This window comes from Podarcis liolepis (genome assembly GCF_965112155.1).
Source record: "Podarcis liolepis genome assembly, chromosome: 12".
Classification (NCBI taxonomy): domain Eukaryota; kingdom Metazoa; phylum Chordata; class Lepidosauria; order Squamata; family Lacertidae; genus Podarcis; species Podarcis liolepis.
In genome coordinates, this window is record NC_139563.1 from 31,474,388 (window position 1) to 31,546,476 (window position 72,089).

Sequence of the window (72,089 nt, forward strand, 5' to 3'; positions counted from 1 at the left end):
CATGCTGGTCAAAATTGTTGTGACAGATGTATCCTAAGATGAAGTTGCGTCTTGCTGTATTTTTCACAAAGCTGGAACTGGTCTTGATGTGGTATTGTGTAACTTAGAATCCAGAATTTAGTTGTGGATCTTCATTAGTCTGGAGGATGAATGGGAGAAAAACACACCGCCAAGCTTCCTCAAAGCACAGATCCTTCACCCATATCATCCATCACATTCCATCTGTTTTATTATTATTCAATAGACACAGTCTGCTTTGTATTGAAAAGGCACACACACACACACACACACACACACACAGAGAGTGAATATAAGACAAGATCTGATTAATTTCCATATTTGATACAGCTTTGCAGAATCCAACTGAGTTGAGATTTTGGCTTATTTCGGGGGGAAATTCTGGTCCCACCCTGCACAGTCCACATTTTGCTATAAAGTGCTTTATAAATAAAACAAAACCATTTGAAATCATGGTTTCCCATTCTGGTTTGCTGGTTAATTACAAACCATGGATTGCCAATTCAGTCAACGTTCCAAACCACAGCTAAGCTTCCTGTTATCTATGAATTTCAGTGAACTGAACCACTATATCACAGTCCTCACTCACTGCCTTTCTGTTTTTAGTCAAAAGCCTTTACACGAAGCCAAACAAATGCTTAATAATGTTTTCATTACAAGTGTACATCCTTAGCTTGAAATTGCACGCCATCCAGATGATGATGATCTAGGGATTCTTTGTGCTGAAGACCCAAATAAGGCAGGTCAAGACCTCGTGGAGTTAGACCACAGAACAAGTAATTGCCACACAAATTGGGACAGATGGAGTGAGCTGAACTTTCGACTGCCCCATTAATCTGGGTGAGCATTAGTCATCAAACTAATTAAATGTAATTGCATTTTTTTCCTTTGAGCTCTGAACCTTTCGACTATTATTCCTTCGCTAACCTTTATTTAAAGGTTCTTAGCTCTTAATTGAAACAGGGAATGAGAAGCCTGAAGAAGAAGGAGAAGAAGAAAGAATTCCTCTCTTTTTTTTGGGTGGTCACTGTGATGAAGGACAGGCTGAAGTAATTGGCAGCCTTGCAGAGTCAGAAATGAAGATTATTATGGCTAAACTTGGGGGAAATCAAGGCTGCTCATTTTATCTGTCAGGGATGACACTTCTTAACTTGGTGGTTAACTCAGTGGTGTGGTGGTGACCTTATAAAAATAATCAGGTGGTTAACGTCCTCGTCTTTGTGTGGCTCGGAGGCACTCAAGCAATTACTGTCAAGGCTGCGAGAAAGGGGCAGTGTTTTGCTGAGGAAAGGAAGGGTCTGTCTCCGGAGCGAAATAGCTTTGTCTCCACAAATCTTTCCTGGTGAACATGCACAGCTTTGAAGGAGAAGATAAATTGTCTGAGAGGCAGATGGCCTGCCATTTTTGATCGGCATCCAAATTTCTGAGATCATGGAATGTGGCACAAGATTTTTTGAAAAGGAAGCCTATGCAGCTGCGTTTGTTATCACCTTGTGATTAAAGCAGGCAGAATTAAAATAATTGGAGCACATTGCAGTTGGACCCTTTGACTTCTGTCATCCGAATGTTCATGAAACACCAATAGAATATTTATTTTAATGCTTAAAAATATGTTGCTAGAAACTTATTTACATATTGTAGTAAATGCCTGCTTTTATTCCCCTCAACTTATTACTTACTTGTTCCTATCAGAATTTTCTATTATAGCCCAACTAATCTGTCAAATTCTGGCTAGCTCTCCTTTACTACCTCACAGCTTTGTTATGAGGACAAAACAGGGAGGGAAAGAAACCAGCATTCCACCTCGTGCTCTCAGGAGAAAAGGTGGGCTAAAATATGAGAAATAAATAAATATTATGCTCACCTTTTATTAATGGGATATGTGAATTACTAGTTAATATTACTGTTGGCACCAAGCTAGTTAAAAGCAGTGATACTTAAACCTCATTGAAATCCAGGGGACAAGTTAATAACCACTAATGTAGGCCTTGATGTTAACAGGACTTAAGCATGACTAGGAATGGAAGAGGCATCGGTTTTATATGGATTGATATGTGGAATTTGATGGATCTGATTGTTTGAGCTTTGCCCTCTCCAAATCAGCTCTTATGTGGGAAGTGGGTGGTGCTGTGGTCTAAACCACTGAGCCTCTTGGGCTTGCCGATCAGAAGGTCGGCGGTTCAAATCCCTGTGACAGGGTGAGCTCCTGTTGCTTGGTCCCTGCTCCTGCCAACTTAGCAGTTCGAAAGCATGTCAAAGTGCAAGTAGATAAATAGGTACTGCTCTGGCGGGAAGGTAAACGGTGTTTCCATGTGCTGCTCTGGTTCACCAGAAGTGGCTTAGTCATGCTGGCCATATGACCCGGAAGCTGTACACTGTCTCCCTCAGCCAATAAAGCGAGATGAGCACCGCAACCCCTGAGTCGGCCACGACTGGACCTAATGGTCAGGGGTCCCTTTACCATTACCCTTGGCTACCCAACTCCACCTCTACCAAAATTATAGAGGCATTTAAAATAAATTCTAAGGCGTCCTGTGGAATGTGTCAGAAAAACACTAGTCTCTTGGGAGAACAGGGAGAGAAAACTTTTTGAGAGTTTGGAGGACAGGCACACAGCACTAATGTAATGCATCAAGGACATTGAGATAAAGGCCGTTAGAAAAGGCTGGGAGGTAGCGTAATGAGGAGCAGTTTCTGTTTGCTTTCATTAGCTAAGGGATCTACTCCATTTGTGTGGAAATGGGGGCCATCCATCATACAATAGTCAGTTGTGGTGAAATTTTAATGCAAGTTGGACTAGCTGCCTTTCATTAGGAAAAGATTAATAAACCAGTCTAAACATCTAAAAACTTCCAGAAGGACAAATAGGCTGGATACAGATATCAGAACAAGAAACTCAGCACTCTGGAATACTGCTTTCCCACCTACTCCTCTTTTTTGTGTGTATTACATCAAATATTTGCTCACAATTTATTTTGGAGCAAAAGGTTTGAGAGGGAAAGTTTCCAGAAACTTCCTTCCTTTCATTTTTGACATGATGTGTTTGACCTGTAGTTGTCTCTTTCTATGATCTGAAGACAATGCAGACCACCCCCCACCACCCCCAAAAGCCACCCCATCAAGAGCTGATTTTTAAGGCAATCTCAGCCAATTGGGAACCACACAAGTGCTGTGACATCATTAAGTCAAACTGGAGGAAGGTCAAGAAGCATTGCTTTTAATCTGCCTGACAACTCAAATGTAGCCAATTAGATTGGGCTACTTGACAGCATCATGAAGCCAAATCAGAGTGAGGGAAATGTTTCCTGCAAATGATGAACATTTTAGCTTCATATTGCAGCCCCTTCCCCCATTGCCCAAATGTGCGTATGCATTAAGAGGGTAATGTTTTGCATGTAGTGGTCCACCCCTCATTTTGGGTTAGTTATTCCCCTCCCAATAAATTTTTATTGTCATTTTAATAGAATGTAATGATAATATAAAAGCAATAATGAGTCCAGTTGCACGTTCTGTTAGTTTCTGTAAAATACATATACAGCTCAGAGAGGAGAGCAGTATGATTAGACAAAGTTCATTATTCAAGATAGTCCCTCCATAAGCCAGTTTGAGTGGCTGGAGGTGGAAAATTGCACATATTTTATTTATGTAAATGATAAAGGGACACCAAGTGTAATCAAAACTATCTTTCTTAGGAATACCTTTCATCACTCATCTATGGCAAGTAAGAAATGCAATCTATTTTGGTCAAAACCACATGCCACTCATTTGAAGTGATGTGTGGCATGCAAGCTAATTATGGCCATTGCTGCAGATCTGCGGCCTGGATTTCCCCGCAAAATGGCAAGGATATGTGTGTGTGTGCTGGGTTGCAGCATGGAAAGTATGAGAATTATGCCAGAAATGACCTATTTTTACTTCTAGATTTTCTGGATTGTCTGCCCACACAATCTTGTTTCTGCAGTTATATGGCATTGCCTCTGACAGAAATCAGAACTATCTAATATGTTTAATAGTAATGCACCCAGGACTCCCCCCACTCAGCCAGAACTCACTGGAACTCAGTTCTGGCACTGCTCAAGTGGGCGCCATTGCCATTATAAGAGAACAAGGGAGGTGTTCATGGTGAGTTCTGGCACCTCAGTTTTTAGAAAAATAGCACTGACTGCATCTCTATAGTGAAATACTTTAAAGGCAGTGGCAGTCAACTTGGTGCCCTCTAGATGTTGTTGGCCACCAACTTGGATGCTTTAAAAGAGGATTGGACAAATTACTGGAGGATAAGACTATCAATGGCTACTAGATGTCAGGGGCTGGACTGAGGAGGAATGATGGGGACCACCACTCCTTCTTCTGCACCTTCCCGAGAAGAGGAGGACAGTATAGATTTAGATCAGTGGTTTGCAGAAGGGCATAGTTCAGAGGCTGCAGAGGGGAGAAGCTGGGGAATATTGGGAGAGGAATAGCAGGAAGAAGAAGAAGCACCAAGGGAGAGACAGCTGACAGACTCCTTGGAAAGCATTCCTGACCCCTCCCCTCCCCCTTTCCCAGGACCAGGCAAGCATTGAGAGTATAGAACAGAAAGCTCAGAGGCAGAAAGCTCAGATTGGCTGACGCAGGGGTGACGTGGAATAGGAGAGACGGAGTGGGTGGGACTTTACTCAGAGCAACGCCATCATCTTAGGGATACTGCATTCCTTCATCGCTCTCTGTGAATTATTGAATAACTTGCTCAGTAAGAACTTTTATTGTTTATCTGCTTCTGGGCTGCCATTGTGTGAGGGATTGGATTCCCCAAATTTTGACACTAGACCGCAATACCTCAAGGACTGCCTCTCTCTGACCTGGACCCTGAGATCATCATCCGAGGCCCTTCTTCGTGTGCCTCCTCCATGAGCAGAGGAATGTTCTCCCCAGGCACTAGGCAAAAACATTCCTATTCTCCCAGGTTTTTGGCTAATTAATCAATCTATGGCCTTTTAATGCAGAATTCATCATGCGAAAGGCTGGGCTCTATGAATCCCAAGCCGGAATTAAGATCACTGGAAGAAAAATCAACAACCTCAGATATGCAGATGATACAACCTTGATGGCAGAGGGTGAAAGAGGAGAGCGCAAAATATGGTCTGAAGCTCAACATAAAAAAAACGAAGATCATGGCCACTGGGCCCATCACCTCCTGGCAAATAGAAGGGGAAGAAATGGAGGCAGTGAGAGATTTTACTTTCTTGGGCTCCATGATCACTGCAGATGGTGACAGCAGTCACGAAATTAAAAGACACCTGCTCCTTGGGAGAAAGGTGATGGCAAACCTAGACAGCATCTTAAAAAGCAGAGACATCACCTTGCCAACAAAGGTCCGTATAGTTAAAGCCATGGTTTTCGCAGTTGTGATGTATGGAAGTGAGAGCTGGACCATAAAGAAGGCTGATCGCCGAAGAATTGATGCTTTTGAATTATGGTGCTGGAGGAAACTCTTGAGAGCCCCATGGACTGCAAGAAGATCAAACGCATCCATTCTTAAGGAAATTAGCCCTGAGTGCTCACTGGAAGGACAGATCGTGAAGCTGAGGCTCCAATACTTTGGCCACCTCATGAGAAGAGAAGACTCCCTGGAAAAGACCCTGATGTTGGGAAAGATGGAGGGCACAAGGAGAAGGGGATGACAGAGGACAAGATGGTTGGACAGTGTTCTCGAAGCTACAAACATGAGTCTGCCCAAACTGTGGGAGGCAGTGGAAGACAGGAGTGCCTGGCGTGCTCTGGTCCATGGGGTCATGAAGAGTCGGACACAACTAAATGACTAAAAAACAACAACATGGCCTTTTAAACTCATGTGTGTGTTGTTTTTGTTTGTTATTATGTTATGTATTTTTGCATTTTCATATTGCAAACTGCCCTGGGATCCTTGGATGAATGGCGGTATAGAAATTTAATTAATAATAAATAATAATAGTGATGGTGGCTATGCTGAGCCTCCATGGTTGGAGGCAGCAATTAAAGTTTCTGAATACCACTCAAGTGCTCTTTCACTCAGGTCCTGCTTACAGGCTTCTCTGTGAGAACATGGGCCTGATCCAGCAGAATCTTCTTTTGCGCTTCACAGGGCTCTTCTTCTGCTTTTATGTCTCTGAATTATGACATTTGGAGGACCGCAGATTAATTGTTCACCCCCACTTTTCCTAAAGGGCAGAGGTGAAAGTGTAGTGTGATCTTGGGAGAAGTGTTCAGTTACTTTTAGTGGTCATCAGAGATGTTGTTATTCCTCAGGTGTAAGGCAAACATTAGGTTGCCTTTTCAAATAATTACTATGGTTGGTCTGCCCTGCAGTGTCCTTTATGCTCAGGACTGTGTTATATTGCATTTGATTATTTCTTATTGTATTTCTCTTGGTTTTTAACGATGCAAAATTGACTTAAGAGCGTTGCCAAACACTCTGCAGCAAAACAAACAAGTGATCAAGATCAGAAGAAGCTAAATCCTATTATAGCCCCCTGGTGTACTATATGGCACCCTGAGGGGATTCCTTTATTTTATTTACCTTGCATCTATCTGTGATGTGCAAGTTCTCTAATTGTGTGGATTAAAAAACCCCTCACTATCATTCTCCTTCTCGTTTTCCCTTCAAATTACTATTTTAATTCTCACCATTTGTTTCTTACATTAACCTCCTGTGTAGTGTGAAGAGATTATTGTAGGTGCAAATACTTAAATCTGCCTTGTTAAGATTTTGAGTGCTTTCATTTTAACACATTGGAAGCCTTTTCAATTACACTCTCAGTAAATTAACCGAGCCCTTATTTATTGCCTCCTCCTGAAACTTAAACTGTTGCAGATTTTGGTGGGATGGCTATTTCCACAATGGATTATGCCTTTGCATTCAGGTAACTGTTCCTAAAATGCAAGATGAAAGGTTTTGGTGAACATTTGAAAAACACAAAAGTGAAAATCCAGGTCCCACTAGCTGCACTTTCAGTAGTAAGAATGGGAGGCTTCTTCATTCCCAGTTCAGTGCTTTAATGCCAAACTGGAAATGCAGCAAATTAGGTTTGAAATACATAGTCGTACCTCTGCTTACATATCCCTCTGGATACATAAACTTTGGTATGTGAACGCGGAAAACCCAGAAGTATTTTTCTGGGTTTTGCCACGTGCGCAGTTGCAGAAGCGCTAAACAGTGCCGCACACATGCGCAGAAGCAGTCCTCCAGTTGCGAATTCATTGGGATGCAGCTGGATGTTCGGAATGGATCCCATTTGCAACTGGAGGTACCACTGTATTTCTATGCCAGAATTGTTCTTTTCACTCTATGAACTGCACTGGCTACTTTTACTGAAGATGTGACTTGTCAATCACAAAAGAGCTCTACCTCCCCATCCTGGCATCTCCTTCAAGAATATAGGTATACATTTCACTCTTACAAAGCTGCTCCCTCCCCTGAAGCACTGGGAATGGAAAACGCTGGTAAAACCATTCCCTCTGATTACAAGCTAGACCATCAACCCACCCTGGCATTATGACACCATAGTAATCTTAGACCCAGGGATGCAGGTGGCGCTGTGGTCTAAACCACTGAGCCTCTTGGGCTTGCTGATCAGAAGGTTGGTGGTTCGAATCCCTGTGATGGGGTGAGCTCCTGTTGCTCTGGCCGAGTTCCTGCCAACCTAGCAGTTTGAAAGCACGCCAATGCAAGTAGATAAATAGGTACTGCTGCGGTGGGAAGGTAAACGGCATTTCTGTGCGCTCTGGTTTCCATCGCTGTGTTCCATTGTGCCAGAAGCGGTTGAGTCACGCTGGCCACATGACCCAGAACGCTGTCTGTGGACAAACACTGGCTCCCTTGGCCTGAAAGCGAGATGAGCACCACAACCCCATAGTTGCTTTGACTGGACTTAACCGTCCAGGGGTCCTTTACTTTTACCTTTTACCTTACCTAATCTTAGACCCATTAATTATGCTTTCTGGAGACACTGGTCTACAGCCATTTTTTTTTATTTTATGTCTGTTTATCTGAGGTGCAGCAAAGTGCTTCAAGGATTTCTGCTTTGATTCCTGCTGCCTCATACAGTTCCCACTTCACCTCTGAGAAGCACCAAATATTTTCAAAGCACCCTGTTTCGGCTTGGGATCTGGGATGCTAGAAAGCTGCCATTCCCTTGTGGCGAGGAAGGGGTTATCCAGCCTTGCTATCACTTCTTGCCTGTGTCTGGTAATGAAAACAACTCCATCAGATCGTATGATGTTGCACACCTGTACTGCTGAAGTGATGTCTGGATTTAGAGTTTGATGTCGGAATAAATTTTTCCTTGCACAATCAACACTGCCCGCAACAGATGTTAACTGCAACTCTGAAACACTTTATCTGGCACTTGTGATGCAAGCCATCCAGAATACAGATTAGCAATCGACTAAATCTACAGCCAACATATCACTTCTTACAAATGCTGTTAACATCATTATAACGACAGCATGCTTTAATAATCCGGACTATTAGAGGTAGTTGGGGGTGCGGGGAGAGTGGAATTTGAGCTGCCTCTGTCTGGCAGTGGAAAATCATCTTCCCATTTAACAAGCTTCATTCCACAGTAAAGTACTACAGGATAATCATTATTTTCTTCAAGTAAATCATAGAAGCAAAAATGATTGCTTAAGGGCATTCCAAATAAGCATGCATGGTGCATTTCAAAACTCCAGCTTGTTTACAGGGTTCATAGTACAGCCAATAAAACATACGTTAAACGAAGAAAAAATATTTTCCATTCGCTTGTGCAGTAGGCACAATGTGTTAAATTTAACTTGTTCTAAATAGCAAACCACGACCAGTTTAAACAAGTAAGAATTCATTGGGCCACTCTGTATAAGAATAGAGGTTGAGAAGACACTGTTGCATGCTTTCCACACTTGTGTTTCGTGCTTTATAATGGAAAAAGCCACATTTTCCTTTATATAAAGAACAGCATCCATCATGTTATTTACTGCTTCTCCTGACAAGCACTCTCTGCAAAGAAATATATTGAATCCCAAATAGATCTGGCAGGAATAAAATCTAAGCTGCAACTCTGGCACATAAAGTAGAGGAGGGGGGTGGTGGGAGAAACCAATAGACCAATACAAATATGAGCAAATGAAGTGGAAGTCTGCGCCAAAATTTAGTGACATTTATGAACCAGCTGAGACATTTGGATGCAGCAAGTTAGTACAGTTGATTTTTGGACCAGCCAAAATGAGCTGCGTGTGGAAATGTGGTGGAAGACTGAAAAGCTACAATCATGAGCACATTTTACAAGAAACTGAACCTCATTGGACATAGCCAGCTAGCTTTATTTTCAAGTAAACATGTATTGGATTGTACCGCAGAGGGTTGCCATATTTCAAGCAGTGAAAATCTGGACAGAAAAGTTGTTGAACTTGCCAACATGGGCTGCCATATGTACAGATTGTCCGGGACATATTTTTTGCCAATTTCCACCCAGGCACTGCTGCATATCTCAGGAAAATTCTGGATGTATGGCAACCCTAGTACTGCACAGCAGGCTAAGCCACATTTACACCATCCATTTAAAGCCCTCTGATGTCACTTCAAACAATCATGGCTTCCCCCAAAGAATTCTGGGAGCTGTAGTTTGTTAAGGGTACAGAGAGTTTGTGTATTTTGTGCCAGCTAGCCAAATAGTTTGACCAAATATATTTTCCCGTGCGAAGTGAAGCAGGGTGCTGTGCTTGTGTTCTTGGATCGTGGGAATTCACTTGAGCCACCTGAACAAAGTATTGTTTTCAGAGGAGCTCCGCTTGCAAAAGCCAATATAAGAAATCAGGTTCCTAGCCATTACTCTGATTCCCTAAAACACCATTTAGGTGTCTGACTGAATGTAGCACATTGCATATCTGTTATCATTGGGGGCTCATTAGAGAGGCCATAAAGCGTTGCAATAAATGAGAAGTGAAAGATTTCTTAAAGCTGGGGATGCCATTGGTACAGAGTCTTTTAATCTCTTTAATGAGAACTTTGCAAGTGATGCCCCAATTAGGAAACAAATTGCTGCCACCACAAAGCATGTTTAGAAATTTTATTGCATGGGTTACAGACATTCCCTGGATGCCAGCGAGAGCAAGGAGTGAAATGGGTAATCAAAGTTTCACATTGTCATTATCTTTTAAAGAAAGAGTTTCTTTGTCCCTAGGTAATATAATAATTGGACATTTCTAAACAATCATTATTATTTTTCAAAAAAGCAGCTCCAGGCCAGAGATTCATGCTTGCCCAGATGGATCTTCCTTTAATTGGGAGGGGGGCTGTTTCGTTCAAACAGAGCAATTGTTTTGCATACATAAAGGAATGAGTGGCATGCTGGTTGGTGGCCCCCCAAAATACTATTATGGACCACTTCAATCTCTGCCAAGCATTAGCAAAATTCTAGAGGTCTTGGCACTTAACAAAGGTTTGTGTTCCTTTGGAATGAGGCCCAGTGGAGACCAATGTCTTTACGAAATATGCTTTATTTTACACGTATTTAAAACCTGAGGTTTTGATGTCTCTCATTGCTCCTCTCATAGCTTCAACAAGCTTGAGCCCAAAGCAGCAGCTAGTCTGCCCCCCACTTGGTGCAGCCTCTCTGAGAGCCAGTGTGGTGTAGTGGTTAAGAGCGGTTGACTCGTAATCTGGTGAACCGGGTTCACGTCTCCGCTCCTCCACATGCAGCTGCTGAGTGACCTTGGGCTAGTCACACTTCTCTGAAGTCTCTCAGCCCCACTCACCTCACAGAGTGTTTGTTGTGGGGGAGGAAGGGAAAGGAGATTCTTAGCCACTTTGAGACTCCTTAGGGTAGTGGTAAAGCGGGATATCAGATCCAAACTCTAGCCAGCACACATGGAGTTCTGGCCCCTCCTTTCTCCTTCCCTAAAACCCTTGCTCAAAAACCTCAGTTTAAAAGGACACATTTCTTCCTGTGGTGACATCATGCTTCCTGTTAGCTGGCAACCTCCCCCTCCCAACTCTGCCATTGTCCTTTTCTAACCAACACACAGTTGGGGGACTCCACCCCCCTTCATGTCTGACACTGAATGTCTCACCTTTTATCAGGGTAACGACTCCCTCATCACCTGCCTTTGTTCTTTGATGGCATCTTTTTAAGCCAAGCTCCTGAGGAAGCTGGCTTGAGTTATTTTTTAAGGCTTTGCTAAATCCATTGGTCAAACCCCACATTTGCTAATTTGAGAAATTACGGCGAGAACTTGGCATGCGACCCATCAGTAAAATAACAGTGCGATGGGAAGCCAGGAAAAGCCTGCATAAATAGACGAGTCTTCAGAAGGCATTTAGAAGCTGTCAGCATTTCTGCCTGCATGTGCAATGGTGTTCCAGAACGTGGGTGCTATTACTGAGAAGGTCTACTCTCATAAGATTTCATAAAATAGCATTCCACCAATCATCAGCATTCCATCAGCAAGACCTCCCTGGAAACTAGCCTTCTGTAGAAAGGTAATAATATGTTTCCTTGCCCACTTTTATCTCTAGTTCCATTCACCACTGGAATGCGACCATTGGGAGGTTGCCCAGAAGGGAACCTGGCCCTTGGGCTCAAGATGCTTCCCTGCTCCTGATCCCAGATATCAGTCTGAGATATATTCGGTAAGGAGGTCTGCTAGGTATCCTGTTCCCAGGTTCTTTAGGGATTTATATGTATGCAAGAAAACCTTGGAACAGATGATCAAACAAACCATGGTTTGTGTCTTCAAGGATTAGCTTGTTTTCTTGCCTTGTGCCTTTGTAGTTTGGTGATGTCTGCAGTGGGGTGGCCAAAACAAACTATGGTAAAGGATGGCAGCTGGAGTTGCATAGTTAAAACAAACCAAGGTTCAAATTGAGGTATCATGGTAGTCATGGCTTTTTTCCTAGGAAAAGAGGTGCCAGAATTTGTTGACCTTTTTATAAATCACCAACCTCTGCCGCCGCCGCACAACCCAAATCACCTGCCTGCCTGCTGTCTCCGCCACACAGCCCTTGAGCGCCTTGCAGGGGAACAACACCAGAACACTTACAGAGGTGCTGGAATGCAACAAAGCGGTGCCAGAACTCAGTGTTGGTGAGTTGCAGATGAAAAAAGCGATGATGGTAGTACATAATGAAATACTTTATTGTCACTTGTACAACTTGTATACAGTGAGATTGCATTAGCACCCCCCACTTAGCTCTCTTAATCTTAATTCCCCTCGTTTACTGACGCACACCCACCAAACCTGAAAGTCAGTTGCCCTGTTTTCATTTTCATTTAGCAGCCTAACAGCCCACGGATAGAAGCTGTTCTTTACCCTGTTGGTGCGACTAATCATGCTTCTATATCTTCTGCAACCAATTGCATCTTTCCATGCCTCTTATGTAAATACATAATCTATTTGGCTGGTTTCACACACCATGCTAAGCTGTGGATTAAAAAACCCAATGACTTACCATTATGTGTGAACCAGGTCATTCTGCCCCTAGATTCTATTACAGTGCTGGAAACCTGTGGCATTACTGGCAGCACATGCGTGTGCTTCCTTTGATTGTACTTTCAAAGGGGGGAAAACACATTTTAATGGTAGGAGAAAGAGGAGAGGGAAAGACAGAAAAATAAAACCTTGGTGCACGTGAGCCATCTAAATATGTCCATTTAACAATGGCTTTAGGTGGAGCCAGGAGTCATCTATTTTACAAGCATTCAGGACTCTGTAATTAAAAGTTGCCTAAGAGCATGTACACTAGTATAAAAAGGGTAATAGCATCTGACCCAGCATGCCCAGCTAACCAAATTGCAACTCAACAGGCCCCAGAAAATGTACTAGGTCATAAATAGATGGTGAAATCAGTTTCCCTTTATTGACCTTCCAGGGTTTATAAAACCAAGTCTTTCTCAATGCTTTTATTCAAGTGGAATATAGGCAGCTACTTAAAGAGAGCTACTGGCATGGGTAATCATAACTTTGTTTAATAGGCTAATATATGAATAAATGCGCCCATGGCCCCTTCAATACACCTTTTGCATGAGCAAGTGAACTAGCCAGGAGTCTTCCAATCAACTCTAATTTAAAATTTCATCTAAACTGGAAAACTGTGGTTCCCAGCTTCAGTACAAGCAGCAACATCAAACCATAGTTTGAAGACAATCCAATATTATGGATTATTCAGAAGGTGCTATATTCAGTTTCCTGGTTCAAATGAAACAGGAAACCATGGTTGGCCAAATACATTTTGCAAGGGAATTTTGCAAATACATTTTGCAGGAAATGATGTCCCCTTGCATGCCACACAGAAGAGCCAACTAGGCTGGCAGCTCAACAGTAGCAATGAGATAGCCTTTGACAGGATCAACCTAGCAGTAAATCACACCAACTTAATTGGCGTTAACTCTTTATTAGCAAGAATAGGATCTGTACAGGAGTGTCAGGCCTAATAAGCACATCAACTCATTTTCAGCAGGTTCCCCCCCCCCCCATGAAGCAGTTGCTGAGACTGAAGGTCCCTGCCTCTCCACAGTTGCCTAAGTCCCTTCCTCTCCAGAGTTTTCCTCAAAGTAATCTGAGACTTCTCCCCCACCCTCTTCATGCTTCTCCTGGTTCTGGGAGATCCAGGGGAGGGGAGCTTGTCACAGCAGGTGGGGGAGAAACTGTCTCAGCAACATCTGCATTGGCTTAGTTATGTCCACGGAATGGAAGGTGGCAGGACCCCCTAGGAAGTGGCTCTATGGGAAGCTGTCTTAAGGCACCAGTCTTGTTGGCAGATCAACTCTGTGTTATAAAGATGTCTTGAAATGTGACATGAAGTCTGGCAACATCAACCCTGCCATGAGTGAATCCCTTGCAGACAACTGCAGTGCCTGGAGACAGTCAGTTTGTGTATCCAAAGCAGTGACCAGAGGAAGAATGACTTCTGGGAAGGGTGCAGAAACAAGAAACGACATGGCACATCTGCATCAGCACAACTGGATGCCTTCATCTGCCCCAGCTGCAACCAAACGCATCTCTCCCATATTGGTCTCTACAGCCACAGCAGGTGCTGTAACCTCCTAACAGTTTGGCTTCACCTACAAAGGCACACTCCTCCAATGTCTCCCAACACAGACAGATGCCAACCAATTGCATCTTTCCATGCCCCTTATGTGTTTGGATGGTGAGCTGCCCCATTAATTTCAGTGGAAAAGATGGCTCCACAATTTTTGCATGATGTCTGTAGAGTGCTATATCCTTTGCTGAGGTGAATGGGGGAAACACTAAGGTGTGGTGAGACTGAGCATACCTGTGCGTTGAAGCTTTGTTGCCGCCTGCAGTAAATTGCTGCATGGAGGCAATTTACTCCAGGCCCTTCTGCAAAGGGTACAAGAGTTTGGTTCAAACGGCGAGCTCTTTATTTGCGCTATAACCCTCCTTAAAATGTGATCACTTTATTCTAGCATGCCATAGAGGAAGAATGATGGACTGATCAGACTCAATTACTTTGAAAAGAGCATATAATTAACCATATTGCTACTACGAGTAGGACAAGTCTCTGACAGCTTTTCTTTCTTTAAAAACTGTGTAACAATACCTAATTATTCTTCCAGCAATCTACTCCCAGTCTAAATTTAGGACGTACTTTTTTCAACCAGCTATCGTTGGCAGATTAAAAGAAAAAATCAGCTCAAGGTTCACTGCGCTAGCGTTGAGATTGACTTTTCCTTTAAAATCAGAGCAAATTCTGAAATGAGTTCCTCTTCAAGCCCCATAACATTCACAGGATTTGTCAACTATTCTACTCCCCAAATTGGTGGTGTGCTGATGGCAGGGTGTAAATATTTTCTTTTCGATTTGATCCATAGAAAATAGACGACTGTTAGAAGATTGGATAGTGTGTCAAAAAAGGAACAACATTCCTATTTCACCCAGTTCACTTGGTGTCTAAATATAATGTTGTAAAATCTATCCATTTCCTGGATCTTATTGCTGCATCTCTGCTCCACAGGGTGAGCAGCTTCTGATTAGCTGCTAGATAGGAATTTCCTCCAATTTTGTTCCATTAGGGTTTGTTCTGACCCGCATTCCCTTCTCACTGGATTCCCGTTTAACTAGGAACATCCCCAGTGCCGGATTTACATATAAGCTAAACAAGCTATAGCTTAGGGCCCCACTCTCTTGGGCCCCCCAAAAAAAATTAAAGGAAAAAACACCTGGATGTACATTTCCAAAATATGAGATAAAAAACAAATAAAATAAAACCTACATACAGTTAGAGCTTAATAATTATTTCACTATTAATGTACTTCTTCTTAATTGTATTTCGGTTCAACAATTACTTTGATAGAATACATATTTTGTTTTGTGCAAATGGCTTTAGATACCTATTAGGTCCAAAAATTACCATATAGCATATAAAATGGTAAAGGTACCCCTGACTGCTAGGTCCAGTTGCGGATGACTCTGGGGTTGCAGTGCTCACCTTGCTCTATAGGCCGAGGGAGCTGGCGTTTGTCTGCAGACAGCTTCCAGGTCATGTGGCTGGCATGACTAAGCCGCTTCTGGTGAACCAGAGCAGCGCATGGAAACGCCGTTTACCTTCCCGCCGGAGTGGTACCTATTTCTCTACTTGCACTTGGATGTGCTTTTGAACTGCTAGGTTGACAGGATCAGGGACCGAACAACGGGAGCTCACCCCGTCGCGGGGATTCGAACCACCAACCTTCTGATTGGAAAGCCCAATGTGGTTTAGACCACAGCGCCACCCGTGACCCCTTCATATAGCATATATTCAACACAAAAAACAGTGACAATTTGTTGTTGACAAAGAACAGCTGGACATATAAAGGGCCCCATTACCTCTAGTAGCTTAGGGCCTCATCAAACCTAAATCCGGCCCTGAACACCCCCCCTCCCTGATAAAAATCAACCAGATCATGAGAACATGAGAAGCAGCAGTGGATGAAAGTGTGGTGCAGGAAGAGCTCTGGGAATGGGGCTCTGTTGCTCCTCTGACTTCCAAAAACTGCAGGTTACTACTACCACTTATTGAAAAGCCCAGTGTGGCAGCAGAGCCAATCCATTGCTCTTGCCAACATGCACCAAGCTCTGTGTGCCTTCCCCCTCCCCTTTTCGGTAAGAGGCAATGACATGCGGTGTTGGTAAGGCGGGGGGAAAGGGAGCCACATGCACATCCACCTCTGACCAGAAGCCATGCTGGCTGGGGCTGATGAGAGCTGGAGTCCAACCATATTTGGAGAGTAACAGATGCTCTAGCAGAAGACTCTTAAACTGTGTCTTCACTTTCCAAGGGTAGCTTATGATTTATTTATTGCATTTGTGTCTCACCTTTTCCTCCAAGGATCTCAAGGTGACGCACATGGCTCAATACACTGTGAGGTATGTTAGTTTGAGAGGCAATGACTGGCCCAAGGTCACCCAAGTAAGCTTCATGGCTGGGTGGATATTCGAACCCTGGTCTCCCAGGTCCTGGTCAGACGTTCAAACCCCTAAACCATGCTGTAGCATGAAAGTGCATGTGCATGCAAGGACACAAACATGCACACACAGCCATTGTCTTTCATTTCAGAAGACTTGCATGTAATAGAATGACCTCATATTTGTTCGTGTTACCATGGCATTTCGAGAGGGGATATAAGAAGAACAATGCTTTCCAAGTTTCTTTTGCTTCACCTTTCAAGGTCTTTTGTTTATTCCCACTCATGCTCCTTTTAGCCTTAAGAAATCTCGTGAAAGGAACCTATCATTGTGCAATTTTGAAATAATCCTCCCCATCTCAAAAGTTATTAATGCCTGTCTTGGGTTGAATGCTTACAGAAATTAGGGATGAAAAGATGAAATAGCAGGGTGCCATTATAATGCTTTGTCCACAGAGCGTATTTGGAGTGGCAGCTTAATAGCATGATGAGTTAATTATAATAGCAATGCAACTGTTGGGCTGATAAGACAGCAGTCATCTGGTTGACCTGTAAAAATGAAACCTTGGTCAACTGTGGGAGGGAAGAGACAACACAGTGACATGCCTTGAAGTATGTGTGTAAAGAGGTTCTCCATTTCAACAAGAACAAAGGCTTGGAGAACACACCAGCCTGGGAGCTGGACAAAAACTTTATTGTCTCTTTTAAACCAGACACAACAGCACTCAGATATACCAACTAAGTCCAGTGCCACCTAGAGACTAAACTGTATATTGACACCATCCACAAAGTCTGTAAACATCCACAAAGTCTGTAAACTTGATTATTGTAGATTTTGAAAAGGGGCCTCTAGAGAGTTGGTCTGATGTCCATATTTTGAATTAAATAATGGCACACATTTACCAGCAGTTCTCTATATTCTGTTTTAATATCAACAAAAAGCACCTTTCAATTTACGGCTGCGATCGCATCACAGATTCTCGGATTCTCAGATTACTCATACGCAGCCCCTGCATCTTTACTAGAAGTTTTGGAAAGTGCTCTTGTGCACAGAATTATATGTTTAAAATCACTTAAGATTTTACAACTACTTTATGGTTACGGTGGTGAAAAAACAGGGTGTAAAAATAATAGGGAGAGCAATCCAAACTCACAATCTGCAATGAGTGGGTTTGGACGGGGAGGAGGTGTTCCTCAGTGCAGCCCTGCTTGGTTCTGCTAGCCTCTGCTAATGAGGTACTCATTAGCAGTACGTCATCAGGGAAGCCCTGCTGGTGAGGAGCATGCCAATATACTCCCCAACCGACAGTAAGGTTGTCAATCCCAGCAGGTATATAACAGGAAGACCAGGCCACAGGCCTGGCCAGGCCGGGTCTTCCTGTTATATACCTGTTGGGATTGACAAGGCATCTGACCCTCACCTGACTCTCATAGCTCTCCTGACGAGTGCTTTGGTCTGCAGCTACGGTGTGGAAATAAAGGATGAGATTGCCCACCAAGTACCAGGCACTCTACTATTCAAATTAGGCTCCAGTGTTTTTGTTACAATCCCCTTCTCAATTAATCAATTTTAATCTGGAATTTAAATTCTCAAAACTTTCTTATTTGTTAATTCGAGCAAGTAAACTACTGCTCTCACTTCATTACAAACAGTATTTCTACCTGCAACACACGAGCAAACCTGCTCCTCTTCCTTTCACAGATATTTTGTTGCCATTTGCAACTGTAGCTGCCTCTGATTAGTTATCATTTAACTCTTGGGGAAAATAATTAGCATCACATGTCATGTGCATGGAAGTTGCTGAACCAATTAACCAACTACAAGGATAACTGTTAATAGCACCAGCTTTCCTATATTTAGTTTGCTTTCTGTTGCCACCCAGTGCCACTTTGTTTTGTACAATTCCTTGCAAATGATGGAAAACAACGTTTCTGCTTGTATATGTTGATAATATAATTTTGGTTACTGAGGACAAACAAGATCGTACAAAAACAAGATTGGGTGCAGGCCTGGCCAGGACATAGGCATCCTGACTGTGACAAAGGTGACCTATGTGCTTGCTTGCTTGTTTAACAGCTGTTGGGAACTTCAAGGTCCCTGCTCTCCCTTCTTATTGTCTCTGTACTGGACCTGGAGACTCCAATAGAGCATTCCATGTCAAGAAGGAGGGCACCCTATCAAATGACAGGGCAGGAGCTACACGGAGCAGGGCCTTTTCACTAGTGGTGCCCACTGTATGCCCTGCTCTTCCCAGACCTGCACTCTTTTGGCCCGTATTTGGGAGCTTTATAAGTTAGGAAGACTTTGGAAGAACTGTTTGACAAGTCTTATCAGTCGCTGACGTATGAACAGATTTTATTTGCTGCTATTCTGGGCTTCTGGTGCACCAGGGTTTACGCCAGCATAATAGAGTTGGCCAGGATGTCAGAAAGGATACACTTTACGAGCTTTCTCCATTATCTGCACAGCAAGGGGTGTTCAGTCAACAGTGCAAAGGCTGAGCTGAAGCATTCCCTGCTGGTTACCTGCTTTCAGCAATGGGGTCACTGTTTGGTAGTACCCAATTGGTTAGCTGTCAGATTCTAGAGCTCTCTATTGGTGGCTCTTAGGTAATTCACAAAATACAGAAACATAGTGTTCATTTATAAAGCAGTAACACAAATCTCCATTGCTACGTATTGGATGTATATTTCAGAGGTTGAACGTACAGGTTTATGGCCATGCTGTAGTGTAGTGCTTATGTGACTGTGAATAAAAGGTGGCTGGGCTCATTGTCTCGGGGTTTGGAGGGGAGAGGTGACAAAACTGATTTCCAATAAGTGCCCCCCCCCCATTTTCATAACAAGTCCTTGAGTCTGTACTCTGAATAGTGACACCAGGGACCTAGAAGTTGCAGGGCTTGTCAGTCCAACCCCTGCAAAGTCTCATCAGGGCTGACCTTAAGGCAATTGGAGCAATTTGGCCAAATTGGGCCCCGCGTGCTGCTCCTAAAGGGACCCCTGCACCAGGGCAATCTAGATGGATTTTATTTATATCTATAAAATTTTGAAGATTTTGGCTGTGAACTGGGGCCCTAAAAAAATAAATAAATCAAGTTGTGCCCCACTGCTTCAAATTGGGCCCCACTGGCTAGCCCTGAGTCTCATAGTTGCTGGGCCTGAGTTGCCTTTGCATGAAGTTTTGGGTTGCAATTTTGGGAGAGGGGAGACTGCCCGCTGTGGAGCGGGCTGGTTGGCGAGGCCCCCTAGATGTAGAGGCCCTAGACTTCAGCCTACTTAGCCTATACATAAATCCGTCACTGGCTGCAACCCCATAGTTGCCTTTGATTGGACTTAAGCATCCGGGGTCCTTTAGTTTTACCTTTACCTTTACAGTAGTACCTCGGGTTAAGAACTTAATTTGTTCTGGAGGTCAGTTCTTAACCTGAAACTGTTCTTAACCTGAGGTACCACTTTAGCTAATGGGGCTTCCCGCTGCTGCCGCACCACCGCCATGTGATTTCTGTTCTCATCCTGAAGCAAAGTTCTTAACCCGAGGTACTATTTCTGGGTTAGCAGAGTTTGTAACCTGAAGCGTCTGTAACCTGAAGCATCTGTAACCCGAGGTACCACTGTACGTGGTATTACAGCCTTTTATACTCACTTCCCTGTGAGTAAGACCCATCAAACTCAATCGAACTTACTTCTGAGCAAGTATAAGATACACTATAAATAAAATAATAAAGTGTCTGCTTATCGTCACAGCAAGCATCCAGTGCCACAATTTATTTTCAAGAACATGCACACCTGTTCTAGAACCACAGCAAAGATAAGAGGAATTTAAGAACAAATAATCTGCAGCTGCTTTACAGATGTTAACATAAAAAGTTGTGCTGCACGACCGTATATTTTATTTATTGCGCTGTGAACTTCTCACAGCAGCCTGTTGATTATTACCAGGTGTACTTTTCTTCATAATCCATTAAGTATTTTTGAATTTTAATCCAGTCCTGGCTATTTTTCAATAGCCTGTTTTGCATTTACCCTTCCCCGAATTTCTTTTGAGTAAAACCTACTTTATTTTCTGCTTCTTCAAGATGCTGCATGATTTAGCAATGCCGGAAAATGCTTTATTACTTCACTATAGCACCGTGGTGTAGGGGTTAGTGTGTCGAACTAGGGCCTAGGAGGTCAGGGTTCAAATCCCTGTTCAGTCACGATGCTCACTAGGAGACCTTGGGCCCAACCTCTTAGCCTAATCGACTTCACACTGTAGTTGTGAGAGTAAGATTAACAAGCATATGCCATCTTCTGCTCCATGGGGGAAAGAGGGGATATAAATGCAAGAATAGATAAAATAAAATGCCAGAAAACATTTTATTAATCAGGATATTTATTTATTTAATAATTTTTAAATTAAATTTTCTGTTATACAATTTAAAATACTAATTTTAACATCCTTAAAATATCAATGACTTCCCTTCTTCTCTTTCCATGGTTCGTTTTGCATATCATAGATTCCTGCATATTTTACAAAAACTAAACCATTCAATATTCCATTAATACACCCACCAAACCTTATTTTCACTGTTGAAATTATATTAATGCTGTCAACATTTTCAGGTGTACATAGCCCCCCCATATATACAATAAATGTTTTCCAATCTTCTCTAAACGTATGTTCTTCTTGTTCTAATTGTATATGTTAAAACTGCAAACTGTGCCTATTCTGTCATCTTAAGTTGCCATTATTCTTTAGTTGGGAATTAAGCAGGATATTTATAGACACAAATAAACTTAGGGATGGTCATAACTATTATATAATCATCTTCTTCTTTCTTTGGCAATCACTTGTAGCCGAGTAAGATTGTCTTCCATAAACACGGTTTTAACAGTGAGTCCGTAAGTGACTGTGGAGGCCAATTCTGGATCCACACGTTCTTCCACAGTGGGGACATTGGTTCCCGGGCGGGAGTTGATCACGGTGTGGATTTGCCAAGCGTGCCTTCCTCTTAGCACGTTTCTCCCTTTTGTCTTGAGTTCAAGTGTCTTCAAAGCCCATGACACCTTTGGTAAAGGCTGTTCTCCAACTGGAGCACTCATAGGCCAGTGTTTCCCAGTTGTCAGTGTTTATACTACATTTTTTTAGATTTGCCTTGAGAGAGTCTTTAAACTTCTTTTGTTGACCACCAGCATCAAACTTTCCCTTTTAATTAAAGCCTTCAGCTATGGATGAGGTTCTTCCCTGTACACAAACTTCAAGGACCTCAACAGATGAAGAGCAATGAAAGTGTGAGACCCAGGCAGCAGTTCCCAATACTTCATAGGTGTCTTTGCACTGCACCAACCCTGCCACCATCTTGCCTCTCCGCCTTTCTCCCTCCTGTTCAGAAGCAGCGCCCCGACTGCCGGAAAGCTGGAGTAGCAGCTCTGCTCCCCCCTAGTGATCTTCTTCTGCCATGGACACAGAAAAGATAGGAGAGACAATAGGAAACCCAAACCTTGGTGTGCTGCTTTCTGAATTATGAATTATGAAGTGATGCTGGAAGCTGCTGCAAGTTAACCCTAATAAAAATGTTGTGTGTTCTTTCATACTAAGGCACTTCCTTCTTGGTTATTTATTTAGAGCTATTTCAACTGGCTCCACTGAAGAGGCTCCCATGCTGGCTTACTCACAATGAATTGAGGCAAGGTAGCCCCTGCCCATAGGCTTATCCATGACACAAAAGGAAAGAGTGATGGGCAGGGAAGAGGAGGGGAGAAGCAAGCTTGGGTACCAATTCTTAAAGCTCTTATATTTACTAGCTGGAGTGAAAATAGTTCAGGGACCTTCGGAGCCTGAAGGTGTTGGTCAGGGCTGGATGATGAGGCCCTAAGCTACTGAAGGTAATGGGGCCCTTTATATGTCCAGCTGTCCTTTTCAACAACAAATTGTCACTGTTTTTGTTGTTGAATATATGCTATAGGTAATTTATGGACCTAGTAGGTCCATACACAACACAAAACACTGTTGCTGTATGTAGGTTTTATTTTATAAGTTTTTTATCTTATATGTTGGAAATGGACATCCAGGTTTTTTCCTTTAATTTTTTTTGGGAGCCCCCAAGAGAGTGGGGCCCTAAGCTAAAGCTTGTTTAGCTTATATGTGAATCCGGCACTGGTGTTAGCCATTCAGAGGAGCTGGTGAAATAGTTCTGCTTCCCATCTCTCCTACCTCTTCAGCCTCTTCTAATGGTTTTAATGGTTAACATTCCAGCTTGTTTCCCCCCACCCTGTGCAGTTGGCCTCATCCCTTCACTCCTAATCTATTTCTGGTTGTTCCTTCCAGCCCATCTCTTAAAAGTTGACCTTACTCTCACGCTTGGAACTCATCACTTGGGAAACTTTGTTTTGTTTTGTCTGATGCCGTGCATACACATGTTTCCTATTTAAGTTGTGTAACACAAATAGAGCTGGAAGATCATTATCCACAATCTGTCTTGTTGCTTCTAGTATATATATCTATTTCTGTTAAAATCAGTGGGAATGTGTAGCTACTACCCAGAACCATCTGTGGGGCAGGGGTGACTAACCTGTGGCCTTGGTGTCACTGGTAGGGATGTCAGAGAAAGGAAGCAGAAACTGTTGCTATCTGTCTGTGGTCAGGAATAGGAAATTAGGCATGCAAATGCCATCGGTATTCACATCTTGTTCCCACCCCCAAACATCCACAAACGATACATAATGAATGACTTTTTAAATATTGTTTGGATGTTTCATTTACAATGAAATGAATGTAAGTTACAGAAATAGTTACGTAACTTATGTAGCCTACATTAAATGGAGATGTACAACATAGCATGTAACTGCAGCGGAAAGGAAACAGCGCTGATTGTGAAGAATACAGAAGGGATGGAAATTGCTGCCTTCTTACATCCCTAGTTGCTGGACTACAACTCCTATTATCCCTGACTATTGGCCATGCTAGCTGGAGCTGATGGGAGTTGGAGTCCAACAACATAATTGTTTTCCCTCCATATTATGTTTTTATTGTAATTTTATTTGTGTTAGCCGCCCTGAGCCTAGCTCTGGCCAGGAATGGTGGGGTATAAATAAATTATTATTATTATTATTATTATTATTATTATTATTATTATTAGGGCTGCAGATTTCCTATCTCTGATCAAGGAGTTGCTGCCGAATCCATGATATTTACAAGCTTTTAAATTAAGAAAGCATCTTGTGAGAACTTCAAGAACAGCAAATGTATATTATGGCATAATCTTTGGGGGTACACTGTGCTCCCCAAAAGCTATAGCAAGACTCTTCCTTGATTTTGCTGCAAGAGATTAGCATGGCTATTGCTCCGGAGAGCCTCTTCATATAATATTGTAACGATCGAACCAAAACAATGCACTTATATATATAAAAAACTTAAGATAATATATTCATCAAATGAAGGATCTCGATGAGAACACACAAGTGTCTAGATTTCAAGGTTAACATTTGCTAAAGCAATTGGAAAGGTTTGCCTCCCACCTCCTCCACGGCTCCCTCGCTCTCTCTTATCATCTCTTTCTGCATTTCTATATTTAATCTGAATTTCTCTTATGCTTTCCTCCCTTTCTGCTACTGCTTCAAACTTCTCTTAGCAACTGCTGCCCACACTTCCTTGGGGAGGCCTGCCTCACAGTTGGAGAGCCGTGGGTGTACTCTACTTAAAGACACATTTTTTGTTGTTTTTAAATCTCCCAGCAGAAAAACTACAGTATAAGACAAATCCTGGAGTAAAAAAAGAAGAAGTAGAAACTTCACAAATCACTTTCTTTTTTTAACAGAACCTCACTAGAAATGTGTGGGGTTCCCTCCTCAGTCCAAAATATCAGTTTATACTGTACTTTCCTTAACAGTGTTAATGGAACAGAAAACCTGATTCTCAGAATTGGCATTCAGGGGATGTACCTTGAAGGATCTCTGTGCAAAAGATTTTATCAGGTGTAATGAGAGGCAAAGGGAGGCTGAACATGGCCAAATTTCTGGGGGCTCAGCCCTGTAGCCAGGGTGAGGCTAAAGGGTGCACTGAGACGCAGGTGGCACTGTGGTCTAAACTACCGAGTCTCTTGGGTTTGCCGATCAGAAGGTTGGTGGTTCAAATCCCCAGAACAGAGTGAGCTCCTGTTGCTCTGTCCCAGCTCCTGCCAACCTAGCAGTTCAAAAGCACACCAGTGCAAGCAGATGAATAGGTACCACTGCGGCAGGAAGGTAAATGGCATTTCCATGCACTCTGGTTTTTGTCATGCTGTTCTGTTGCACCAGAAGCGGTTTAGTCATGCTGGCCACATGACCCGGAAAGCTGTCTGCTGACAAATGCCAGCTCCCTTGGCCTGAAAGTGAGATGAGCGCCTCAACCCCATAGTCGCCTTTGACTGGACTTAACCATCCAGGGGTCCTTTACCTTTTTTTACCTTTTAAAGGGTGCACCATGCCCTCTACAGAGCTGTGCATTGCCCCCACTCCATTTTTTTGGGGGGAGGAGATAATTATATTTAAATTTGTGGTATGACAAACAATAACAGCCTCTATTTCAAGAACGAAAGCTTGTTTTAAAGTAAACACTGGAGCAGTTTAAGACTAGAACCCCCCCCCCAATAAAATTCAGTGAATAAGGCAAGGTGAGTGCACAACAAAAACTGTACCTGGAAGAGCCCACTCTCCCCACAAATCCACTCAGTGAACCCTGAGAGTGGGTGGGTTTTTCATGATCGCAGTCAACCTGTTTCTTAAGGGATTCTGGGGGGAAAACCCCAGTCCATATGGGAACGTGACCCATAGAGAGTTAAACATTAGAACTTTGCATTATGGGCTAGAGTTAGAGACCCTGGCCTTTGGACTCTCCACTGCTTTACAGTTTCAGTTGTGTTCTCTACCCAGCCAGCAAGAAAGAGTCATGTTTGTTTGCCTGCAGTCAGAAGCAAGAGTTTGTTTATTCTGCAGTTATTACGATGAGTAGAGCAGGACTGGATGATTATTGCTAAAGGGTGAAATAAAGAGACTGCAAAGTGTATCTGTTCTCCCTTTTACTAGCTGCAGTTTTCGAGAAGGCTTCTTTAAGGCCTTATTTCAGGCGTGGTGGTGGGGAGACAAGGGGAAGTCCCCTACAGGCAGCAGGGGAGGCCTTTGTGGCTGCATTTCTGCCCATGGGCATGATGCTGGCAACCCCTCCAACATAATATATAATATTATATATTATGAAAGATCTTTAGAAATAGGCAGCAGGATGAATCTCCTCTAGATAAATCCATTCCTCCAGTCACTGAATTTTTGCCTTTTGTGCCTCAACTCTTTGATGAAACACTTTGTCTTGATCTTAAACGGCATTATCAAAATAAGAGAGATATTTCTGCACACAGGAAACCATAAGATGCACACAGCATCCCTTCAAATCTCATGGATCTTCCCAACACCCGAATTGACTAAATACATGTATGGTAACTCCACGGCAGGTGGCAGCTTTCAATAGCATTACCACTGGGAAAGATGGAAACAGCAGAACTTCCACTTCATCTTGGGGGAGGTGGTGGCCTCTAGGAATGGCATTCGTTCTGCTTTCAGATATTTTCAAGCCTGTAGGATTAGGCGGTTTTAATGTGAATCCAAAGCCGTTTTGGAAGTACATTTCTCCCAAGGATTAGAGTGTGGGCGAGAGATCTGTAAATAGTATTTATAAAGCTAGCATAAATAGCAGGTGCTTTTAACATGTCTAGCTCAATATTGGTTAAGTATATGAAAACTAAATTAGAAGTCCCCCCACTCCACCCAATGCTTTTTGCATGCCCACACAGAGAGCCCATCTGTGTCAATCTATTCTTGAAGCTTGTTTTAAGACAAGGGAACGGAGTCTTGGACAATTGCATTGGGCCTTCAATCTGCCAAGTGCTTTAGGAATCAGGTTGCAATTTTGTCATGATGTGGGGGGGAGTAAATGAGCGCATAGCTGGATGACACTCAAACATGTGCCTGTGGTTAGCATCAGTTATCACAGAATAAATAAGCCCAGCATAGCCAATGGTTGATAAGCAACATCTGGAGAGCAAAAGGCTCCTGGATTAGGAGAAGTTGAGAGATGTGGACTGTGGACTGAAGCAGAGAGGAAATGTGTTGAAAGACAATGCTGAAAAGCCATTATAACGTCTATGGCACAGTGGAAGTGCAAACCAGATATTGATTACATCTTTTTTAAAAAAAAATGATATTTATTGAGAATTTAAAATTACAGAGAAAAAAAATAAAAAGAAAAAAATGAAATTAAACAATATAAGTCAATGAAAGAAAAAAAGAGCAAAACACACAATACATCAGAGCCAAAAACAAAGGCAAACAAAAAACTAAAAACAAATCCAATATTCCCAAATCTTTATCTTTCGTTATCTTGTTTCATCGACCTCCTCACACCTCCCTTTTTTGTATTCTAGTTATTAATTATCTCAGCAAATCCTTTCCATCTTTCACTATGTTCTGTCGTTAAATTATCTTAATTTATTTTAACCTTATCTTGCCATAAAAAGCCCTAAAGCTTAAAATTTATTTGTACATAACTCCTTATATCATTTCTACTAAAGCCAAATAGTTTCAGTCCAACATTTTTTCTAACACTCATTAATTTTACAATATTTCTCTAAATGAATTTTTAAACTTTCTTCCAATATTCATCCACCGTCTCTTCTTCCTGGTCTCGGGTTCTGTCAGTCCTCTCTATCCATTCCATTTAGTCCATCAACCCGGTGATCTTCTATCCGAGGCTCTTAACTCTTTTCCATGTCCCTTCTGCAGGTCTTCTTCATATTTATACCTGCACCTTACTTTGTCTTCTGCTGATCTTGTTCTTAGTTTCCTTCCTTTATCGCTGAGGAGTAGATCTCGGGGAGACTCCAACCTAACAATGTCTTTATCCCTTCTTGACAGGTCGGCCCATTCTCCATAGTCAGCACTAAAATCCAAAAGATATTTCAAGGCATGTTTCAAAGTCCCTCCAAAGTTAAAGGCCCCCACAACTCCAGACTCCCCCTGGCGCAAAACCAGATCCCAGAAGCCAGAACAGCCCTGCATAGGGAGATCTATCCAGTTTCCCATCTCCAATCCAAACGAGACTCCATCTCTCCAAATCTGACTTTCTCCAGGTTCGGTCATCAAAAACAACAGCTTATGTTCCTGCAAAGCCTCGGCTCTCTCCACATGTATTTCTTGAGGTTCAACAGCAACCTCCTCCTTTGTCTTCTGCACAACTTGCCCTGTCAAAGCAGATTCCTGGGTCGGTTCCTGAGTGGTTTCTATATAGGTATTCACTGTTTGTCCAAAATTATTAACTGCAACAGTCATCAAATCCATCTTCTCATGTAGCTGTTCCAATAAAGCTCTTGTCTTGCAAAAAGCAACCACTAAGGCTTCTTCTGGGCACATTCTTGTTCAAGGTCAATGTCTGGTTCTCACGATCTTTAAGCCGGAGAATTCCCCAGATCGACTCCAACAACAGTTTTCAAAGCTCCCTCTAGGGGAAACAATTTCTGTTTGTATCCGTCCTTTTAAAAGTAGATCCAGCAACAAAATTACTTTTGTTTTTCAAATATTTTGTTCCTTTTAAATGCAAAAGGAAACATTGGATTCAATATGTTTCTCTTTTTTAACTATCTATCAGCAAATGTTTTATTCACAGTCAATGGACTTTCACAAAACATCTGTCTTCCTAGCAACCCGTTCCCAGGTTCAAGGCGGTGGAAATTTATCTTTCTTTACTCTCTCTCCTGCAGGCTTGAACAATCTAAGATTTCCCCCCTCTTCTCCTGCTTCCAAGGGGGGTTTAGTAGTTTCAGCCGATGGAGATTTAGTTCTTTACAAAAGTCTTTCCAGACTTTAGCTTGCAATGTCTTTGCTTCAATCTATTTACAAAAGCGGAAGGTGGACTTCCTGTTTAGAGCCTTCCCGCTTCGGTGCCAAATTAAGATATTTCATAGTCCAATATTCCGTTCTACTCATGGGTAGTTGTTTAAAGTCCAATTGTCCACAGGAAAAAGTCAGCGCTGCGCAACAGCAGCGCAACAGCAATGCGGCTTCACTCCGTGAAAAGAGCAGTCGATTCGAAGCACTGCGCCGCTCACCCCACGTCGCTCTGGATCCCCGAAACCGGGTTTCCCCGTGAGTAGGGGAGGCGCAAAAGGTGCCTGCCGAATCCCACGTCCACAGGCTTCTCCTGCCTGTGGTTTTTGATGGGTCTCCGCCTCGCCGTTGCGGTCCAGACCCTAATTTCCACGAAGCGGATTCCTCCCGATCAGAGGAAATCCGCCATTGCCGGAGGCGCTAACCCGGAAGTCCTCCAGATATTGATTAGATCAGATTAGATCAGGTGGGGTGGGGTGGGTGGGTGTATGTATAAGCAACTGGGTGATGGTGGGAGATGTTTGGATCAGAACTGCAACACTGGGGAGGGTGAACATGTACGTTTTCCCTAGCAGTGCAAATAAAAGCTTTGAGCGATAATTTTCATCAGGAAAATGGCATGGTGTTGGTGGGTACAAATTTGCTGCACCTTTTCCAGTGCTACTGTCCCAATCTGAATCACTCAGCCCCATACTATCTCATCTAGCCTGCCCAAGAATGACGTATAATGTGTAATATAGTCTTGATGATTGCAAGAGTTTGCTTTTAAATGCGGTTGGCGTATCAGATGATGGGTCACTGAGACCCAATCCTTTGAAGTCTGTTTGCAAGTCACTTGCCAACAGACTTTAGCTCTAATCAGCTGATGGGTGCTGAGAGCCATCAACCTGAGGTCTGTATGCTTGCACTAAGAACTATCCCCCTTTGAAAGTGAGATCTTGCATAAATCAGCTGATTGGCACGGACAGCAAGTCCCTTTCAAGTTATCACCTCAGACCATAACTGCATCAGGTGATTGACAGGTGGGCGGCCCCATCCACCTTTCAGGATTCACCCATGGAGGGTCGGGAAAGCATTCAGCTGGTAGGTTGTTCCCCCACTCCTGGTATATTAGGGAAGTTTTTAATGTTTAGTGTTTTGTTTTGTGTTTTTTTTAAAAAAGTTGGGAGCCGCCCAGAGTGTCTGGGGCCAACCCAGGCAGATTGGTGGCAGATAAATAATAAAATTATTATTATATTGTAGTTGTTCAGAATGCCGTCTAACAAACACCCCCTAAGTTCTCTGTACATTACAGTGAGATGCATTTGTGCTACCAACTTGTGTCTCACCTCTTATCTTCCTGGAAAGGAGAAAAGGAAACCCACACTCCTTGATCTGATGTTAGCATTTTCCCGCTCCCTGCTCTGTTTCCTTCAGTACCGCTTGTGGAAGGTGGAAGAATGTGTGTGCCGCAATGTCGCATCAGACTTTCCTCCCGACTGCATGACGTTACTAGGGAGGGATGTGGGTCAGTAGTGCCTGCAATGTGTACTTATCCCTTTACATGGAGCTTGTCTCTTTCTGTTGATTCTTTCAATAAGGGAGGAACAGGCAAATAATCCGAAGGGTGGCTCACGCGGAAACTGGAGATTTGCTTAACCCAAATCCCTCAAGAACGACATATGAATTGATATTGGCTGAATACCTAAATCAGTCGGCGGCGAAATGTGATGAAGTGGTTCTTCCCTCCCCGTTCAAGTGTGGGGGAATAAGAAAAGCTCTAATAGAAATGAATAGAAAGTGATGACCTGATGAGACAATGGCGCCACAAGGTGTCTGATTGCACAAGGAGGACACATTTACCTCTGAGAAGGGGATTGTGTCGCAAATACAACCAGCTCAGCTGCCGGAAGGAGGAGGGTAGTGAAGGCAGCCTTGGTCTCTGCTGCGCCCTGTGCATACAGAAGAGCATTTTGCTAATTCAGGCATCTCATTAGAAATCATTGCCCTACTTTTCTATACCCCTCAGTTCCAAAATGCTCCCAAACTGACAGCACTTTTACATAAAACCACAGGGAAGGCAGTCCCAGAGAAGGAAGGCGGAGTGTATTCAGATTTTGAGACCCACTTACAGCCCTGAAAGCTGTCTAGGCAGGGCATTCTGCTTGGGGAAGAAGTAAAATCTCAGTAAGCTATTATGGGACTGAAGTGCTGCCTGGAGACACACACAAAAAGAAGCATAGAATCCCCAGGGAAAAAGCATCTCTTGCAAGTTTTTGACAGGAGTAGGTGTTCAGGCACAGATTCTGTTTTTGTATTCCTTCCTCCGGCAAATTTCATATATTTTCTGTTGTTCCTTGATTTGATTCCATTCGTGAGTCACTTCCCATTAAAGATCTCAAAGTGGTTTTACAGTTAAAAAAAACCAAACAAATCACACATCAACAATGAAAACAATTTAGGGGGAAAATTCTGTATGTAAAAAAGAATTTTAAAAAATTCTATGTATAAAAAAGAATTAAAAGCAATCTCCTATGTGCAAATGTATGAGCCCATATGTATATGAACTCAATATACATACTGATTGGGAGAAAGATCTCAGCTTAAAAGGCTTGTTGAAAAAGAAGGCACCGAAAACGTATCGAAAAGAGACAGCACCTGTTCTGATGTGTAACTGATATATGTCACCATAGCAGAATAATTTCCATATTGGATTCTGGTTCCAATGGTACTAAGGCCACCACATGAGGCCACCGCTTTGCTGAAGCTATAATAATAATAATAATAATAATAATAATAATAATAATAATAATAATTTATTTGTACCCCGCCCATCTGACTGGGTTGCCCCAGTCACACTGGGTGGCTTCCAACATATATAAAAACATAATAAAACCTTAAACCTTAAGAAGCCTCAGTGCCTGGATGGAGTAATCAGAAGCATGCAGCCACAGGTTCCATGTTGGATAAAAGGCGGGATATAAATATAAGAAAATGAATAAATTATGTTGACTGTATTTTGTATTTGTTTCACAAATGCCATTGTTGCTCACAACCATGCCCCCCCATCCACCCTTGATGTTGGTGGTTTAGAAACATTTACACATAAATAAATCTGGGATGGAATCCTCAAACGCAGACTGGCACACAAGTGCACAGGAGAGCAATCAGTCACCACAGCATAAGCACAATGTATATAGTACAGTGGTACCTCGGGTTACATATGCTTCAGGTTACAGACTCTGCTAACCTAGAAATAGTACCTCGGGTTAAGAACTTTGCTTCAGGATGAGAACAGAAATCGTGCTCTGGCGGCACGGCAGCAGCAGGAGGCCCCCATTAGCTAAAGTGGTGCTTCAGGTTAAAACAGTTTCAGGTTAAGAACGGACCTCCGCAATGAATTAAGTTCTTAACCTGAGGTACCACTGTACACTGGCTTCAGTAGCTGGCAGCATGGTGGGGTGTCAGTACCTCCAATTGGTCATGTTGCTGCTGCTTACTGGGAGATAGAGAGAGAGGGGTGTGGTGGCAGTGAGGCTGATGGTGTGTGAATGCACTGGCAGATTGCACCACAAGTTGTTTGCACCTGTCAGGTGTGGAGAATCCTCTCCTCCACCGGTAGCATCAGAGGCAAGAATAACAAGCAGTTTGTAATTTACAGAGCTTTTATTCAGTCATCCGGCTGCGAGACAAAGAATCCATATCTCCACACACAAAGAGAAGTTGGCTACTCTGAGCCCCTGCTCTTCCGTCCCCAACAACATCCTGAAAGTTTACGGGAAGTCCCCAGAGTCATACTCCTTCGCATTCTTTGTTTTTGAATGCGTAGGGACCTAGGAGCCCGTGGGGAGCAAGGATCTTCCAGACTCTCCAGGGAGGTCTCTGCCGGCTGCTCTCTCACTCCCCCTCCTTCTCCACTATGTCATAACTAGGCATTTCTTCCTGCAGCTGTGAAGCAGCCCTTTCTCCTTCCGAAATGATGGGGGGGGGGACTACCCACTCCTCTTCCCCTTCAGAGAGAAGCTGTTCAGGCTGAGGGAAAACTTCATAGTCCTCCTGTTCAGTCCAGTCCCTGACAGCACCACAGTGATCTTGTCCTCTCTCCCTGCTCCCTCTACCTCTTAGGAAGCATCAACACAACCAATTGGAGGTCAGCGGTGTGGCTCTGTCACACTAGGTAAGGGTAAAGGTAAAGGACCCCTGGACGGTTCAGTCCACTCAAAGGCGACTGTGGGGTTGCGGCGCTCATCTCGCTTTCAGGCCGAGGGAGCCGGTGTTTGTCCACAGGCAGCTTTCCAGGTCATTTGGCCAGCATGAGTAAACCTCTTCTGGCTCAACGGGACAACGTGATGGAAACCAGAGCGCACGGAAACGCTTTTTACCTTCCCACCACAGCGGTATCTATTTATCTACTTTCACTGGTGTGCTTTTGAACTGCTAGGTTGGCAGGAGCTGGGACAGAGCAACGGGAGCTTACTCTGTCGTGTGAATTCGAACTGCTGACCTTTTGACCAGCAAACCCAAGAGGCTTGGTGGTTTCGACCATAGTGCCACCCGTGTCCCCATCCGCTACTGGCTCACTTTGTGGGCACATCTGATTAAGAACACACAAACTATTTTAAGGTAATAGCTCAAGATGGCAGGCTCAGGCAGGCTGCTTGATAAACTGTCTCTGAATTTCGGTATCTCCCAGTATCTCTGTTTATTCCACTTTGACCATCAGATTTTAATATCTTCCTACCAGAGCTGCTGAGTCATCCTGATCTTCTTAAAAACAAAAAGCCTTTGAAGCTGAGGCATGACAACAGAACTGTGTGAAGTGAATCCAAACACTTTACTATCCTTCCTCCCGTTTCAGTGCCAGAGACTTTATCTGTGAAAATAAAATAAATCAAAGCCGTGTGGAGTGTCTAGATGTGATTCTGCTTGGCACTGTCTGTCTATGTCGGTCCTCTCTCAGTCTGGTATAGGGTATGGAAGATCCAAATAAAGATGATTTCAATACAAATTTCAAAAACAATAAGTCTATCACAGAGGACTGTTTTTAAAGGAGGCATCCAGATGTGGAACTGCCTCTGTCTTCATAACAGTGTTGCAGAGCCTGCAGAGAAAGAGAGGAGTTCTCATTCTTTCATGTGTTCAAAATGTTCTCTGCATGCAGCAATAGAGCTTGAGAGGAAATGCCCCTCTATTTGTCAAGCCATTTCCCCGCTGTCTTTTATGCTGTTCCTTAAGACAGAAGAAGAAGAAGAAGAGTTTGGATTTGATATCCCGCCTTTCACTCCCCTTCAGGAGTCTCAAAGCGGCTAACAATCTCCTTTCCCTTCCTCCCCCACAACAAACACTCTGTGAGGTGAGTGGGGCTGAGAGACTTCAGAGAAGTGTGACTGGCCCAAGGTCACCCAGCAGCTGCAGGTGGAGGAGCGGAGACGCGAACCCGGTTCCCCAGATTACGTGACTGCCGCTCTTAACCACTACACCACACAGAGTATTTAGCAAAGGCAGGGGGGGGCAGTCAGTATCTCTGCCCCGTGACACTTTCCAGAGGGCACCAAGCTTTCAGCCTATCAGCAAGGGGGTGGGAGTAGACCTTTGCTTGCACCCGTGCTCCTAGAGAGAACAGATAACCATTTCTCTCCTCCCCCTCCCATCTTAATCTTTCATTTACAGAGCATTCAGTGAGTCAAAAGACAGGTAACAAGGGAACAATGGCTTGACAGTCAACCAGCAGGGAGCCCCATAAACCCTGCAGGGCGACCGTTGCCAGCCTGATAAAGAGAAACATAGTCCTTGTTTTGATTCTAAACTCAGCTTTATTTCGCCACTGTAACACTCTTGATTTCTGAATGTAAAAAATGTATCTGGGCAAAAGACTGGATATTGTGTATCTAGAAGTGTGTCTTGAGAAGTGAGGTTACAGGGAACCAGGCAGAGGGCCTTCCCGGTATTGGCACCCACCCTGTGGAACACCCTCCCATCAGATGTCAAGGAAATAAACAACTATCTGATTTTTAGAAGACATCTGAAGGCAGTCCTGTTTAGGGAACTTTTTAATGTTTGAAGTTTTATTCTGTTTTTAATGTTCTGTTGAAAGCCACCCAGAGTGGCTGGGGAAACCCAGCCAGGGAACCCAGTGAAGTATTGAGTCTCAGGTAGAGTTAATAATAAAGATTAAAGTTTATTTCAAACCCAAACAAGTTTTAAAATATATTCGAAACGCTGTCACTCTATTCCCTCTCAGTCTTGTCCCTGTCTCTAACTCACTCTGACTCCTCTATCTCCCCACCAAAAGAACCAACCAAACTAACTAACTAACTAACTAACTGTCAAAACCTCTGGGCTGAGCCTCAAAATCAGGTAGGCTCCGCCCCCAGGCTTTCTTATTGGTCAACCTATTAACCTTCTCTCCCCCCCAATACAAACATATCCCCAAAGAATGGGCAAACACCACACTATGCCTCATGTTTCTGATGTGGGTCATTATGTGGGTCTGGCACTGTGGGAGGGCATGGAAAAGGCAAGACCACTAGGCTTTACAGCCACCTTCATCATTCCTGGTCAACGGATGACTCAAGGAGAGATCTAACTGAGTGGTGAGTTCTTTGAGTGTGGGGAGAATCTGCATTGGCCAAAATTCCCCCCACTTTAATCTTACATCTGTTGTTATTATGATTATTGTATATAATAATATTATATATATATATATATATAGGTTTTGGTGTCTTCGGGTGTCTTCCCGTGTAAGAGTTGGGGTATCTAGGCGACGTTTCGACGAGGTCTCACTCGTCATCTTCAGGCTGGTGCTTTCGGCTTCTTGTTACTGGAACAGAGCAGGATCTCAGTGTTTGAGTTCCTATAAATACTGTTGAGGGGGTGTGGTGTATAGCCTCCGACGTTCTGGGCAGAGAGGAAGTTCCCAGGTTAGTGTGACTTTTCTTCTTTTGTTCCTTAATTACTTGAGGGATATCTTGAGTGATTTCTTGAGTGATATTCTGAGTACCACTTAGGAGGGTCATTAAGTGTGGATTAGTTGCTAAAGCTTTCGTGTCTTGACCTCTTGAGCTTGTGAAGAGTTTTTCTGAGAAGATGGCTGTACTGCACTTAGTTGTGCTCTGGCTTGGCTTCGTGTATAGGGGCGAGCTGTGGTTTTGTGCCCTGTGCCAGCCAGACTTCCTCTCTGCCCAGAACGTCGGAGGCTATACACCACACCCCCTCAACAGTATTTATAGGAACTCAAACACTGAGATCCTGCTCTGTTCCAGTAACAAGAAGCCGAAAGCACCAGCCTGAAGATGACGAGTGAGACCTCGTCGAAACGTCGCCTAGACACCCCAACTCTTACACGGGAAGACACCCGAAGACACCAAAACCTGCATTCCTGTACCCGTGAAAATCTACGAAAGCATATATATATATATATATATGTTTTCGTAGATTTTCACGGGTACAGGAATGCAGGTTTTGGTGTCCTCGGGTGTCTTCCCGTGTAAAAGTTGGGGTGTCTAGGCGACGTTTCGACGAGGTCTCACTCGTCATCTTCAGGCTGGTGCTTTCGGCTTCTTGTTACTGGAACAGGCTCTGTTCCAGTAACAAGAAGCCGAAAGCACCAGCCTGAAGATGACGAGTGAGACCTCGTCGAAACGTCGCCTAGACACCCCAACTTTTACACGGGAAGACACCCGAGGACACCAAAACCTGCATATATATATATATATATATATATATATATATATATATATAGTATTTATATACAATATATATACAATAGTATATATTTGCACTCTTCCTTCTCTCTTTAGAGTCATGAGAACCAGTGATAAATTTGTTGTAAATATGTGCGTTGGCATTTTCAGATTCAGATCTCACTCCCCCTTCTGCTTTAACCATGTTATTTACAATTCTTTATATTAATGGGGAAGGACTTGAGACTTGCAGTGTGTAACAACTTTTAAAGACTTTAACTAATCTCTAAAAAATAATCCAATGCCATTTTAAAATGCATTGGAGGGGGGTTATTGAGTTGCTTTTGCTTTTATTTTGATTATGTATTTTGTGTTTTTATATTGTGATTTTATTTTGTGAACCAGCCTGAGACCTGCAGGGCAGTATATAAATTTATTTATTTAATTAATTGTTACTAATTTCCCAGTCATCCTAGATATGCAACAGGATCTTAGGAAAACAAGATAAGTTAGACAAACACACCCAGGTATTTTAACATTATGTTGTTCTGTGCAATCCCTTTCAATTCAGCCTGGCTGACCAGTGCTTGCCAGGGAACTGTATTTGTCAGGAAACAAAAAGAGGGGTGGTAAAAGCCTCAGAAAGACCACACACACACACACACACACACGGAAACCAGAAGATCTTGGCTGCTCTTATGGAAATGAAGCCTTGTAACCAAAGAAATCCAATTCAAAACCTGACCTCAGATAGATAATTGCTGCACATGGAAGCTCTACTTTTAACAAACAATTTACTTTTTCATTTTCCCTTTGGTCATCCAGTCATAATACTTCTTAGAATTCCTCAAATGATCTATTACTCTTTGAGGAGATCTACTTTAAGACTGAATGAAAGCCAGATACATACACAGACAAGTTTACTATTTGGAGAGGCTACTTCTTCTCCAGCCTCTTTCAAACTACTTTCTATGCCCTTTATGAACAAATGTGTTGAGGTGTGTGTGTAAAGGGAACACACCCAAGCCTTAAAAACCCCCATAACCTCTCTACCCCACTTGACAACTCATCCCCATTACCTGCTGTCTTTTCTTTACCTTGCATTCTTTTCTTTTTCATGCCAATGTAAGTAGTGCCCTGACCATGCAAATCTTTCTGGCATCTAGCACGCTGCTAGCACTATTAGTATTGTGAATGTGCAACCACATTTGGAATGCTGTGTACAGTTCTGACTAATAATAACCCCAAATAATACAGGAACATAGGGCACTAGCTGCCTTATATCGAGTTCTGTATATCCTCTTTCCTGTAATTGGGGCCTCAATCTCCTTGCCTCCCCAAACTAGACCTGAAGATGGCCCAGGCAGAAACCAGGAGATTTTGCAAGCAGAAAGATGCTTGCAAAGCAAATCATTCCCAGAAGTCTTAAGCAAGGAGGATTTTCTTTTAGCCATTAGGAAAAAGTGCGGATATTCTTCAAAGGGAACACTTTACGGTGTGGTGATAGCGGCCACGACATTACATTTTGAAAAGAGGATTATTCAATGAGGGAAAAGTCAAGCAGTTCCATAGTCATCTCCCCCCTCCCACATTTCTTAAGTCAGTCATTTCCTCCCTGAAATTAGGAAATGCTAGTAGGCAGCCCTGTGATATTAAATGTTTTGTCTAAATGAATTTCCACTCTTGTGTAGTGGAAGACAGCAGGAACCCCGTTAATCCTTCAGGTTTTAAGTGTCAAGCCCAGCCAAGAAGTCTCAACTGGTCTCAGACCTCACTATGTCAGCAGTGAACTCAGGCTCATTTCTCCATGAAATAAATCAGGGATAACTTTTAAATGAGAATATGGGCACCTCCAGACTGTTGCTATTTTTAGGTGGGATTCAATCACATACTGGCAAACTCAGGTTGCACAATTCAACTTGATTAGTTTTCCCCTGCTCCCCAAATTGGACTTGAGATGGGAAAATGCACTCCAAAGAGTCAGATGACAATGGCTTGGAGCAACACTGTAGAATTTTCCTGCAAATAAACCAATAGGCAGTGTGATGGCCTGGGAATCTGATTCAGAAGCTGAATCTGAGGAGTCCCAGCCTGCACAGGAGTCCCCGCCTCCACGGCCGGCTGAGCTGGGGCAGGGGCTTGAATCTGAAGGGCCCTCACCTGTGCCGGATCCTCAGGAGCAGACACCAGATGCATCCACTCTGGCTCCAGAGGTGATTGAGGACCCATTGCCTGCAGGTGCGCCTCTCCCAGCCCTGTCAGGGGAAGGTGAAGCTGCCCCTGGGTCCAGTAACCCTCCAGCCTCTCCTGAGCTGCAGAGGCTCAGGGCAGAGAGGCGGAGGGAACTGGGTTCTCTCAGGAGGAGTGCTCGCCTTAAGGCATAGGAGAGGCGGGTGACCTGTGGGCCGGGACCGCCTCTGGCCTCAGGGGAGATAAAGGCCAGTCAGCTCAGTCCCAGGTTGCGGGAGCAATGATGTTGGAAACCTGTTTCTGCCAGCACCCAGACCTGTTTTTCCGGAGTTCCCGACCACGCCCGGCTTCTTGCTTTGGACCCCGCTTCCCCCTTGGTGGACAGTCTCCAGACCCTCGGCCCAGGACCGGACTCTGACCACGCCTCATGGTAACCCCCCCCCCCGGGACCAGCACAGGCAGTCAATGTAGTAGTTTTAGTAGTAGTAATTTATTTATACCCCACCCATCTGGCTGGGTTTTCCCAGCCACTCTGGGTGGCTTCCAACAATGTCATCTGACCTCCATGAAAAAATTGTGCAAACGAATCAGGATGAATAAAGTGGTCATCCAGAAGCAGGCATGGCGGAATCTGGCCAATTTCATTTTCTCATTTATTTCATTTCCCTAATCTTAAATTCCTTTCTCCTAATTTCTATAGGAGTTAGCATTTTTTTAAAAAAAATATCTGCATGAAGATTTGCCAGCATTTTTGTGTGAAATTATTTTATTAACAGTATTCAGAGCCTGCTCTTCAGCAAATATTTTCCAAGTAATAAAATGAAATAGAGAAAACAAACATTTGTCATGGGTCCTGAGCCACTCCTGGGCTCAGGAGTGGAGTGGCAGACTGTGATGGAAGTGAGGGGTGGGGCAGAGGCTGGGGGGGGGGGTTCCCCCTCCTAGGAGGCAGTTAGGCTAGGGAAACAGGATTCCCATCTCCCCTCTTCTCTCCTGTGTACTACAGCGGAATCCAGGGATAGTGTTAGGCCACCACTAGGAGTGGAGGAATCAAAATCAGAAGGGAAGGGCACAGCTAGGTCACCCAGGACCCAGCATCAGCCCCATAGCTGGGAGCCAATACATCCTCCATGACACAATGAGCACCTGCATTAAGGTTGCCATATTTCAAAAAGTAAAATTCCCAACACCCGCAAAGTTCCCTGATATTTTGCCGATTTGACAAAATTCCCCCCAGCGCCATTTTTGCTCACGAAAACAAGAACATGTCAGGAATTTTCCTGACGTATGGCAAGTCTAACCTGCATGCTTCGCAATCCCACAGGGCACAGGAGTCTCACAAGTAAGCATGCCTTGCCCTGTCTTTAACAGCTTGCTGGATTGAGGGACGCAGGTTAGACGCAACTGAGCTGCAGAAAAGAGGCACCGATCACTGACAAAGCCACTGTGTTGACACCTTTCCAAAGAGGTCCCTTCAAGAGGGGATTTACTACATCCATCTCATTCCTGTTTAAAAAAGACAAGCACCAGGATGATCTATTTTCACCACGTGAGTGATGTTTCCTCTTATGCTACAAAAACAGTTTTTGCAATGTGCAGGAATGGCCAAGCGGTGTGGGGTTCATAATGAATGCGGTGCTTAATGTGTGGTCACTGGGCCAAGCAAAATATCTTGTGCTGCTTAAACTGTTAATGTTTTTTCAAAGCTAGCCCCAAGCATCAGGCTGAAGCACTAAATAAGGCACATAAGTGGCAGACACCTTACCTCGGCTATGCCTGGTTGCTCTGCGCTTTGTTTTATTAGCTGAAGGAAGCATGCTAGGGAAAAACACAAACACTTGGCACTTTGCGGACTGTACAAAGTCTTCAAGGGCCTAGGTAGAGATTGGCCATTAAAAAGAAAGCATCGTGTGAATGTCCATGTGCAAGGTTTCCAAGGCAACGTGCAGCCGAGAATTTGTATTCTGTTAGGCAGTGTCAAAGGCATAAACTCTTTGACCTTCCCTCTAATCACAGCACTTGTAATGGGAATATGTATTAAATGTCTCCAACGGCCAAGCCTAATTTGAACAACTGTGAAAACACTGCTAATTGCAGAAAGGCTTTGGTGATTTAAATAGGAATAACTTAAGCCTCCTTCTGAACAGGGCATTATGGACCAAATGGGGAATACACCATGCGCCAAAGGGCTCTGCTCATCTGCATGGTATAATGCACTGTTATTAACATATCCTGCATATCATTTTTATCCAATGGATAGAGTGTGACTAGTGGAACATCTTACTGTGAGGTACAAAAAAGCCCCTCATGCACCGCAGTGTGGAAAGGTTAGGGGTGGGGAACTTGTGGCCCTCCAGATTTTGCTGAGCTGCAACTCCCATCATTCCTCACCATTGGCCATGCTGTCTAGGGCTGATGTGAGTTGCGGTTCAGCAACATTTGGTTCCCCATCCCTGGTCCAGATGGAGAAAGCAAACAGGAGGCAGGGTGAGACCTGGAATGTGTCCGAGATTCGTGTCACTAATTGACTGATACTGTTTCCATGGGAGACCGGGAGATGACGTGGAGGCATGATGGCCTTTATCTCCCTGACAGTATCCCAACAGGAGGAAGGGGGTGCGGTGGGGGTGGTCTGCCCCGGAAGTCACCACTGAGGGGGGTGACAAAATGCCAGGCGGCACTCACCGTGCGGCCTGCAGCGCGCCTGAGCCACGCATCTCGCAGGCTTCATGCTGACCCAGTCTGCTCCCCCTCAGCTATAGGGCGGCTGAGTGGGAGCAGGCAGGCAGACTCCTCAGAGGCCCCATGGAGCGTCCTGCCCCAGCTTGCCCCACCCCACAGCAGCTGGCCCTACCCCTGGGCGCAGGGAATGCACACCACCCCAGGTGCCCGATTGGCTTGCTCCACCACTGATGGGAGGGGCAAATTGTAGGGTTTTGCATGCATGTCTATTGAGTCCTTTATTGTCAGTTTGATTTTCTGATTTAAATGCTGGCTTGGCTACTGAAAAGGGGGAAAGGCATACATATGTTAAACAAAATCATAGTCTTTGATAATATGGCTGGAGAAAGCTGATCCTGGAGCTCTTCTCCCCAGAGCAGTATAATCCAGAGTAAAACAGAGGGGCAAAGTCTGTGCCATCGAAGTCCTGAGGACTGATTGATTTAAGACATAATGGCATGGTTGCAAAAAAACCCTGTTGAGCCCTGATCTCTAGCAGGATGAGATTGCAGGAGTGGGTCTCAAGCTATAGGCAGTCAAAAAAACCAGCAGCACAAATCTTAAATTCAGTTGACCAGTGCAGGTACTACCTAGAATGTTGATCTATGTTCCTACTACTTTTCAGACAAGATTGTGGTTTCCCTTTGCTTTTGGGTGAAAATAAAGAATTTATTTCTTCAGAAAGGCTCAGAATCAACCTTACCAAGACATAAGCAGAGTAAGTTTTCCAATTGCCAACAAGTAACTCAACATAATGGATACTCAGTTGGATCCTCAATGCGCTGGAACAATAAATTTAACATGCTGATAAGAACCCACAGAGAACTAAATAGAAATGATGGACACTGAAGGGTCCCTCCCCGTTTTTTTCCTTTCCAAAGAAACAGGCTTCTATTGCTTGTGCAGTCTCTTCCCTTACTACTTAGGGCTGAGAATATCACAAGAACAGACTTTCACACTAAATGTTGGCAGTTCTGCTTTGGGACCCATCTGTCCTGCTTTGGAACCTAAGAAAAATAGATTAGCCTGAGTTGATTTTAGGAGGTGGTTTTTTTTTGGCAAAGGCAGAAGGATTGCCAGTGGGAAGACTGTGGCTCTCATTATATCCAAGCCATTTCACCTGTCAATCTAACTTCCCGTTCTCAAAAAAGTAGAATTCAAAATAGGCCAGAACAGCCGTTGTTAAAATGGATGTAAATCCACTGATTTCAAGGGAACCACATAATTTTACGCCATCTGGGCAGATGGTTCTCAGGATTAGACACAATTAGTAGTGTTTTTCCTGCATTGAATCAGTTTCAGAAGCTGTCCTCTAGGAATGATCTAATGAATTTTTCAAAGCCAAACTCACCAAAATAAACAACTTGCTTCTTCTTTCCAGAATACATGGGTGCATGAATGTTTGACTGGATTAAGATTTGTGCTATTGTTTTTTAAAGGCTCCCTATAGTTGCCACCTGCTCCTGGAATCTCACCCATCAGTGGCTTCAAGGGCTCTTTTTGCATATGAACATCTGAATCAGCATCTTTCTGGATGGTGATTTAGTTTTGCATAACGAATATGCAGAATTCCTCCCTCCCTTCATGAGAAGTTCTACATTATTGTAAACATAATAATCCATCCTCAAGTATGGTTATATCACCAGGGTGCAGGGGGGCACCGTGGGAAGAGCATGGGATTCCTGAGTGGGTACATCCCTACCGAAAAAGGATAGCATCTCATCAACGTTTGCCTGGTTGCAACACTGAAGGCAGGATGCGTTCTGGAGCTGAAGAGCTCTGAATCATTCAATACGAGTCAGAAATCTGCTTCCTGCTTGTTGGGTGGATTTTGCCTATGATACTCTCTTATCCACCAAGCAGATCATCAGATTTGTTTTGATCCAGCTGAGTCATGGGCTATTAAGTCTTTTCATCCTAGATGCAAACGGGGAGAAGTGCAGTCGTGTGGCATCCCTGTGATTCCCCCTTTACATAATTATATAATGTTAGGGCACTTTGGACAGCAAACAAGCAAGCAGTTTCTGTTGGAGTGCAATAGGTATCATGCCCTATAACTATACTTCATGGTGCAATATCTAGAGTCTAGGGACAGTATCTTATTTCTCAATATGCTCCCACTCGCTGGATCATCACCTTGTCGTGGTGAGTGGCCTTGCATGTTCCTATGACCCTTGTGAGTGAAGCTGTTGGGAATCTCACACTCCCAGCAGGGTCACCCAAGGCGGTAAGGTCAAAGGGAAGGAGCTAGACAAAGAATGATCCAAGAAGTCCTCAATGGCAGAACAGGCGGATGATAACAAGCGGTATGTTATGTAATGAATATGGGTTGCTCGTGCGTAAGTTGCCGCCTCTCCTGGCTTTGTTGCCTTGTTAAACCCTTCAGTCTGGACAGCCCTTCACTTCGTGGCTGCCTCAGTCGCTAGCAGAATCCATCAGTGGGCGTTTCTTAAACCTTTTCCAACATAAAAGTTGTTTGACACCCAGTCTCCTCCTACTCTCTCTGCGCGGAAGTCTTCTGCGCAGGGAGGGTGTGGGTAGCGGAGGACCCGTGCTCTCCCCGCTGGTGTCCGGTGAAGAGTCTGGGAGCCCTCTCGCTGATTCCCCCATCTGCCCCCCTTTATTCCTGGTGTTGCGCTGATTTGCTTCCCCATCTGTTGAGCTGCCTCTCTCCCTGTTGGGCCCTTCTCCAGCATCATTTGAGAGCCTTCCCTCCGCCTCTAGCTCCGATGTCAGTTCCCTGACATGTTACAACGGTTGTGAAGGAGGATGAAGGCTGCAGCAGATAGGAATCTACCGGTTTGTCACGACTACTTCAGTCCATCGGAACAGAGCCCTACTGTGAAGACTGTGTGTTGGTCAGCGTGCACTGATCTACACACATAAAACAAATTAATGCACAAGTGTCTTCCAAAAACCCAACCCAAACCCCAAAAGTCCCATGGCGATCTGCAAATGGTAATGGTGGCAGGATCGTGAAATCTGGAAGCCCCTAGTCATGAACCGGCACATGGGCGGTGGATACAGATTCAGTCATTCGGACTCAAGGAACGAGGCAGTTGAGCAGCTCGGCAGCTGTATCCATGACTGAGCAGCCCTTTTTAGGATCCACTCTGCTCACCCCGAAAAGGGGGAGGGGCTAGAAAAGGTGCCCTAAACATAGTCTGTCTCCCTTTCTCCCTGACTGGATTGCCGCGCCCAGTGGGGTCACCACCTAGCGGTCGTAAAAGACAAATGAACTTTGGAACATGGAATATACGGACTTTGTCAGATAACACAGACAGTGAGCGTCCTGAATGCAGAACTACCATCATTGCAAGAGAGCTGTGATGTTTTAACATCGATATTGAAGTGCTTTAAGAGACTTGAAGAGCAGGTGAGGGACAAATGAAGGAAGAAAAAGGAAGCTACACATTCTTCTGGAAAGGTCTATCTGAACAAGAACATCGAATACATGGGGTAGGCTTCGCTATCAAAAATGACCTTGTGAAGCTCCTGTCAGAAGTCCCTACCGGCATTAATGAGTGACTCTTAACCCTTTGAATAAAGCTCACTGCAGCTTACCTGCCAACTGTCTTGGTTTAGCTGAGTCAGTAATAATGGAGATGTGATATTTAGATGGGCCTATGGAACAACCAAAGGTGAAATAACAGTGGTGCCTGTTTTTCTGTATCTCGAGCTTGGGGAAACCATTTGTTGAGAGAGCAGCTGTATTTTCTTTGCCATGTTAATATGAGAAGCTATCATGTTGGCACATTTAGCATTGCTAACATACTGTACTTTCCCCCTGACCGATGCCAGAAGATCTGCCTGATAATGATGCGTACTTGCATGAACAGGCAGAATGCAACAACAATTAATTCTGCACACCAGGCAGAAGCCAGACAGCGCAGTGTTAATCATTCGCTGGATGTAAATTTGACAGGCTGCTTTCGCTGGCACTTAAGAGGGCTTTTAAGCATGCCATGTCTGTGCACATCCAGCAGATTTTGGCACTTTGAATTCCATGTCAACTGATGCTTCGTTGTTGGCAGGGGGCGGGGGGGGGGGGGCAGAACAGGCACTTTGCTTTACTCAGAGAAAGCAAAGGTAACTTCACACACAGAGGATACCCCTGAAAGAGAAAGCAAAGGTAACTTCACACACAGAGGATACCCCTGAAACTCTCCATACAGATCAATCTTTACTTATCAGGTAGCATAGGAGCCAAGTCCTAGGAGCCGAGGTCCCTTTGCCCCCCCCCCCAATATTTGAGGGGGCTGGGTCCCCCCCCCAAAGTTGATGGGCGGGTGTGCACGCCTCATTATGTGATTGATTATGCAGAGTGGGGCTTACTTGTGTATCTATAAGGATCAGATTTTTCAAGCAACCTTACTTTTACATCTAATTTTTTTAATTTGCTGTATTCAAATTAGGTGCCCGTTCAAAATTATTTGGAGACTAGGAAATCGGGTGAGATAAATATTTTATTCAAGTTGGCACCCCTGTCAGGTAAAGACCAGAATGTGTGGAGTTTGAGAAAGCAAGAAAAGGAAGCTCACTTACTGTCCACCTCACAACTAATATGCACTTCCTGTGTGACTTCTTATTATAGACCAGGATTAGAGAACGCCTTTCAGCTTAGAACAGGGGTCTGCAACCCGCGGCTCCGGAGCTGCATGCGGCTCTTTTACACCTTTGCTGCGGCTCCAGGGCAAATACTAGCGAGGGGAGGAGGCGCATTGTGCGCCCCAACACTCCCCACTGTGACAGGCGCTGTACTGGCTGTGACGTTGCATGGGGGCGGTGCATGCGTTAGTCACGCACCGTCCCAACGTCACCTTCCTGCCCGCTGTCAGATCAGAGGGCAGCGGCGCGCATGCTTTAAATGTCGCAATGGTTTTGCGGCTCCCAGTTGTTGTTTTTCTTCGGAAACGGGTCCAGGTGGCTCTTTTTGTCTTAAAGGTTGCAGACCCCTGGCTTAGAGTCATAGAATTGTAGAGTGGGAAGAAACCATGATGGTCATCTAGTCCAAACCCCTGCAATGTAGGAATCTTAAGCTTGAGGGCCAAGTGCTGGGGGTGGGGGGTTAAGAGGCAGAAATGGGCTGAGCAACAAATGTAAGTCACTGTATTTTTCTGTCTATAAGATGCCCCCCCCACGTATAATACGCCCCCTATTTTGGGGGACTCAGATTTCAGAAAATGGGGTGAGATGTATCAGTGTATAAGATGCCCCCTAATTTTTGAGGAAAAAACCTAGTCTTATACATGGAAAAATATGGTACCTTTGTGCAGTAGGCTATTTTCTTCACACACTCTCACACCCTTCTTCAACTGTAGTTTGTTAAGGTTACTAAGAATTGCTAGAAACACCTATTTCCATCTCAAAACTATAATTCCCAGAGTTCCCTGGGAAGAATGTCTGATTGCTAAACCACTCTGGGAATTGTAGCTCTTTGAGAGGAATAGGGATCTCAGAACATCTCTCAGCACTTTTGAGAAACTGCATTTCCCAGTAACCTTTGGGGGAAGCAACGGCTGTTTAATGTGGTATGATACAGCTTCAAATGCACAGTGCAGATTGTGTGTGTGTGTATTTGTAGGCAATTATATTTGTCTCTATAAATTTTTGAAACAACACATTTTCAGTTAACAACAGAAGTTATCCACAATTCGACATACTTCTGTTGTTTTCTGAGTTTTCTGATGTAGTCTAACGGAGAACGCAAATTAACAAAATAAGTCATGAAAAAATCCCAAAGTGGCAACTGAAGAGTCTATATATGCACCTCTGGTATTTCTATTTCCTTCTGGAAAAACTCCCTCCTCGTACATCACTTGTTGCAGATTCCACAGCGACACCACATGCAACAGCTGCCTGCATAGCTCTCTCTCACACACACGAAATCTTGGAAGTCTGTTTGCAGGGACTTGATTGTGTGGCTGCACATTGCATACATTGGATAGCTCAGTGCCACAGCTAATTTCTACCCACTCAAGAGAACTTAAATACCAAAAAACCTTCTCATTCCTGGGAGCAGCCCAACATTAAAATTACTCTGTCAAAGTTGTTTGGATCGGCCTCCTTCCCCAACCCTGGTACCCTCCAGATGTCTAGGAACAAGCACCATCAACTCCACCCAACATGGCAAATAGTGAGGAACGGTGAGAGTTGTAATCTAACAACAATTTAGGGGAGACTGTTTCCGGCTCTCGCCACACAACATGCAAAATTGGCTAACCTCTACAGTGATAATGTACTTTGTGCTTCGTTGACATACTGATATGTTAGACATCCTGTGGTAATATTCTTTTAGAGGGGGTGAGGCATTGCATTTTTGGACAAGCACTTTTAAGAACGTTGTATTGCACACCCCTTTAAATTTGGCTTTTCATTTACTTTATTTGTTTTATTTTGTTGCTAAATCACTTTGAGACATACCTTTTTTGTATAAACCAACTGACAGATGTAAAAAGCAACAACATCCACATATTTACATGTTCTGTGGAAGTGAAAGAGGAATCGGAGGGTCTATGTCAGGGGTCAGCAAACTGTTTCAGCAGGGGGGCGGCCCACTGTCCCTCAGACTTTGTGGGGGGCCAGACTATATTTTTTGGGGGGAAAGAATGAATTTCTATGCCCCCAAATAACCCAGAGATGCATTTTAAATAAAAGGACACATTCTACTCATGTAAAAACAAGCTGATTCCCAGACCATCTGCGAGCCAGATTTAGAAGGCGATTGGGCTGGATCTAGCCCCCAGGTCTTAGTTTGCCTACCCATGGTCTATGTCAAGAAAGAACCACCGCTTGCAGCAGTTTGTGAAGAAATAAACAGAGAGGTTTTGTTCTTCCTTCTTTAGGCCTTATACATACAGTAGAAAACTCTTTCAGAGCCACACAGCCATCACAGCATGTGCTTCCTCACTAGAAATCATGCAACTCTGCTTGATTGCTAAGCAACACCCCCCCTTTAACTGACTTACTGATAGCAGAATTAACCCTTAAGTTACAGACTGAATGGTCCCTACTGTTGACCTTCCAGCAGATGCACAGTCTAGTTGTTAAGGTTGTATCTCTATCAGGGTAATGGCCAAAGGGAGGTGCAGAAAACCAACCCTAGATCTTTCAATGAGCACTAGGCACACTTCCACAGTCTTGCTTCTCCTTTGCAGGAGAGTTATGATTACTACCACTGTAAGTATTTTGTCTTAGCAGCCTTCAGTTAGGCTTGAGCTAAGAAGCAATAGGAATTAATGCATGACTGTGGCATGGCTCTTAAAGAACTGTGCCGGCAACACTGTCTTCATTTATTTCACTGAGGTTTCTGCCAATGCATCACTTCAAGAACTGGTCTATTGAAAGCATAAATACTGCTGCTGATTTGCCACGTGTGTGTGTGTGTGTGTGTGTGTGTGTGTGTGTGTGTTGCACACACCAAATGGCCCAATTATTCTTCTTCAGTTCCTTCCCCCTTTAAAAAAACCCCATCAGAGCATTTAAGCCAAGAACAGTACGGTATAATTAATTACATGATGTGTGCAATAGATCTTCTAGAACTTATTCTTTCAGTGTGTCGTGACTGTTTTTAATTATAATTCTTCTCTCAGCTTTGCAAAGCTTATAATTATGGAGAGATACATGTGTGCCTGCATCTGCTGAGGGACATGGAATAAGTACAGATGATATCTCATCAACTCTTCTTTTTTTCAGAAATGTTCTGCAGGCTGAGGCTTTCGGATTTCTGAAGGCTTTTTGTCTGGCATATAGGTCTTCAGAGCAAAAAATAAGGCAGAATGGGTCTGTGTTCTTACATGTTCAAGTTTGTTGACTTGCCATCAGTATGCTGTCACAACAAAGGAAACTTCCAGGTAGAAGGATTCCAGGGAAGCCAAACTGAAATGCATGTTAGTGAATGCACTGGATGGATTATTGCCAGCAGGTTACAATCTTCGTTGAAATGACCACTGAAAAGATACACCGAAGGTTCAAAAGGCTTATAGTTTATTCTTATTATCCTGTAGAAGAGAGGTGAGGAACCTTTGGCCTGGAACCTGAATGTGGTCCTCCAGATTTTCCATCTGGCCCTTGAGACTCTCTCCAGATCATGCCTCTCACTGTTCCTGCTCCATGTCTCCCTCAGGTGCTCCTGCCTGACTGGCTACATCCTTGAAGTGAGACAGTGCCTGTTGCATCAGGAAGGAGAGATGCGTTTCTGGGTCTAAAACCTGTGACTTGTGCATGGCTGGCATAAGACTACAGTACAAAGATGAGAGTCAAATCTGTTGCAAAGGGTAAAAGAGTATTGGGAAATGATCCATAACGAATTGAAAAAAAAAGTTTAAAAGTATTCCCCCCCAAAACACACCCACCCACCCACACCCACACACACACACACACAGCAGAGTCCTTTCTGTTGGGGATAATTCAGACTGAAATTCCCAGGTGTCAAGAAAGGTTATTTATGTATGCAACAACTGTGGCCCATGTTTTGTTAGCCCCAAAAAGGAAAATGAGCGAGGCCCCAACTAAAGAAGAGTGGCAACTAAAGTTGACAGAATATGTGCAGCTTGCAGACTTAACATATAGAATAAGAGAACAAGAACAACATACGTTTAGAGAAGATTGGAAAACGTTTATTGAATGTATGGGAAATAACTGTGTATAGCTGAAAACACTGGCAGCATTAAGGTAAATTCAACAGTGTAAATAAGTTATGATGGGTGTAATAATGGAATACTAAAAGGTATAGTTTCTGTAAAATATGCAAGGATTTATGATATGTAAAATGAACCATGGAAAGAGAAGGGAAGTCATTGATATCTTAAGGATGTGTAAATGAGTATTTTAAACTGTAAAACAGAAAATTTAATAAAAATGATATAAGAGAGTCAAATCTGTTGCCCCACCCACTTTATCTCTGGCCCTACCTACTTTTTATATCTTTGGCTCCACCCACAACTAGCAAGCAACCCCTGGATGGTCTCACATGATGGAATGCAGACCTCTGGCTGAAAGGGTTCCACACCCCTGCTGTCAAACCAATTGCAGAGATATTTCAACATATATCATAATCACTGGGTGTGACACAGTAGGAAAGCTGCCATGAGCCAGTTGAGTTTTTGCCACTATTACTTGTGGAAGGAGAAAGAGCCCTATACACTTGAGGATTATCATCTTCTGCTATGGCAGCAATGAGATCTGTGGGTCTTGACCTTTGATGGTAACCTGCCAGCTAAATTAGTCTACGAGAAGTTACCTAGACTTTGTGCAGATTTGTAAAAAGGGGTAGGATTTTGTTATGGTCTTTAAAAGCAACTTTCTTGAAAGTGTGCTGCAAAAGAGAACTAAGTGATGGTTAGTGGGAAAGCTCAGATGATCAGGCTTACTGATGTGAATGAGCCGTTCAGCCATGTTTGCAGTCCTTTCACAGCTCCCTTTGTGGTGGGGGCAAGCAAATCAGGAAATTTCTCTTTAACTATCATTTCCCATCTCACCCAAACTGTGGTTAAGAACATCAAATCAAGCCAGGACAGGAAGTGAACTGTGAGCCACGGCTTAAAATCCTTGGTTGTTCCAAAGCTGTTAAACAGACTTTGCTGATTTGGAGAAAACACAAAAATATTATTAATGGAAGACATTCTGGTTTGTTTACTTGCTCACATGAATGAGCAAAGGGTCTTGCCTGTGTGGCCAAAAGGCTTGTTGAGGAGGAAGAGGAAAAGGAAGAGGAAGAGGAAGAGGAAGAGGAAGGAGGAGGTGGAGGAGGTGGAGAAAGAGCATCTGAACAGGGACTGTGTGACATAGAGCTTGATCTTCTGGAATCTCTTCTGCATGACTGACCCAACCACTGCAAAATTCCACGTTCTTCAGCCACTCTTCAGCTACAAGACACTTTGGAAAGTTGCATTTGGATTTCTTTTATGCTATTGTAATCAAATTGTGCACCATGGTCCCTGAGCTCAGAGGACAAGTTTTTGCCTTTGTTTGGATACAACTGGACACCATTTTGAATCAAGATGGTGGACGGAAGTTTTCAAAACTGTGCTGATTTTATTTTTATTTTTTCATAAAATATTTATTAAAGGTTTTAAACAATACAACACCAAACACATAAAACACCATCACCAAAGTAAAAAGAAAAATACACACAAAACAAAAGAAATACACCATAGTTAAGTTTCAAAAACCAAATTTCCATAACCTTCCTTTCAGACTTCCTCACATCTCCCTTTCCTGCATTCCCGTTTATAAAGTTAGTTCAGCAGTGCTTCACCTTCTCTCAAATCTTATTTTTGTGCCTTTCAAATATTATGTCTCCAGTTTTACAGTTTATTTATCAAATATTTAGCTATTTAAGCTTGACATAATATTGATCAAATTTCATCCTTATTCTTATAATTCAATTATTTTCATACTTCTTTCCACTAGGTTACTAATGCCAAATTATTTTCTATCCTGCATCATTCTAACATTCATACAGTTTACAGTGTTTTTGCAAATAGTCCTTGAATTTTTTCCAGTCCTCTTCCACTGTCTCTTCTCCCAGGTCTCGGATTCTGCCAGTCATTTCTGCCAATTCCATGTAGTCTATCAGTTGCATCTGCCATTCTTCCAGAGTGGGCAAATCTTGTGTCTTCCAGTACTTTGCGATGAGTATTCTTGCTGCAGTTGTCGCATACATAAAGAAAGTTCTATCCTTTTTTGACACCATTTGGCCGACTGATTTTAAAGCTGCACAGATTTTGATTTTGATTTTACATGATTCCTGTGCTATGCTGGGAGTGAGGCTGCTAGTTCATGCATATTTCAGTAATCATAAACTAAAGAGTCCATACGTCTTGAGAGACAATGCAAGTCTAGGGCCTAGAAACAAGCATAATGAACAAACTTTGCTGCCCTGGAATGTCATCACCAATATAAACCCTGTCCATTTTATTGGACCAGAGCCAACTGAGCAATTTGGATATCAAGATGAATATGACTTTGTTTGTGTCTGTGTGCTCCTGACAGACATGGAAGGATAAATTCAGCAAAGATTATAAAGCACTCAGATGCTGTGTAATATGAACTGGATGATCCCATGGATTAGATTTACGGCTTTGCTTCAAGTCCTAGCAAGTGCAAGGTTTAGCCTGAAAACATCTTTCTGATTCAAACTGAGGATGATGAACATGTTCGCAAACAGCCATCCTGCAAAGGTTTCCATTATGCTTTTTTAATCAAAGCATTTGCAGTTTGCACTTGATCTGAGACTGCTACTCAGATAAATTCTCTGGTGGGAATGACATTATTGGCTGGGCTTGTGAAACAGACAGACAGCAGTCAAAACACTCATGTATTTGGGTGGATGACTGGACTTAACTTGGGGAGAGGACTCGTGCTGAAGCTCCAACTCAAACAATCCAAGATGCACTGGCTCCATTTCCAACCTTCATGCCTTGAGTGCCAAGGTTGTAGAACTGTGTTTACATGAAGAGAAAGGGTTGTTGTATTCAACTAAGTCCTATTCAGAGTAGACGTGCTGAAATCAATGAACCTAATCTCATCAGACCTATCAGCACCAATGGACCTACTCTGAGTAGGGTAAAAAGGTAAAGGACCCCTGGACGGTTAGGTTCAGTTGGGGTATGGCACTCATCTCTGCTTTCAGGCCAAGCGAGCTGGCGTTTGTCCACAGACAGTTTTCTGGGTCATGTAGCCAGCATGACTAAACCACTTCTGGCACACAGAACAGTGTGACGAGTGCCAGAGCACTGTACTTGATCTGGTACAGTGGAGCCTCTAGTTATGTTGCCTCCAGCTTACGTCACCCTCGGCTTGCGACTGGCGCAAACCTGGAAGTACCGGAACGGGTTACTTCCAGGTTCACACCGTTTGCACACACGCAGAAGTGCTAAATTGTGCCACACGCGTGCGCAGACACGACACTTTAGGATGCGTCATTTTCGGGTTGTGGCGGGGCCTCCGGAATGGATCCCCACTGTAACCCGAGGTTCCACTGTATGCTTTCGATCTGCTAGGTTGGCAGGAGCTGGGACAAAGCGACAGGCGCTTACCTTGTCATGCGGATTCGAGCTGCTGACCTTACAATCAATAAGCTCAAGAGGCTTGGTGGTTAAGACCACACTGCACATCACCCAAGGTCTGCAGTGTAGCCAGCCAATGGTGGAGCATTGAAGTGGATCTGGTGAAGGGTAAGGTAGAAATCTAATAAATACTGTATATACAAACATATTTGGATGACTTCCAGATTACCTACCAGGTCAATGCAACCCAATCTACTCAAACTCAGCCCATCAATGTGTAGCGTGACTTGCCAAGAGCTAGACAATCCCCTGGTTTTACAGATTTACAAAGACAGCAGAACCCAAAGTCTTGTTCTTGCCCTTGTGGGCTGCTATATATTCTTATACAGAGCAAGTGTTTAATTACCAAAAAAGATTTTTTAAAAAGCAACCCTTTAAATATTTCTGACCACTTCTACAAGCTGTTGGCAGGTAACATTTATCTGACTTCATTTCAGATTGTATTTTTTTAAAAATAAAAAAAATAGAAATATGCTCATACATATTCATTACAGTGGTGCCTTGCAAGACGAAATTAATTCATTCCGCAAGTTTTTTCGTCTAGCGAATTTTTCGTCTTGCGAAGCACGGTGTCGGAAAAGTTTTGGAAAAGCTTCAAAAATCACCAAAAACCTCAAAAAAGGCTACCACAGCGCGTTCTATGAGTTGCTCCTTGAAGTCAAGTCGCAACTGTATTAACGGTGTTAAGAAAAAGGAAACAAACTTGCAAGACGTTTTCGTCTTGCGAAGCAAGCCCATAGGGAAATTCGTCTTGCGAAGCAGCTCAAAAACCGCAAAACCCTTTCGTCTAGTGAGTTTTTCGTCTTGCAAGGCATTCGTCTTGCGGGGCACCACTGTACCACACACCAGTTAAATGCAGCACTTGTTGATAATCTGGCATCTTTAACAAATATTTAGCTATAGGAGATAATTGGAGTTACTACAGGCAAAGAAAAAGTTACCTTTTACAACCAAAAAACCCCATCTGTTAACTGGGGAAAGTGGGGAGCTGCTATTATATGTTATTTATAATGTGAGCAACAGCAAAAAATGGGAACAACAACTTATTTTCTATCAGACCTTTCAATGGCACACATTTTGCCTCTTTGCCCAGCATGTGCTATTCAATCAATTAATGTGTTTATGAACAGGAAGAATATATTGATTAAGACCTCTGCGACCTTGAAATTGCTTTCAAGAATAGTACAAGTCTATTACATCTCTCCACCCCCCCCCCCTTATTGAAGTGGGACTCTTCAATATTCAGAAACATTTTTAGCTGGAGAGAGAGAGATGAGAGAGAGAGACAAATCGATGCTCTAAGCAGCGCCTGTTGAATTGTACATTGTTCTTGTTTGTAGAAATGCTCCCAGAGAGCTTGGCAAAGTGCATGGTGCAAGTGTCTGTCATATCTAAAGGATCTGCACAAGCCCCTGTCAAATCCAAAGCTGTGCTGTTTACACGTTTTGTATTCTTCCTCCTCCTTCTTCCTTGATAGAAGTCCTTCATGTGGCAGGCAGTTCAGATAGCTTATGCTCCTATCCAGAACTTTGCATGGTCTGTGATGTCCATCTAGCCATGCTCACACATCTATCCCATCCATTGTAATGAATGGTGATGCCTTTTTATATAGGCAAGGGGCCTAGGTCTTAGAATAATAGAATCATGGAATTGTAGAGTTGGAAGGGACCGTGAGGGTCATCTAGTTCAACAACCTGCAATTCATGGATTCATTACTGAATGTGGGGCCTTCCCACCACAGCGGGTACCTATTTATCTACTTGCATTGGTGTGCTTTCAAACTGCTAGGTTGGCAGGAGCTGGGACAGAGCAATGGGAACTCACCCTGTCGCAGGGATTTGAACTGCTGACCTTCTGATCGGCAAACCCAAGAGGCTCAATGGTTTAGACCACAGCGCCACTCGCTTATTTCAGAGCAAGAGCCCTAACCAGAGGAACTGTGGTCTTGCTTCCTGCTTACACCACCTCACAGTCCTTACTCCTTTCAGCAACAACTGAACTTTGTAAACCTTTTGTGGAATAAGCATAATTTTTTAGGAAAATGAAGTTGTAATGTTATTCTTAAAAAAACTGTGAAAGGCCTGGCCAGGGCGAAGGCCTGTATTTCGGAGCTTTATAATTTAGGAAGACTTTGGAAGAACTGGTTGACAAGTCTTATCAGTCGCGTGCTTGCTTCGGTAGCACATATACTAAAAAATTGGAATGAGACAAGTCTTATTAGTCACTGACGTATGAGCGGATTTTATTTGCTGCTATTCTGGGCTTCTGGTGCACCAGGGTTTACACCAGGGTAATAGAGTTGGCCAGGATGCCAGAAGGGATACAATTTATGAGCTTTCTCCATTATCTGCACAGCAGGGGGTGTTCAGTCAACAGTGCAAAGGCCAAGCTGAAGCATTCCCTGCTGGTTACCTGCTTTCAGCAATAGGAGTCGCTGTTTGGTAGTACCCAATTGGTTCAATTCTAGAGCTCCCTATTGGTGGCTCTTAGGTAATTAACAAAATACAGAGTGCATTCATGAAACACAGTGTTCATTCATAAAGCAGTAACATAAATCTCAATTGCTACATATTAGGTGTATATTTCAGCAGTTGAACGTAAAGGTTTATGGCCATGCTGTAGTGTAGTGCTTATGTGACTGCGGATAAAACGGCTGAGCTCATTGTCTCAGGGTTTTGGGGGGGGAGAGAGGTGACAAAACTGATTTCCAATAAGTGCCCCCTCATTTCCATAACAAGTCCTTGAGTCTGAACGCTGAACAGTGACCCCAGGGACCTATAAGGTGCCAGGCTTCCAACCCCTGCACAGTCTCATCAGAGCTGTCTTTAAGGCAATTGGAGCAATTTGGCCAAATTGGGCTCCATGTGCCACACACCAGGGCAATCTAGATGGATTTTATTTATTTCTACAGGATTTGGCATACTTTGGCTGTGAAGTGGGGCCCTACAAAAAAAAAAAAAAAAGATTTAGAAATCCGAGTTGCCCTGCCCTCGCATGAAGTCTTGGGTTTGCAGGTTTGGGAGAGGGGAGGTTGCCTGCTGGGGAGCGGGCAGGCTGGTGAGCCCCCCTAGATTTAGAGGCCCTAGGCTTCAACCTACTTAGCCTATACATAAATCCGGCACTGCTGATAGCTTAGCTGGAAAGCAAGTGGTGTTGGGTAGGGCTTTGAGGGGTAGGAGCTGGAAAACCGTTGTCCTCTGCAAATGCTCCCACCTCCTCATCCTGTGCCCTTCTCCTTTTGGCTTGACCATGCCAGCTGGCACACACTTTGCCCACCCGCCTGTCCACGTGTTTATGGGAATGTGGCAGCAATTGCAAAACGCATGGGCATGCACTCCCCATGTTCTGTCCCCTTCACTCACCTTGCTGTAAAACAACAGCACCATAAAGGAAGCAGTGGCAGCACTAGGACACCATGGGCCCAGCTAGCTCTCTACAAACAATATTACAATTCCCAGTGAAATGAAGAACCAGTTTATCAGGGCCATATTGGCACCCAGGAATACCAGTACCCAGAGGAGAGGTAGGGTGCAGCATGACTTTTTGCTTTGTTATATATGCTGAAACAGACTAACATTGCTCCCTCTCTGCAAACAAAAACAAAAAGTCAACAGCAAGCAATTTTGCGCCATAGGGACATGACGGATATTATCAAACAGCTGTTATCATGCTGTCTTCCTTGGCATATTGCAGGAGATGACACTTAATTGAAAACCAACTTTAGTAACTCCCACTGAAATAAATGAAACTTAGAGGTGCATAACTTTTGCTTCAGTTGTGTTCAATATTATGGATCTGTAGGTCTTTGAGAATGAGGGGTGCTAAGTAGGTAACTTTGTAACATTATATTGGAGTGCCTTATGTTAGTGAAACTTTTTGACATACATTGATCCTTCACCTGACAAACAATTCTAAGTAGCTGAATGTGTGAGCTGTACAAAAATATCAGGCAGAGGTTTCTACAGCCCAAAGCACCTTATTATCTCTTCAAGCAGTCCTGCATATGCATAATTCATACCACAGATGAATGCAGGCAGAGTGCTATCTGGAGGGCAAAAAATCGTCCTCCTCTTGTAAGGGGAAAGTCAGGCTGAACTCCCTTAGTAGCCATTATGTGGCTCCTGGAATGGACGGTATTGTGCCTAGGTCTATGCCTGCATGCAAGGCTGGATGATAACATTCACACCTGTGAAAATAAAGATGAGTCTGAATAGGTTAGGAAGAATCAGCCAATGATGCGACACCCACCAGCATCAATAATTCTAATAAACGTAGACCTTATCTTCCCTTATTTGTAAAAGGGAAAACGTCATCAAAGAACACAGCCAATGCTTATGCGAAGGGGGAATTGAACTTGACACTGGAGAATCTCATCAGGCCAAAATGTTGCATCTTTTATTTATTTATTGAGCTAAAACAGGGCAGCCCAACCTTTCATGCCAAGCGGGCCACAAGAGTACTTTGACACAGAATCTGTGGGACGCACACTGCCTGGTCATGGGATGGAAGGAAGAGAGGAAGGTGCACCCACAGCCCGGCCCTCGTGCTGCCTTCCCAGCGCTGGCTAAGGGCTTTGGGAAGGAGGTGTGAGGCTCTGGCAGGGTCCTAGAGCCCTCCCACCTCCTTCCCAAAGCTGGGAAATAACTCGGCTTTGGGAAGGAAGTGGGAGGATTCTAGGACCCTGTCAGAGTTCTCATGCCTCCTTCCTAATGCCTAGCACCTCGCTTACCCTTCTTTGGGAAGGCAGCATGAGGGCAGGGGGAGAGAATCAAATGTTGCCAAAGGCCGCCGAAAAAGGTGTCAAGGGCCATACATTGAACTGCCTTGAAAGAAATTCATGTCCTAAGATAAAAATTTCTTAACCTCGTTCAAGAAGAAAGAAACTCAGCTTCATATACGTTAGAAAAATAGCTGTATTTTGTGTAGTGGTGGATGTGCTCATATAGCAAGTGAAATTCCCAGAGCACAAATTAATTTGCAACAGCATCTGGCTGGACAATACTCTCTTAAAAGTGTTTTTAAAATTTTATGAACAAGAGTCGGCTGCAGGATCTGAATTCTGATGGGGTTGCCTTGCCACTTAGTCTGAACATTAATGAGACATTAAATGGGAAACATGAATACCAAGAAGGGACTGACTTGAAATGAGCTGCATTCTCTGTGGTGGCAGAAGTGTTTAGTCTGATTATTTTGACATCCATGACAGTCGCATGGGGCCAGATGCGAAGCAATGGAGGGAGCCATGTTTGTTTATTCGTCTCTTCCCTGTTCACATATGTGACGGAAGGATGTGTGGTGGGATCTGATTTCTTAGATCGGAAGAATGTGTGGGTAAGAGGAGCTGAACCCTCTCCCCATCTTAGTCTGTCACTTCAGACACATGCTCCCAACCCAGCTCACTTCCAGTCAGTGGCGGAGCTTCATGCTCCGGCACCGGGGGGTGAAGAGCAGGTGGGGGCATGGCTGGCGCGCATCCCGGGGGAATGGCGTGCTGCCTGCAGGGGCATAGCTGCGATGGCACCCCACCAGAATAGCACTGCCAAGGGCGGTGTGCTCCCCTGCCCCTTTCTTCCTCCGCCAGTGCTTCCAGTATCAGAGCTGCACAAGAAAAGGGCTGGGTCAAAGGTGTGTGTATTGTGGGAAAGGGTTAAGCTCGCCTTAGGAAAGGGACAGCACAGTAGTAGAACACCTGCTTTCCATGTCAAAGGTCCTACATTCATTCTCTACTAGTCATTTTCACTGCATATCATATTATCTTCCATATGTCCATAAGTCTCTGTTTTCTCCTATAATTCTTTTCACATTGCGAATGTTATTTCAATCCTGCTAATGTTTTTAACTGTTTACAGTGTTCTGTCAAATATATTACAATGTTTTCCCAGTCTTTGTTGAAAATCTTATTGTCCTGATTCCTGATTTTTCCAGTCATTTTGGCCATCTCAGCATAGTCCATCAATTTTACTGTCCACTCTTCTCTTCTAGGTATTGTGTCGTCCTTCCGTCTTTGGGCTAAGAGCATCCTGGCCGCCGCGTACATGAATAGTCTTTTGTACTCCCTTGGTATCTCAGCACCTGTAATTCCTAATAAAAAGGCTTCTGGTTTCTTTACAAATGTTATTTTGAACATTTTTAAAAGCTCATTATATATAATCTCCCAATATGTTTTTATTGCCTATTGTGATTTTAAGGGTGCTGATGACCCTATAGTCAGTGGCACTAGAAAAAAAATACCGAAGTTGTTAGTGTATCAAAAAAAGAGAGCTTCTAGTGTAGGGCTTGTTCTTTCATTGTGATATGATTTTGCAAAAGAATAGGTGAAATAGAAGAAGAGAAGAGAAGAGTTTGGATTTGATATCCCGCCTTTCACTCCCTTTAAGGAGTCTCAAAGCGGCTAACATTCTCCTTTCCCCTCCTCCCCCACAACAAACACTCTGTGAGGTGAGTGGGGCTGAGAGACTTCAGAGAAGTGTGACTGGCCCAAGGTCACCCAGCAGCTGCATATGGAGGAGCGGAGACGCAAACCCGGTTCCCCAGATTAGGAGTCTACCGCTCTTAACCACTACACCACACTGGCTCTCCTACACCACACTGGCTCTCAGAAACACAGGATGATTGTGTTTCTGAGCTTCTGTGAAGGAATTTTCTTGATGTAACTCCCATTTGAAGCCCTCTTTTGAGGCTGCTTGTTTGTTTAACTACTGAGGTGGAGGAATTCAAAGTAGCCTGTACTCTCTATAGCTCCAGAAAAGGGTACGGTTTTCTCTGGGCCCTCTGGCGCTTAATTTGAAGAGTTTTTAAGTATTTGTGGCCTCTTTTGGTGAGGCAGGAGCTGCTTGACCTGTCTTTGATTTGTATATATGTTTTTGTGTTTTAGGTTGTCAAGGTAATTAGTTATGATCTTTGCAGCAGTATGCACAGCTTAACAGAATAACAGCGCATCCTTGCTCAGATGCACGTCCTTCTGTATTCCTCACTTCCAGGTCAGGATGAGGGAAATATTCAATTCTATTTACATTTGGAGGTTAACCTACCTAATCCACACTTTACAAAACAATATGAGAACCGAAAGACAAACTTATCTTTTGAAATGTTCAGTTCTCTGAATTTTGCAATACTTTTCTCCAGCCCAGTAATCTGTACAAAAGTACACATAACTAAGGCCAAGTGTCCATAAAATGCAAATAGTCAATAAAATCATATTCAAAAACATATTCTTTTAGGCTAAAAGTGTGCACATTAGACAAAATTGCATACAAACATATGTATATTAGAAATTTTCATGGAAATGCTGATGAATTTTCATTAAGACTTAACAGTAAAACTCATATGGAACTATGAAGTGAACTTAAGATTGGGGTGGGGGGTGAATGAGAAAATGAGAGAACTCAGAAAAGACAGGTCAGCCATCCTTAGTCCTTAAATTTCCCTCTTTGTACAAAGCCGAACAGTCCCTTTCCTTCCCCATACACATTTCTTTCTTTCTTTTTCTAGGAATAAGTGCTAACATTGTCTTCATTTCAGAGCACAGATAAATCATAAACCTCTGTGTTGAAGGCATAAGATATATAAAACTCGTCTGTCAAGGTTACAGAACATGCCTGCACAGTGCTTCCTTTGTGCTTTGCTTGAATCGGTGATTGTCTTCCTGTTCCACAACCATTCGTTTTCCTTCTATTCAAGAGTTTTCTATTACCTGCCAGATTATTGTATTACTACTAGTAACACAAGTCCTTTGTTCAGGGTGTGTGTGTGTGTGTATGTGCAAAAACAGAGGGGGGTGGAGAACATCAACAACTCAGAATCTATCCCTGCTTTTTTTTTGGTCTTGCATCTATTTTCTTTCTTTCTTTTTAAGTACAAGTTGGGGGCTTAGACCACATTCACGTCCTACATTTAAATGACTATGATACCACTTTATAAACAGTCATGGCTGCCCCCAAAGAGTGATGGGAGCTGTAGTTTGTTAAGGGTGCTATTCACCTCACAGAGCTAAAATTCTCAGAGTGGTTTAACAACCACATTCAAGCAGATGGTTCAATTGTCTCACTCACTAGAAGAAAGTTTCTTATGTTCTGGAGTCAATATGCCATTGAATGCTGTGTGAGAGGCTGTTGCCTTCACAATCTTCTTGTAGGCTTTCAAAGCCATCAAGGTGGCCACTGTGGGAAGCAGATTGCTGGAATGAAGTGGACCTTTGCAGAGGATGCAAAGAAGTTCCTGGCTGCCCCAGGCTGGTGCCTTCAGATGCTTTGGACTGCATCTCCCATTAGTCTCAGCCACTATGGCAAATGGTCAGAAGGCAACTGGTTGGAGATGACTGTTTTAGGCCTTGCCTGAGAACATCAATGCTCCAAGGCTAGGGAGCTGCTTCTCTTGTCACTTGCTGCAGCATTAACTCCAGTATTGAGGAGCTCCAGCATTTTTATTTTATTTTAGCGGAACTCCTTCCTTGTTGAAAGAGCAACTGTTGACATGAAAATCAAAATGGATATGCAATACAACCCTTGCATCTAAGTACCAAGTCTAAGTGTGCCAAATAGGAAGAGAGAGCACAGTATCTTGTGTTTTATGCTGTGAACCACAGCAGCTAACTCCTAAGGGCTATGGGGGATTCAGCCCCCATAATAAAATATTTGAGGGGGCTGGGCCCCCCAAAGTTGATGGGCATTCCCATTCAAATGGTGTGTGTGCACTGCATCATGTGATCGATTATGTGGGGCGGGGCTTATCTGGCCCCCTACAATATTTTATTCAGGTTGGCAGCCCTGATGTGAACTGCACTGAGATCTATGGATGAAGGGCAGTATTCAAATTTGAATATAACAACAGCAACAACGGAACCGAATAAAAGAACAGTGTGGTCAAAGATTGGGCACTGAATAGATGAAGGCACAGAATAGATGAAGCTACAATGCATTCTTTTTCGCAGATGTTATATTTCTTTTCGCAGATGATATATTTCTATATCACAAATGTTTATTCATTTCACAAGGAGATAATGTTACTTATCACAGGTGCTGCTTTGAACCATTCTCACCAGTTTTGGAGGGAGTATATTTAGAGAAGCAAAAAATATGTATAATCTGCCTTGCTGGCATTGTTTTGAGTCTGGAGGTATTCACAGAAAAAGCAAAGTCAGCTACTGACGCAAGCAAAGGCACAATATTTTTTTGCCTGTCTCTGGAGAGCTCAAAGGGATTATATCGAGTTGCTGGGCAATGGCGAGTTCTCGTTTTTGAAGATCTGCACTTCATCTGATGAAGGGAGCTCTAATCCATGAAGGTCTATCTCACTGTAAACCTGCTTGACTTTGAGGTGCCCAAGATTCTTTTCTGATTAAGAAATGTTTTGCTTTCCTTGAGTTCTGTCTCTCGTATGCTGACCGGCTTTGCAAGAGCATCGGTGTAGGCCAGGGGTCTGCAACCTTTAAGACAAAAAGAGCCACTTGGACCCGTTTCTGAAGGGAAAAAAACTGGGAGCCGCAAAACTCGTCATTATAAAAATAACTTTTTTGTCACTTTTTATTATTTCTTTGTTTGACCCCTCAGAATTACTCCTCCTCATAGAAATAAATGTTAAATTAACAAGTTACCTTTTTTTGTGTCTGTGTTCTTCACTCCCCTTCAAAACAGTGACCAGCGTACATGCCCCTTACAATGTAGTGGGCGGGCGGGAAGGAGACGTCGGGACGGCGCGTGACTAACGCACGCACCACCACCATGCAACGTCACAGCCAGTACAGCGCCCGCCACAGTGGGGAGTGTCGGGGCGCACAATGCGCCTCCTCCCCTCGCTAGTATCCGTCCCGGAGCCACAGCAAAGGTGTAAAAGAGCCACATGCGGCTCCGGAGCCGCGGGTTGCACACTCCTGGTGTAGGCCTTTTGCACCCACCCTCACAACTCCATGCCCAATATTAGTACTGTGCCCAACCCTATCCTCCAATGTCTCAAAAGTTTTCTTCTCATTTTCTGCCTTATGGGCAGTTGAGAATGTCTTTAGAATTTCAGCTGGTGCAGGCTTTGAGCTTCCCTTAACTTTGTGAGGCAGTTGAATGTGGACTGTATTTGTCTTTTCCTTTTTGGTAAGCTTTTCTCCAGCAGCCTCCACAGCACACTGGTTTGAAAACATTACCTCACAATGTCTTCCCCTTAAACTCTGACTGAACAGAGCACAAAATTTCAAAATACTGGGGGAGAGACATTGAAGTAATCTAAGAAATTATTCTGCTCAAGAAGACAAATTGAAGGACATTTGGTTAACATAAAGTTACGGCAAATGGATATGTAATAACTATACGGTCAGTTAGATGAATTTAGCCTTCAAGCTATTTTTCTTAGTTAACTTTTTTATTTGAATTTTTAGTTATTTTTTAAAATTTGAATTCCATCACACACACACACACCCTAAATTGTACATTCTCCTTTTCCATGCTTTTCTTGGCTGTATACACACCATCCATTTAAAGCATGTTTAATGGACATTCCTCCTGGGAACTGTAGTTTACCCATCACAGAGCTATAGCTCCCAGTACCCTTAACAAACCACAGTTCCCAGGATTCTTTGTGTGAAGGGGTTGTGCTTTATATTGGCGTGCACACATTCCTTGGGTGTTTCTATTCTAACTTGTTTTTTTTGAAACAGCAGGGATATCCACCTCCCTGTTGACTGTCAAGTGGTTTGAGCTCCGGGGGATTCTCACCACAAGTGCCAGGGAAGCCTTGCAGTCTTGAAGCTTCTCCAAAATAATCCTGAGTCATCCCTGCACGTTACACAACCTCTCCAGTGCCAGATCCCCTATGTTCTTTTCCGTGCAGCATCTCCCTTTGGATATGAGATGAAACAGGAGAAGGCTGTGTGACATAAGCCCTAAAGAGGCCTGGTTTTTTTTATAAAAAAAACAAAACAACTTTAAAAAGCCCACAAACAAACATGATCAGGGTGTATAATCCTAAATACATTCTCTCAGGCGTAGGTGTGTGAGAGCTGAGATAATTAAATCCCTTGCTTTCCGTTAGCACTGAGTCAATGTTGTTTTGGTTTTCTTTTCAGGTTTCCTTGACTAGATTCTTGATCTCATACACAGTGCTTAGAGTTACCTCATCTGAAGAGATTAAATGTACCAGACTCGATATCTGGTCAGCTGCTTTTGAAAGCAGAATGCTGGTCTAGATGCAGCTTGGTTTGAGCGTAGGGCTGGGGAAGAATTTCAATTTAGTTGCATTCGAAGATGAACTTACCCAATCCACACTTGCTGAAACAAGGCATGAACCAAAAATGCAGCCACTGTCCGAAATTCACACTTCTCATATTTTTTCATATTTTGCAAGCGAAGTGAGGTGTACCAAAATGCATATATTTCTATTCCTGTGACTGGATTTTGTTTTAACTGTTTTCAATGCTGAACTTTAAATTGTGTAACCTGCTTGCAGTGGCGTAGTGTGGGTTGTCAGCACCCGGGGCAAGGGAAGTAATTTGTGCCCCCTAACCCGTGGATTTGCGCCCCCTAACCCTAACCCCCAGATGTTGCGCCCGGTGTGGCCGGCCCCCCTGCACCCCCCACGCTACGCCACTGCCTGCTTGTGAAACAAGGGTAATAACAACAAATAACAAATAATAACAAATAACAAATATAATGTGATATATGCAAAAAATTGCATGGCATGTATTCATGAATATATAGGGGAAATTGCTTTGCAAAAATGTGTATATTAGGAGAAATCCACATTAGAATTCTGATGACTTTTCATGAAGACTTTTTTTTAAAATGCAAATTGACATGGAAATGGGAAGAACTGAAGACTGGGAAAATGAGCAACTGAAAGAAACCTAAAATGGTGGATTTGCACATCCCTATTTGAACCAGCAAGGCAATTATTAACTGTTCCTTGCTTTCATACTGAATATGGAACAGGTGAGGTGGTTTTTTGGTTGCTGATCCACTAGCAAATTTGACCCCCATTTCTCTCCCTGCCTCTCAACTTAGTTTTGAAAAGTGCTGAGCACTTTCATGACCTTGCAGAATGCTTGGCACACACTGAAAGAAAAACATGTGCTCTATACCATTGACGTCAGTTAGCCTATATTAAAAATATACGCAGGGTGTCTACGGCATAGCTGGGGAAACTAGGCCAGGCTGATGACTGCCTACTCTGACTTGGCCTATGTGCGTGAGAGGGGACTGCATGGAGATATGGAAGCAGGAAACTTCTAATGGGATTCAAGGTTGAGGCAAAGTGAGGTAGGCTGGGCTGCAGAAGTTAGAAGCACTCATTTGAGGGAAAGGAGTGGGGAATGGTTAAAAGAGAGACCACAGCACAAAGACAGAAAAATAATGGAGGGAAATTGCAAAGCTGTTGAATAAATAATGGGAAATTATTTCCTTGACAGTAGAGATATTGAACTTGAGGGCTGACTAAGGGGACCTGAGAGAAGCCTGAATAAATTGTTGATTGGGGCTAGGCTTGCCAAATAGCAACTCTAGGTATCACTATGTATGGGCTGCTTCAAACTAAGCTAGATAGATAGATAGATAATTTATTACGGTCGGAGACCAGCTTATAAAACACACTTGGGGGTACAGTCACAGAAGGAAAACAAACAATTAAAACAATGCACAACAACAAATTTAAAAACAAAGTACAACAATAAACTACCGCAGGGAGCTGACCCAGAGTCACCCACAGAACCGATTTTCTTAATGAACTAGTTTAAGTTGGGAGATGGTCTATGCCTACAGATCTGTACACAGAATCTGGCAACTTGCCTAACAAGAAAAGGTCAAATATTTACTTTTTCGGGAGTTCAATGAGCCTCACCAGTAGGGGATCAATGGAAACTAAGCTATAGTTTAGTGTTTTGAGAAAGAGCCAAGCTTCCTTGGGCCTTGTACACTCCCTATCAAGCACAGCCATGAAGAGGAGTAAGTTTTGTTTCATTTTTTAGGTATACCACCACTCGCCATGCTGTCCAAACTCAATGAACTGTGCTGAATCGCAAACATAGTTTGTTGAAATAAACCATTTAAAAACTATAGCTTATGACTTGTTTCAACAAAACCATCTTCAAACCATGACTTATGGTTTGTTTCCCACAAGGCTAAACCCATGGTTTGTGTGTGAATCATATCAATGTACCTATGGTGGGTATTGGCAGTAGCTCTATGCAGAGGCTGCACATTAAAAGAAGAATGGAAGGGTATCTTTCCAATGTTTTCACCAGCCCCTGTTCTTCTGCTTTTAAAAATCAGCGTGCTCTGCAGTCTTCAGTCAGTAGCAAACATGATCTTTATGCTCTGAAAGGCTTCCACCTTCTGATTTAGTCAGATTATACTGCTGTTAGAGGCACAAGAACAGGCTGTGCAAGTTTTTGTTGTTCTCTTGATAACTGGGCCCAAGCAAAATTTTCAGTTTGCAATCTGAGCAATGCAAACATCTACCAAACGAGAATGCTTGTAAAAGAAAAGGAATAAAACATGTTTTTCTGACAGGCGATATGTTGTGGTCTGTGACTTCAGCAGTTTTGAAGATTCACTAAGTTTTGAAGTGTGCAATCCTTTGTTTCTTCTCAGAGGTAAGTCACACTGCGTTCAATGGGTCAGTATTGGATTTAGGCCCTAGGCTTCAATACACTTTCATGACCTTGAAGAAGGCTTAGCAAACACTGAAAGAAGTATACCATATTGAACCCAGTGAGACTTATGTCTGAGTCAGTCTGCACAGGATCAGGCTGTACAAAAAGCAATGCTACTAAGAAGCCTCATGGAAGTCAATGCAATTCACTTCTGAGTAAACATGATTGCTGAACACCATTCACTTCTGAGTAAACATGATTGCTGAACACCATGATTGCTGAACACCATTTCAGATAAAACCACAGCGGACCTTGCCGCCAAACTCTGCCAATTTGTCCTTACCCACAACAACTTCAAATTCGGTGATGACCTGTTCCTTCAGATCAGCGGCACAGCAATGGGCACCCGCATGGCCCCACAGTATGCCAACATCTTCATGGCAGATTTAGAACAACGTTTCCTAAACTCCTACCCACTCAAACCTCTCTTATACCTGCGATACATTGACGATATTTTTATCATCTGGACACATGGTCAACAGACCCTGGACACCTTCCACCAGAAATTTAATGATTTTCACCCCACAATCAACCTAACTATGAATCAATCTATACAAGAAATACATTTTTTGGACACTACTATAAAAATACAGGATGGGCGCATAGACACCACCTTATACCGTAAACCAACTGACCGACAAACATATCTACATGCCTCTAGCTACCATCCCAAACATACCAAACAGTCCATTGTATATAGCCAGGCACTACGTTACAGCCGTATCTGTTCCAATTCTACAGACAGAGACTCTCACCTAAGAGATCTACAGCAAACCTTTTTAGAACTAAAATACCCAGCAGATGAAGTTAGACAACAGATCAACAGAGCCAGACTGATACCCAGAGAGAACTTGCTGCAAGACAGACCCAAAAAAGAAAATAACAGAACACCTCTAGTCATCACATACAGCTCCCAAGTTAAAACAGTACAACGCATCATCAGAGATCTACAACCTCTCCTGGACAATGACAGTTCTCTTTCTCAAGCTCTGGGAGGAAGACCTTTCATTGCCTACAGACAGCCACCCAATCTTAAACAACTCCTAACCCACAATAATACTACAACCAGACCTAACACGGACACTGGCACCAGAGCCTGCAATAAACCCAGATGCCAACTTTGCTGCCACATACACCCGGACAACACCATTACTGGCCCCAACAACATCACACATACCATCTCGGGACTGTTTAATTGCTCATCGTCTAACATTGTTTATGCCATCAAATGCCAACAGTGTCCTTCAGCTCTCTATATTGGACAAACAGGCCAAACCTTACGCCAAAGAATAAACGGACACAAATCTGACATCAAGAATCACAAGACAGAGAAACCAGTAGGAGAACACTTCAATCTCCCAGGACATTCTATACAAGATCTCAAAGTAGCTGTTTTACTACAAAGGAATTTCAGAAATAGACTGGAAAGAGAAGCTGCTGAATTACAACTCATTACCAAACTTAAAACCATGGAGAGACCTGGCCTGAACAAAGACATTGGATTCTTATCTCATTATACATGACAAAGCCATTTCTCACCTTCTCACCCCTTGCTTTTTCCTGTAAGACCTATTGCAGTCGTTAAGAGTCGTCAACAGGCTCATCTCAGCTATCTGCCAATCACCCATTCCCACCACCCTTCTGAGTAATACCCCTCCCCACATTCCCACTATATAGAAGGATCTGGCAACTTCTGTTTCAGTGTATCTGAAGAAGTGTGCTTGCACACGAAAGCTCATACCAAGAACTAACTTAGTTGGTCTTTAAGGTGCTACCGGAAGGAATTTTTTTTGTTATGATTGCTGAATGTTAGGCAAACAAGAATATATCTATGGAAAAGGGAAGACCATCCTGTCATAATGCACCATTGACATGAACTGTGATGATGTGATTCACATAGGGCTGCCCTTGAAGACAGTTCAGAAACCTCAGGTGGTACAGAATGTTGTGGCTCAGCATCTGGGTGGAACATGCTGTTAGGAATGTAGTAGTCATAAAGGTAAAGAGACCCCTGACCGTTAGGTCCAGTCGCGGACGGCTCTGGGGTTGCAGCACTCATCTCACTTTACTGGCCAAGGGAGCCGGTGTTCATCTTCTGGGTCATGTGGCCAACATGACTAAGTCACTTCTGGCGAACCAGAGCAGCACACGGAAACGCTTCCCACCGGAGCAGTACCCATTTAGCTACTTGCACTTTGACATGTCAAATGGACTGCTTTCCTATTTGTTATGTACTAAGCTTGGATCCTAGAACAATAGGCAGGTAGGATCCTAGAATGCAACAACCTGATTGGGTTGCAGGAGCAGCCCAATCAGACACCAGGAGGAAGTTAATCAGCCTGTTAGGCCTATAGGACCCTAGAATACAACAACTGATTGGCCTGCAGTAACAGCCCAATCAGGCTCCAGGAGGGAAACATAATCAACCAATCAGACGGGACTCATTGTGTAAATAATGTATATAAAGCCTGAGGTTTTGGGGGAAATTCATTCACTGTTTTTCAAGCTGCAAAAAAGAGTGTAAAATCACTACGCGACTCCAAGTATATTTCACTATTGAAACCTGGCTTTTTAGGAAGGCATTTTGCATTAGCTGAAGGTGTTTGATATTGGGTTTCCACCCTTGTCGATATTTTAAAGGCTGAGTTTAATTGCAGCTTTGCTGTTTTGTAGAATGAATTTCAATATTCATGAATATCATGAATGCTGGTTTTATTTTATTTATCTTTTGTTATTTATATCGGCATGTTATTTTATTTGCCACCTACATGGCAAAGAATGGCTTCTAAGCCATTTACAACTATGAAAACTATACATAGTTAAAATACACAATAACAAATCCATCGAGTCTTTAAAACGTCCTGAGTGTACAATAAAACAAACACAAATAATAACAATCAAAACAGTTAGAACAATAAAATCAGAGTTTCTCCCAGGGGAATGCATGTGTATACTATATACTGCTTCAGGAGGACATTACTTTTCTTTTCTTGAATTAGCTATAGGTCTACATAAGGAACCCCCCTCGTCCACCACCATTGACAAATGTTTTACAAGCAGACAAGCTTATAAAATGCCAAAGAAGGTGGAAAGTGTTCTAACAGGACAGCTGATTTCTGAAGAATAAAACACAAAAGCATCCTTATGTCCTTCATAGCCTAAGGCTACCAGGGACATAAACAATAAAATATAACAACATTCTGCAAAAGAAGAATCCCCAAAATTGGTTACAGAGTCTCAGGTCATAAGTGAAGTAGCTGCTTCCCCAGGGCAAACGTAGAACTGATCGCTGTTTGATCTTTGCAAGTGGACTACTGTGTTTTGTTCCAGGGCCTTGTCTAGTCTATTTTAAAGCAATAAACCATCCGAGCACCTTCTACAAATATAACTTTTGCACCTAGCAGAGAAGACAGTTCGACAATACAGTGTGATTTTGTATTGCATTGTGCTGCATTGTATGGTGCTGTTCTGTGCTGTCAGAGGCTATACGCCTCTGAATGCCAGTCGCTGGGAATCGCAGATGCAGAGAGCACTGCTGCGCTCAGGTCCCGCTTGCAGGGCTCCCACAGAAATCTGATCGACCCCTGTTAAAACAGGATGCTGGACTAGGTGAGCTTTGGGGCTGATGCCATGCGCTTCTTATGTTCTTAAATCTCTGAGCATTGGGTTGTTTATTTTCCCAGGAGTATGCTTCTAAGTTGGAAAGTGCATTTAGAGCGAGATGAAAAGGTGCTGCGGCAACACATTAATTGAGAATATTGCTCATGGTCCCATCAAAGTTTAGCACTTTTCAGTCGCATTGGTACGTGCTTCACTTTTGCTGGATCATATCTATTGTTAAATATTCGTTTTGATTTGCTTTAAATTTGCCTACTGAATGTTGTGCTAATGAGAGTTTCGAGTTAGGGGGCAATACTAGGGTTGCATCCAAATAAGATCTACTCAGAGGAGACCTATTAAAATGAACAGCCTAAGTTGCTAATGTTCATTAATTTCAGTGGGTCTACTCTACGTATGACTAACATTGGATACACAATCTACAGAAAGCAGAATAATCTGTGAATTAGAAGAGTAATGTAATAGGCGATCATGTGATGATGGAACTAACATTTCAGAATGTAAACTATGGGTGAAGGCAGATGCCACATGAAAAGGGTGATCTCAGTGCGTCACTCAGCCTGGCTTCCTCCCAGTTCTGAAAGCGAAATGATAGATGTGAGTCAAATGCTGGATCAGCTGTCAGCCCTGCCCATTCATTCCCTTGTACTTTTAAGCAGGCTGCCTGCCTTCTTTAAAAAAAGTGTGGCATGGATGTCAATGTGTTTATCGGATCTTTCATCACCTTATTAATAAATCCACAAAGAACTGCTCTGGGGAGGGGAGTTTACTTGGTGACATCACAGAAGGCTTAGTTGATCAGCCTTAAAGCTGCACACAAACAGCCTCAATCTTTGAGTAGAATATATAGGCTTTATTGAGCACAGGGAAGGTTCTTACAATGTGGCACCACTGCCCTAAAAATAGCCTGGAAGTTTCACCCAGAAACTCAGGGCACGGTTCTTGGACCAAGAGATGAATCATTGTGCCCAAGCCACTCATTGGAGCTCTTCATGCATTTTCTCTCTTGAATGTACTGCGTGTGCAGAGGTTCCCATCCCAACCTCCCATCCCAAAGCTGCAGGCCTTCCAGCCACATCCCTAATGTGCCTTTGAAGATGTGATAGCAAATGGTGGAGTTGGAGAACATGCAGATATTGTGATGGGGCCAGTGGGTACCATCCTGCTGCTGTAGCTCTTCTCTCTCTCTCTCTCTCTCTCTCTCTCTCTCTCTCTCTCTCTTGCCTTCTCTCACCATCCCCACACTATGCACAGGAAGACCAGGCATGTGAAAAGCTCTATTATTGCAATTTTGCTCCCAGCCCTTTCACACTTCTGGTTAGCTTTCATCATTTCAGCAACCAGATTTTTTTTTTGGGGGGGAGGGTTATTTTATTGTTGTTGTTGTTGTTAAACAATTGGGAGAGAAAACCCCTTGCTGATTTACTTAAATGACCCAGAGATCTTCCAGAAGATGCCAGTTTGTTTTCTACTCAACCTTGCACTAGAGGATAAAAAAAAGTCAGGGTATGATCTTAAATATAAAATACTAGGAAAAAGTGTTGCCTGGGAATTCTAAGGCTTTGGTGCAAATTTGCATTGTATTAGGAAAATTTTCTCTGCAGAAAAAGTGTGTGTACTTTACTAGGCATATTTTTTTAAAAAAAGTGTTTATTGGGAGAAGTTTGCACTAAATTGCTGATAAATTTTCACAAGGATAAAACAAAAGACAACTCAAATTGCTGCAGAAATGTGGAGAACTCAGTTTAAGATTAGAAGAATGAGAAACTGAGAGAACCAGAACTTTGGCAGTTCCTTCTATCCCTTACATGGAGATGTTGAAGACTGAATCTGGGAACTTTTGCGTTCAAATCAGATTATCTAACACTGAGCTGTGCACCTTTCCCAAATG